The following is a 72,089-nucleotide window of genomic DNA, read 5'->3' on the forward strand; positions in this document are numbered from 1 at the left end:
CTAACCCTCTATAGATCGGAGGGTTAGAATCAACCGATGGAAATAATTTTGGGGCATAACCTATTTAGGGTATGGCCCATCTAATGGACGGTTTGGAACTTTGGATAATCCTACGGTGCAGGACATACCGTACTTTTTATAAAGTGAGGAGTTACTCATAAAAAACAAACAACAGTGATGATAACATTCTCAAAAAGATTAAAAAATACTGTAAAAATGCGGGTGCCCGCGGGTTGACCCGACCCGACCCGTGTTTTTGCGGGTTGGGTCACCCGCGGGTTGGTTTTTGACGGGTCACGGAAACTTAGGCCCGTGCCCGCAAATTTGCGGGTGGGCCGGGTCGACCCGCGGGCACCAGGTCTACTTGAATGTATCAACCTCGGTCTTTTCCTCAGGACTTAAGCTCAGTTGATACCAAAAGAAGGGAAAAAAATGTTGGCTCGCTCTAGAATTCAAATCAATCAATTAATTAAGAACATGGAAGTAAAAGTGCAGAGATCTTCTTAAATAACTGGTTAGATGGTACGTACAGAGGATCATCCCTCTTATTCTGCCCTTTACATATGATGGATAATGAGAATTGGGTGAGAAATGGTGTTGGTTTAATGGAGGAAACCAAGCCTCAAAATAACACAAGTGTTACTGATTAGGTTGAAAACGCATACCCACCCTGTAAATGATTTATTTATTTAAATACTCAAGGCCACGTTGGGTTACATGAAAATAGGTGAGATAAGCTTACACCAACAATCGTTGTAAAACTAGCCATTAAAAACCAACTACCTAAATAGCATACTAACAAACACACTAACAATACCTACTAACTTGGAGGAGATAATTATCTCTAACTCCCTCCTTATACGAATCTGCATGTAAAACTACCATTCTTGTTTATTGACTAAGAAAGTGACTTGTTGACCAAGAAAGAAAAGGCTCCCTATTGCACACGTAACATCCATCCCCCCTTGAGTTTGGTCTTGTCCTCAACACCAAAATTAGGAATTTGATTCGTCCAAGTTGATTGCCTCGTTGCCATCTACATCTTCATAACAGGTCTCTATAAAAACAATTTCTTACACCGATGGCCCGGAACAAACTTCTCATTGCAATCATAGCACAACCCTTGTGCTCGTCTCTTCTGCAACTCAGCGGAGCCCATTCGTCGAATTGGAGGTGTAGGCACGCTATTAGTTGTGATGGGCTTCTTCGTGTCTGACGTTGGAATTGCACTGTGGTAAATTACGGGCCTCATACAAGCGGGCGAGTCCGATAGCATACTAACAAACGCTCTAATAATACCTACTAACTTGGAGGACATAATTATCTCTAACTCCCTCCTTATACGAATCTGCATGTAAAACTATCATTCTTGCTTTATTGACCAAGAAAGTGACTTGTTGACCAAGAAAGAAAAGGCTCCCTGTTGCACACATAACATGATATCGCTTTACATTAATGCTTGTTTTACATGCCTGAATAAATACGCCTGTTTTTGTTTCTCCTATTTTCTTCAACTCCAAAACAAAAATAAAATAACAAAAAATAAATAAAATGGAACAAAGAACTTGGTACTGCCACCCATAAGAAAGGAAATTATCCTAATCCTAATTTATTAAAGGCCTATCATCTGAAAGGTGATGTTTTAAAGCTCCTCAACTCTCGCGTGTTATAGCAAGCCCTGTAAAAGCTATGATACACTTGTTTTCTTTATCACAATAGGACAAAAAAGAAAACCATAAATACAAGTGGAAAGTTCCAAATCCGAGTCAGCTTTGCCACGTGGCAGCTTCTTCACTGGTTAGCAACTGCGTGCAACTTGTCGGGGTCTCCACCTGCTCACGTGGCATCATCTGAGGCATTTCAGGGCCTGCCATTCCATGCTGGCATGAAGATGTGTCAATGATTAGATGTTAGTGATAAGGCGATTAAAACCAGAAGAATAAACTAATGGGATTGGGACAAAAGATGGGACCCACCCTCAATGCTGAGGGTTATCAAGTGTAAATATAGATGGGCCCCATCACTTGCTCCAATCAAGGGAATTCAGATGGTCCTAGGCCACATTGGCAGTTTTGAAGTTAAAATTACACTTAAATGATATTCAAAGATTAAGGAGGCAAACTTGGATTAGAGGGAACGCGGGTGATGGAATTAGGGTGGAGAGTAGCTCTGTGGACGCGTACGCCTGGTGCCATGATGGCAGGTTCCTGTCACTCTGGTTGCTGATGTGGCATTCGCCAATGCTAGGGTCCACATGTATGCTTGTGCCATGAGAGAGCGAGTCGTAGATTGAGGTGGAGTGATCCCTAAAAACATGAGCAAAATAAGAATCAAATTGGATGATAATTACCACATGACCAGGTTAGAATTTCTTATTACCGTATATAATCTGTCTAAGTTGAGACATAAGTTTGGAAAAATGAACAAGAAACATGGGGTGGACAGGTGGTATTCTGATTCGATCCAAATGTATTGAAATTTGTATTAGATTTTTTTATTTTTTTTTAAAATTACGTTTAAAATGGGAATCGGAATAGGATGTGATTCCTTTTCCTGATTTTGCAGCCTATAAGTTATTACTTAATATTATTTTTTTAAATGTTTGCCTGATCGAAGGGGTCCTATTTGATCCACTGACCTCCTAATGCAAGGAAAATGCTAAAAAGATGGGCGGTTATTCTTTTTTACTGACAGACACTTCTTGGGCCCCACTTGCGCCTTGTAGACATTATCAGAACAATTGAACTGAAAGGATAACTCCGGCAAAAATGCTGTTGAATAATACACCCTGATTGGGTGATCCTACTACATACATGATCCACCAAGTCTTGTTTAGGGTTCTGCTTAGAAAAGCCAAACCATTGATTATGGGGTCCACTATCTTAGCATGGGATGTTAGTTCCAGACGCTTCCAAGTACATGTGGGATCAATGGTCATGATTTTACATACATGTATGTCCCACGGGGGACCCAGAAATTATATGTTACCGTTAATCCTTGGTGATCACTTTATCCTTGCCTAGTCATTCTCCAAGTCCAAGCAATGACTGTTCAGATATACCCATGATACCATTCCTTGATCATCTACCATCTATTTGTGCAACAATTGGAGACTCTGCACTCCCTTGACATCAAACTTGAAACTCAGACGATGTTTAGAGTTAACTCAGTGAGTTTTAGTACATGTGTTTGGGTTTGCCGAGACTTCAGTAGCATACACATTCTTGCATTCTCCTCTAAATGCTCCAACTTCACCACCCTTCTTATATTTATACCCTCTTTTTTTGTACTTTCTCAAGAATTTCATTTTCATAAAAAGACAAACAAAAGGGGAGGAAATATCATTTTCCAACTAATTATTCTAAAAAAGATTGGATAATGTTAATAGAATATTGGGTTTGCTAGGGACTTTCACAGAAAGGCATTTTGCGTCTGGCTGTTGGAAGGGAGAGCAGCCACCCAGGCTCACTTTTCAGCGGTTTTGTCGTATTCATTTAATTCATCTAAGGTGGCTACTCTCTCTTGCAATAGCCAGCCGTGAAATGTCTTTTTGCAAAAATCCCTAGCAAATCGTTAGAATATTATATCAACACTATCGTACCTAGTTACCTTTTTGTTTGGAAATTTTCTGTTTAGATACCCATAGCATGTTGGGAAGGGAAACCATATTCACACTCTCTTAAATATGTAATGACACTTCTCTCTCATTTTTTCAATTTAATTGTCAAAGGCTGTTATGATTCCCAAAAATGCTGCAAATTGGGAAGGGAGAAGATATCCAGACTCCCATGTTTTTATACTGGGACAGTGGGACCCCACTTATTTTCCTTTCTTCTTAGTCGTTAAAGACTGGTATAATTCCCACTTTGGCATCACCAGCCAATTAAAGTCTCCTTATCAACGTAGATATCATTTCCTTATTGGGAACTGTAAGAGCCCAAGGGACTATATAAATTAAGGGAGGAGTGTTATTATCAAAACTACTATTCTATTTATGAGAATAAATACCTTAGAGGAACCAAAGAGTCGGATCCAACGAAAAACTGAGCAGAGTTGGATGCATTCTCTGGCAACCAGCTTACAACTTCATTCTCAAACGAAGTCGGCATACCTTCTTGAGTGTCCAAATACATCTGCATTTTAAATATATATATAAAAAAAAACCCTTATTCCATTTCAACGTAAACTAATTTTTTTTTTCTTTTTTATTTCGTTTCTCTCTTTTACCTGCATACTTGAGGGATCGTAAGAAGAAAGATGGTTACTTAGTAAATATTTCTGCAAAAGTAGAAAAAAAGTTTTTAGATTCATGGATTTTTTTTCTTTTTTAAATTTTGCTAGCTTAACATGCATGCAAATTGCACCTTTCTCTGTGTGACGCATGCCAATGCATCCACAAGGAATTTCTCACAGGATTCAAACTCGGCTATGGACGCCATCTTTAGAGGGTCTGGCTCAAAAAACCTGCTATTTCTTAAGTAAGTTATGGATAATTATCGCTAAAAAAACTTAAATTAGATGGGGAATCATACTATAATAAGTCTTCGGGATTTACTAGTGACATTTTGCGGACCGTTAGTTGCATGAGAGAGCAGCCACATCAGATGAATTAAATGAACAAGACAAAATCTGTTGAATAGTGAGTCTATGTGGCTGCTCTCTCAGGCAACAGCCGGTCTGCGAAATGCCTTTTGCGATGGTCCCTAGCAATCCCTAAGTCTTAATATCAGACTTGATAAGCCTAATCAGGTCCCACTGATTAGTATGCTAGCGTGGATCCAGACCTTTCATTTTGTGGGCCACACTGTCGAGATGGCATGACTAGAAAATTACAATAATTAGATGAACCTGATCGTCTGATTATAAATTCCAAATGGAAGTTTAAGAAAAGAGAATGACTAGGTAGACAATCATTCTTGGGGTCACTGTTGACAGGCAGTTTTTGGGTCCCACGATCGAGACCGTTTATCTTTTAGAAAATCTTGATACAACACATGATCAACGGATCCAATAAGGGACATATGATACAAGAGGGTCTCATTAAGTGGCTGTTAGAAATGTTTGAACACAGTGATTTTCACATTATGACATGCACGAGTTATGGGACCACCTTTTAGTTTTTATTTTTTGGTTTTTATATATAGTTGCCACACCTTAGACGCTCCTCAGCCATTTGTAATTGGTGTTGAAACCTACTGATCTCTTGTTGGAGCTCCTACAAGAAATTAAAACAAAACAAAAATTTCATTCATAGACTACATGAATTTGGACATTTTACATGCGATTAGGGTGTAACAAAGGACAAAAAGTATATTTTTACCTCCACGTGGGAGTTGACAGCTCCTGGGCTGATTCAAATTGGCAAAATTCACAAGCGAAAAGTATATTTTATCAGAATAACAAAAAAAAAGTGAAAATATATGTGGAGAGAGAGAGAGAGAGACTTTGCCAGTTGAACAGCCATGTCGCTCTCACACTTGAGTTTCTTGAGAGTCCTAATCAAATACTGCACACGTGCAAAAGGAACAAAATGATATTTAATTTTTAAATATCATTAAACTAGATACATATCGGTTGGGAAGCTACATACCTCTCTATTTTGAACAGCACTGCACAAAAACATAAAAACGAATTTATTGGTTTAATTCCAACCCAAGGAACAAAACATAAAAACTAAAATTAGAAAACGAATTTTTCCATACTCAAATAGAAAAAAAATAAGAAATTTGGGCCATACCTTCCTCTATCATGGTCGGGAAGATTTATGTACCGAGTAAGGACATCTTCAATCCTAAAAAGCAAAACGCATAGAAAAAGAACAAAGAAAGATGAAAAAACCTTTAAAAATCACAAACAAATATCTAATAATTAAGAAAGGAGAAATCCTATTTTGGGTTTTTTTAATTGCACCTTCTCTTGCCGGAGAAGTGGCTAAGTCGTCCAGAGGGGGAGAACATGATAAGAGCGATATCAATATCACACAAGATAGAAAGCTCATAAGCCTTCTTAATAAGGCCATTCCTTCGCTTTGAAAAGGTAACTTGTCGATTAGTGTTGTTTTCTATTCTCTTTATCTGAAGTTTAACACGGCCCATGACTAAGAAAAGAAGGTGGGAGATGAGGAAGGTGAAAAAAAGGGAGACAGATAATGAGAAAGGGTAAAAAGGAAAAAACCCAGCAAAAGAAAATGGCTTAAAGAAGGTGGATAAGAGAGAGAGAGAGAGAGAGAGAGAGAGAGAGAGAGAGAGAGAGAGAGAGAGAGAGAGAGAGAGAGAGAGATTTAATGGTAATCCCTTGAGAGAAGGAGTTCGGTTAGAAAATGGCGAAGGACCGAAATTCACTCGAAGCAGATTGGGCCTTTGTTGGTTCGCTTCTTTCGAGTTTTTTGGGTTTTGCGGAGGGATTCAATGACCCCGCGAATTTCTCCAGTTTTTGGAATTTTTCTCGCTTCACTCCGCGGGTTTGTTTGGTTTTTTTGCATACGTGGCTCCTCCTCTCTCTCTCTCTCTCTCTCTCTCTCTCTCTCTCTCTCTCCTCCCCCCACCCCCCCCCCCCGCCCCCCTCAATCGACAACAGCTTTAAGCCTAGTGTTTTCCCCCCTTTGTATGCCTTGATTTCTTTCTTTCCTTTTTTCTTAGACTAGTAAAAACGACATTGCACGTGCGTGAGCAAAGGTATTTTACAATGAAATTTAGCATAAGCATAGATAGGGCTGCAACTCGAGCCGGGTTTTACCCGACCCGCATCGACTCGACCCGAAAATAGCCTGGGTTGGGTTCAGGTTTCATGGGTTTCGGGTCGAGCCGGGTTGAGCATTCAAAAGCCCGCATGAATCTCAGGTCGAGCCGGGTTTGAAGGGGCCCGACCCGACCCGACCCGAGTTACATAAGTTATAATATATACATTTTTTTCTATTGTTAGTTAAAAGTTAAAAGTGAAAACCCACGCACCCACTGTTATTGTATGTGAGTGTAATTTCTGCTTCTATGAGTTGAGTTGATTCAAGTGTTTGATTCAGCATTGTTTGATTGTAATTACAACATTGTTTGATTACAGCATTGTTTGATTCAAGTGTAATGTGAGTGTAATTACATCATTGTTTGATTCAAGTGTAATGTGAGTGTAATTTCTACTTCTATGAGTTGAGTTGCCTTGCCAAATAAGAATTTTCCTTAAAAAATTGCGTCAACGTGAAAAAACCCGACCCGAGATTTATCATGGGTAGGGCCGGGTTTGGGAATCGTGGGTTTTCCGAAAAAAAACCCGACCCGACCCGACCCGAGATTTATCATGGGTAGGGCCGGGTTTGGGAATCGTGGGTTTTCCGAAAAAAAAACCCGACCCGACCCAACCCGAGATATTTCTCGGGTAGGGTTGGGTTCTCCAAAACCCGACCCGCCCGACCCGAGTTGCAGCCCTAAGTATAGAAAACTGATTTGTAGAAATTTTTCATTTTCCAACTAAATAAAATAATTTGTCAACTGATTAAAATAAGGTGATATAGATAGAGAATAGCCATTATCAGATAAGTTGATTCTAACACAAGCTTTCTATAATTTTTTTTGGAGTTACTACTATTATGCCATTATAGATAAAAATCATTTAAGATAGAATTTATCCAGAACAACATATCATAATTGGATACATCTAAAAATTATTTGCATAGAAGAAGTGAAATTTCCATCCGTTTTCTGAGTTTTTACCCCTTCCTTGGTTGTCTTTTAACAAAAAAGGCCGAATTTTCACTTTTTTGTTTTTTGTTTTTGAAAAATAAAGTAATTCCCAGGAAAAAAACAAATAAAAGGGGGTGGTAATGCTGAGCAGGGGGGGCGGGGGGATATCTCTGCCCATGATCTTATATTATCCTAAAAATAAAATGTTAACCAGTCTTCCCTGCAAATGTATGCAATAAGATAGGAATGTACTGGCATTTTTTTTATAAGAGGAATTAGACCTCAGCAGATCGGAGGGTGAGGATCACCCTATGGAGGATATTTTCAAGGCACAACCTATTTACTCGAGGGCCGAACAAATGAACGGTTTAGATCCCTCAAACAATGCAGGCGCCACTGTTTTGGTGGCGCTGCATGGGCCACCATGTACATAGGTTGTGCTGCAAAAATCATTACCCTAGGATGATCCCAACCGTCCGGTCTGTAGAAATTTCCATAATGATGAAAATATTGTGGTGCTAATGTCATTTCCCTTTAAATATAAAAGAGAAGACAGGTCCGGGTCAAACGGGCGGGGTGGAAATGACCCGTGAAATTTTACAGGTCATTGGGCTTAGATGCACACCCGGCCCGTGCAGGCCGGGTCGACCCGCGGGTCATCCAGATTTTTTACGTTTCTGTTAAGAATTTTTTTTTTTTTTGTACAGGGATTTGCCAGCCACCTTCGTCGAGGGTACTTCTCGGCTTGTCGCACATCCTTTGGTGCAAAGATTGGCAGAAGTACGATTTGTGCAGAGGTGGCTAGCAATAAATAATAATCATGTGTAGACACCCCCATTTTATTCTGCTTTATCCAACAAAGGTGTTTATTTGTTTCCCTCATAGAGTCTATTCCCTGTGTCTTCTCGCCTTTTTTCCTTAGTTTTTCCTCAGTTTGCATCCGCTTTTCATTCATTTTCTATTTACTTTCGCATATTTTCCATAGAATTACTTCCATGGGAGATTTGAATTCTTTAGAGTTGGATTAGGCCAATTTGGAATGGGCCCATCATATTGATTTGCGAATTTAAAATTCTAATGGGTTCGGATAATAAGGAAATTGGGCCCACTTAATTTTGCAATTTATGGGTTTCGACCAAGCAAGCAAGGCCCGTCACAAAGGGAAATAGAGGAATTTGGTTAATTTTTAGAATAGCCCACTATGGTCGAAAATTATAAATTTATATACAAAATGGAAATTCGGTCAATTTGAAATGGGCCCATTAGTGCTTCAAGTTTCATCCTATCTAAAGTTTTACTCCAAGGGATGTCCGGCCAACATTAGATTTGGTCCCTTGTCCATTTTAAGAAAGGAACCAAAAAGAAACACTTCAAAAGGAAATTGGTCCAAGGCGGGGCCCACTTTAATTGCCAATTACTAGGAACATGGGCTGGGTAAAGTCAATAAGAGGTGTATGCTTGATGAGGTGCGTGCGACACGTGCGACATCCTGTCATCCTTGACTTTCTAAGTTATCAAAGAGGAAATCAAAGTTGGTGTTTACAGTTATACAAAAGGAAGCTGTTGCATATTACACTTATTTCTAAGGGAAAATGACCAAATGAAAGGGCTTTCTACTGACTATGACATTTGAAGAGGGGAGACTTGGAAATAACCAATATACAGTGATGGTGACTGGTTTGCATGGGTTTAGAACAAAAATACCCTCATTTTTAAAATACCGTCACCTCTCTCTCTCTCTCTCTCTCTCTCTCTCTCTCTCTCTCTCTCTTATGAGATGATCCCAACCATCAATTAGAGGGCCACAATTCTTCTCTCTTTCTCTCTCATGGGATGATCCCAACAGTCCATTAGAGGACCACAATGCCCCCTCTCTCTCTCTCGTGGGATGATCCCAACCATTCATTAGAGGGCCCCATTGCCCCTCTCTCTCATGGGATGATCCCAACCATCAATTAGAGGGCCACAATTCCTCTCTTTCTCTCTCATGGGATGATCCCAACAGTCCATTAGAGGGCCATAATGCCTCTCTCTCTCTCTCTCTCTCTCTCTCTCTCTCTCTCTCTCTCTCTCTCTCTCTCTCTCTCGTGGGATGATCCCAACCGTCCATTAGAGGGCCCCAATGCCCCCCTCTCTCCCATGGGATGATCCCAACCGTCCATTAAAGGGCCACAATGCCCCCTCTCTCTCATGGAATGATCCCAACCGTCTATTAGAGGGCCACAATGCCCCTCTCTCTCATGGGATGATCCCAACCGTCCATTAGAGGGCCACAATGCCCTCTTTCTCTCATGGGATGATCCCAACCGTCCATTAGAGGGTCACAATGCCCCCACTACAAGAAAAAGGACTATTACCAACGTTCTTCTTCCAGCGTTTTAGAAAAACGTTGCTAATAGGCAATATGCACCGACGTTCGTACATAGATCGACAGTGAAGAATTATTCCCGCGCCCCACTTAAAAAAATATGCCTTGGGTATTTACCAACGTTCCGTGAACGTCACTAAAACTGATTAATCACCGACGTTTGCTAAGTAAAACGTAGCTAATTTGGATTACGAGTTACCGACATTTAGAAAATGTCGCTGATGATGAGAACCACTGGCGTGAGTTTGGGAACGTCCGTGATTTCACTCCCAAATAAGTCGGGGAACTACCGCTCGAGCGGAGTTCACTTCTCAGCTCGTTCTGTTCGTGCCCTAAAAACAGAACAGAACGAGCCCTAAAAACTCCATTTCTTCCTTAAAACTTTGTGTTTTGCTTAGTTTGTACCTGAGAACTTTGGTTTTTGCTTCCCCATACCAGAAACGAGCCCTGGAATCTCCATTTTCTTCCTGATCATTGCAATTTTTGGGGGTTTTGGGCAATTTCTCATCTCTGCAGTTTTGTCTAACTCTCTCACAGTTCTATGGTGAAAAAAATGAAGATTTGATCTTCTCGGATTCCCTTCGTTCCTAAAGAATAAGGTAGAGATGAAGTATTTTTTCTTTTTTTCTTTTTATAAATTCAGTTTCATCTTGATTTTTGGCTTTTCCTCTTTGATCTTCTCGGATTCCTAAAATCTCCATTTTGTTGCTCGTCTTTGGGGGTTTGGGACGATTTCTCATCTCTCCATTTTTCTTCAACTCTCTCCTACAATCGTAGGGAGAAGAAAATGAAGATATGATCTTCATCTCTCTGACAGTTTCTAAACGAATAAGAGGAGGAGGTCAAGCAAATAGGTATAATCTCTGATGTATAGTTTTCTTCTTTCTTCTTATAGTATTCATCTAAAGATCTAAGTTCTAGGGCTCTATTATTTTCTAGCTAGTTTCATCTTGATTTTTGGCTTTTCATCTTAGATTTTCATTTTTCATCTTTCCAGAACCCTATTTCTTTGGCAAATCGTGGTGTATTTCGACTTCAAGCTCGGCTTCTTGCACTTGACTAAGGAAATCACAGAAAAGCTCGGCTTATTTCTTTTCTTGTAATTTCTTCTATAGTTTTTGAAATACCTGCTTAATTATCGAACGCCTAGAAATTTTTTTCATATTGTGAAATTTTCTGTCAACTTAAATCCTGATTTACCATTACTGATGTATTTTTCTGCTTAGTTTAGTTAATATGTATATAGATTATGTTGTGATGTTTTTGTTTCCCTTGCAATTATGATATTTTAGTCTATGGGTTAAGTATAATTAGCTACATGATGCTGAAAATTGAAGAGATAGGATACCACCAAAATGGGTCCTTATTTGCAAATAAGATTATTTTAAGTTAGTCTTATTTGCAAATAGGACATTAAGGCCAATTTAGAAGGCATTAACTATGATATAAACATATTATAAACATTATTTGCATGTAAAATTATATATAAGTGACGACTAAATGCATGAATGATTATGCGCATATTATTTTAGGGTTATCCAATGACACCCTTTTACTCACAAGTGAATTTACAAGTATCTAATTTCTCAACATCAATTGTAACTGCTGAATATATTTCATTATTTTTCGAACATCAACATGCATGAATTGTTCTAATGGCGTCGAATGTGTAGGGAATTTAAACGGGTAGAAGTTACCCCTAAAAGCTAGCCTTTAGAGGAGGATGCCCATTCCCTTATAACCCATCCCCATCCAAACTTATCCGATGTGGAACTAGTTGCTTTTGCGTGGAACCCCAACAAAATGTTGCTCTGCAGTTTCTTGTAGGAATGCTTTTCTAGGTTCGAACTTAAATGGTGTCTAATTTCTTATCTTGATTTGTTTGTGGTTCAATGGAATTGTTTCGATTCAACCTAAAGGTATGTAATCTGGGAAGTCGGGCATCAGTCGAAACTTTGGGAGTTATGGACGTGCTACAGAAGATGTTCATTTTAAGTCATAAAATAATGTCTTTTAGAGCTGCCAAAGTGTATCATTTAAAACTTACCAGAATGGGCAACACCACCACTAAATAGGCTATGGACTATGTTATCAACCATCGATGGATTCCTTAAAAATTTGATCTAAAGACCGGGAGGCTTGACATTTAATTTCCAGGGTGCAAAGCTGTGTCAACCGAATGTGAGCAATGAGTATCATAGAAGGGCCCTCAAATCGTTGGAACTTTTATAATTGAAGCAACATTATTCCACTAGACAACTCCCTAGACACAACGTGTCTCTGGAGCAACTGGTTGTTTCACACTTTGCAAAGAGTTGTGTATGTGTTGTCTGGTCATAATGTGTCTTTGGATGTCTACTGTTCTTAGTGACAAAATGCTTGTTGCTCCCCTTTCAATGTTTCGATGATCACATCAAAGTATTTTTTTTATGTCAACAAAATGCTTGCTGGTAGGGGTGTCTGTAATTGACTATTGTCTTTCATTTTAGGTCTGTTCGTTTTCGATTTGTGTTCCTGACTGTCTAGTCACAATGAGCTATTTGTCATAGATCTGACAAAAGTAGGTTTGTTTGGCTATTTGATTCTTTTTTCCTATTTCAACTTGCCATTTCTACAAGCTCTTCTCGAATGGTAATCAATTTCCTCATTATGTTACAGCTAGTGACAGTCATTTCCCTTCAAAATAGCTATGGAAGCACTAGTTTTTTAGTCATTGACATCCTGCTCACAACAAAAACTGATTAGTTTTTTTTCCATCTGTTCAACCTTTGTAAAATTCTTACTCTCATCCAAATTTGCAGAAAAAGCATCCGTTTCTCGAGGGGAGCTTCAATTTACGATTAAGTGATAAGGTAAGCCCCAAATCCTCTATAATTGATGTTGTTTTACTTTTGGCAACCCTGGAATTCTTCACAAATAGTCAAAGTAATAGCTTCCTGTTGAGTTGAAATGTCATGCATCATCAACAGGGTCGGTGGCAAGCAAGATGAGCCTTCAATGTAAGCAGTTTCTTCCACTTTCTTGAAGAAATTTTAATTGTTCTCTGTCTTGTGCATAAATTCTTGTTACAGAGAATCTCCATTCTATCCGCACTCTATCATTAGGATTCTGCCCTATGTTAAAATGAACTATTCCGTGATTTGTCTGTCATTAACTGTTGGATAACAAGTGTGATTTTCAGCAACTATTATCCAACATTGAAGCTCCTTCGCATTTTCTCAATAATCCTTTTCTTCCTCTTGGATCTTGATCTACATGTGGCTGTTATCTGATGTTATGAGCAGATTTCAGCACATAGCTCAATTTAATTTCATGTTTCCTCTGCTGCAAATTTGATATCACATTTTGAAGTAAGCTTTTTTGTTTCAAATCTAACTCTCAAATAGTGACTTGGATCGCAAGAGTCTCTGAGAAGTGAGCCTGTGTGGCTGCTCTCACATGTAACAGCCCATCCTTAGTTTTTAGTGGTTAGTTTCATGTTTTGTGAAACAACCAGTTACTCGAAAAGCTTAAGCTGCCAAAGTGAATATTCTGCAAAATTCAACATGGGTGTGGGTTTGATTTTTATACTTGTTATGTTTCTTATGAATCTTGATCTGTTACTTTGATGAGTAAAATGATTGGAGCTAACATTAGATGTTTTATTCGATCTTGCAGAGACGTACTAGGGAGGCAATGGATGGTTGTGCCATATTTTGGAAAGAGAATTTGTAAGTATTTTTGCTTGTGCTTCATCTTCTCTCACATTAAATAGTAATGTGCTATTCTGGTTCAGTTAGATTTCTGACTCGTGACTTCATTGTCCTAGGTTTTGCTTGCTGGAGGGAGAGAGCATTGAGTTTAAGGGGTTTGGTCTCCGTGATAATGTGGCCCCCAACTCTTTGTATTTGAGGTAGCCATGTATAAATTGATGCTTTGATTCCAATTTAACGAAACCTTTAATTTCTTTGTTACAGGACTTCTATCATTAGTATTTAGAACGTATGTCACATGAAAAAATTCATTCAATGAATACATTTCCTGTGCATCTGATCTTTTCTCATTTCCTCACAACAAGCAAAATCAGAAGAACAGGGATGGTGGTTTTCATTTGAATTCCTCCATTGGCTCTTGATATTCAATTTTACAATATTTTCTGTTCTTATAATCTACGCAACTCAACTCAACTAAGCCTTTGTCCCAAACTATTTGGGGTCGGTAAATGAATGCTTTAGAAAATTTTCATGAGTATCTGTTCTTATAATGAAGGTGAAGTACTAACAAAGAAAAAGGATATTTTCAGGGATAGGTACTCTTAACAAATGCTGACTGTATTGACATCAGATTTTCATTTAATATGTTATTTCTATACGAAATTATGATTTATGAAGCCATCTTACCTAAGACCTCTGCATTTCAGATTCTCGACGTGCACCGGGACTGATGAAGAGGTGAAGATTGCATCCGGTAATTCAGAATGCACAAAACTTGAGCATCCTTTGAAGCTCTACAGCTCTTATGCGAGTGTCAAGGTTACTCTCTTTCCTTGTATCTAGTGGTTCTTGTGCGTAGTGTCTGAAATGGATGTTATTGAACTATTTTATGTTAATTTTGGACGGGGGAACACAAGAACTAGAGGTTTTCAGGTTGTCGATCTCTCATGTATGGAGACATTTCATTATGCTAGTATAGGTGTGTATACAGGTTCTATTAATAAAATTTGTGGATGTAGTTACTTGTACTTGTCAACAGGTTGTGCATAATGTAATGGTTGTTTATCCAAACAAGTTGTGAATGTGGATATATTTATGTGATTGTTTGTATTAAAATGTAAACAGGTGTACACCAGATTAACACATGTGCTGTAGTGTAAATGTACCAAAATTTAGGGAGAATTAAACAATCAGTCATTTCATTAATATCATAATCTGATAAGTTTCCCTTGTTGATTCTATGAGTCGTTCATGATAAGCTTGTGGTAGAGATGGATTAATGCCATTGATTTTATAACTTCTATTTATTTTATTTTAGATTCAAGATGTTGATGAAAGTAGTTTACAAGATCAAAGAGGAAGCATGACTTCCTTGTGCTCGCTTGATACAGGTTACAGGTTGTATCTTCATTTGATGGACATATTCAAAATAAAGGGATTTTTAAAAAAAAAAAAAATTTCTATATTTACCGACGGTCCTGACCGTCGGTGTTTTCAACAATAATCACCGACGCTCCAAAAACGTCGCTGAATAGTATATTCACCAATGGTCAGTAACCGTCGGTGTATTTACCAACGCTCCAAAAACGATGGCAAATATACATATCCAAAGGCCACTTGGGAATTAACGACGGTCACAACCGTCGGTGTAATATTATATACACCGACGGTTTCTTAAACCGTCGGCGATTACCTTAACAGCAACGTTTGATTTTGATTTATAACGACGTTCATAAACGCCGGTATAAATAGTATCACCGACGTTTTTAAATAAACGTCGGTATATACATTTAGCCACGGTAGCATCAGTGACGTTCACTAAAAGTGTCGGTGTAAGTTACACCGACATTCATTGGTATATACACCGACGGTCATGACCGTCGGTGAAACTCATTTTTCTTGTAGTGCCCGCAGGTTCGTGCACCTCTCTCCGGTATCCTCTAAACCACTGCTTACACTGTATAAACAACTTATAAACACTCTAAACAACTGTTTAACCTATATAAACCACTTGTAAATACTCTAAACCACTGCTTACCCCTATATAAACCAGTGCTTACAATGTATAAACAACTTATAAACACTCTAAACCACCATTTACCCTTTATGAACCACTTGTAAAAACTCTAAATCACTGCTTACCCCTATATAAACCACTTACAAACACTATAAACCATTGCTTACACTGTATAAACAACTTATAAACACTCTAAACCACTGTTAAGCCTATATAAACCACTTATAAACACTATAAACCACTGTTAGGCTTATATAAACAACTTATAAACACTCTAAACCGCTGCTAGGCTTACATGGACCACTTATAAACACTCTTACCCAGTGCTTACACTGTATAAACAACTTATAAACACTCTAAACAACTGTTTACCCTATATAAATCACTTGTAAATACTCTAAACTACTGCTTACCCCTATATAAACCACTGCTTATACTGTATAAAAAACTTATAAACACTCTAAACGACTGTTAAGCCTATATAAACCAGTTATAAACAATCTAAACCACTGTTAGGCTTATATAAACAACTTATAAACACTCTAAACCATTATTTACCATATATTATACACTTATAAATCCTCTAAACCACTGCTACGATTATATAAAATACTTATGAACGCTGTAAACCACTATTTACCCTGTATAAACACTCTAAACCACTGATAAGCCTATATAAACTACTTATAAACACTCTAAACCACTGATAGGCTTAGATAAACCACTGTTTACCTTATATAAACGAGTTGTAAACACTCTAAACCACTGATAAGTCTATATAAACCACTTATAAACACTATAAACTACTTCTTACCCTGTATAAACCATGTATAAACACTATAAACCACTAATAAGCCAATATAAACCACTTATAAACACTCTAAACCACTGATAGTCTTAGATAAACTACTCTTTACCTTATATAAACGAGTTGTAAACACTCTAAACCACTGATAAGCCTATATAAACCACTTATAAACACTATAAACTACTTCTTACCCTGTATAAACCATGTATAAACACTCTAAACCACTGATAAGCCTATATAAACCACTTATAAACACTCTAAATCACTGATAGGCTTACATAAACCACTGTTTACCATATATAAACCAGTTGTAAACACTCTAAACCACTGATAAGCCTGTATAAACCACTTATAAAAACTATAAACTACTACTTACCCTGTATAAATCACTTATAAACACTTTAAACCATTGTTAATCCTTATAAACCAATTGTAAATACTCTAAACCACTGGTAAGCCTTAATAAACCACTACTTATGATTATAAACAACCACTGAGGATTCTTAACCAAAGAAGCTATATAAACCACTTATAAATACCCACTTCAGTAGTGGTTTATCATAGTGAAATAGTAGTTTAACTTAAGAAATTAGTGGTTTACAGTGAAATAACAATGATTATAAAGTGAAAAACAGTAGTTTAACATGGAAAACTTTCATTCAAGTTTATAAACATGCCTTATAATTGAAAGAGAAGGGAGAGGGCTAGAAATATACACATTTCCATTGAATGGAGGCTTTGTACAATGGAATGGTGGTTTCTACTGAAGATTTTTGCGATTTCGGAATCTAATAACGTTTTTTTGCAATAGTTGTTGTAAATGGAGGCGTTTTCCAATGCAATGAAGGGTTAGGGAGGCTTTGACATCTAAAAATGAGGTTTTCAGCAATAGAATGGAGCTTTTGGTATCTAACAATGGAGGTTTTTGGGTTTCAAAAATGGAGGTTTTTGGGTTTTTCATACGTACGTAGGTGGGAGGAAGAAGAAGAAGAGAGAAAAAGGTGGGTTTTGGGATTTGTATTCTAAATGTAATCATTTCAAAAATGTGATTTTATAGGGAGAGAGAGAGAGAGAGAGAGAGAGAGAGAGAGAGAGAGAGAGAGAGAGAATCAAGGGCATTTTAGTCATATGCACTCTTGATTGGTGATTTACAAAACACCCCTCTTCAAATGTCATAGTCAGTAGAAACCCCTTCTATTTGGTCATTTTCCCTATTTCTAATTTATTAAAATTTCATGTTGTGATAGTGCCGAATTTCTTTTGGAGAAGGTGGCTGATTGGAGCTATTTTTTGGGTACCATTTATTTACATTGCAGCCCATCACATGGACGGATTAGATTATCCCATGGAAATAATTGAGTGGGGCGCAACCAATTCAGATTGCAGCCCATAAATCGAACGGTTTGGATCGTTCTAGGGAGATGATTAGGGGGGCGTGGCTGATTGTGCATCATGGCCCATTAAATGAACGGTTTAGATTGTTCTATGAAAATGGTTTTGGGGCGCTACCTAATTACAGTGTCGCCCATCAAATGAAGGGCTAAGATTTATCCCATGGAAATGATTTTTGGGCACAACCAATTTACACCATGGCCCGTCAAAGTGAATGGTTTAGATCAGCCTATGGAAACTGTTTTGGATGTATAACCAATTTACACCATGGCCCATTTAAATGAATAGTTCGGTTCAACCTATCGCAGCAAGTTGCGGGACACGCCCAATTTTATATTGTGGTCCTCTGATTGGACGATTTGGATCACCTTATAAAGATGATTTATGGGGTGCAAGTCATGTAGATTGTAGCCCATCCAATGGACTGTTCGGATCATTCTATGGCGATGGGTTGTGGGTGCACGGCCATTGTACGCTACAACCTATTCAATGGACAGTGAGGATCATCTAATGGAGGTAGTATTGGAGGAACAACCCATTTATACTGTGGCCTATAGAATGGACAGGTTGGATCACCTCATAAGTTGGCCATGCACATCACCTAATTCTCTCTCTCTCTCTCCTCCCACTCACTACCTTTCTCTCACTATTCATATTAGAATGGGTAGCTTTGAAAAAAATGGCCGAATACATCAAATCTAATACAGTAAGCTGGGATGAAAAGAGAAGAGTTTTTTCGATATTTTTGAAAATTACGTGAGAATTACACCTTACATATTTTGACTTTTTTGAACAAATGCACCCATTCAACTCATGTAATTTCAATCCTACCTCCCTCCTTTATGCTTTTAACAAAGGCACCCATTGAATCATATAATTGCAATCCTACCCTTCCTTTATGCTTTTAACAAAGGCACCCATTAAAGCCGTATAATTTCGATCTTACCCCCCTCATTTATGGTTTTTTAATTAAAAAACTATAGGGTGATCTTGACCATCCGATTTAAGATAAGAGGAATTATGGAAACATCTATAGATTTGAGGGCTAGGATCAGCCTATGGAAATGATTTTTGGGGCACAATCTATTTATGTTGTGTTCCATCACATGGACGGTTTGGATCAACCTATGACGTGGTCCGTACATTCTTTGTCGATCACATGAGAATTACACGTCACATTTTTTGACTTTTTTGAACAAATGCACCCATTCAACTCACGTCACATTTTTTGACTTTTTTCAACAAATGCACCCATTCAACTCATATAATTTCAATCCTACCCCCCCTATGCTTTTAACAAAGGCACCCATTAAATCATATAATTTCAATCCTACCCCCTCCTTTATGCTTTTAACAAAGGCACCCATTAAAGCCATATAATTTCGATCTTACCCCCCTCCTTTACGGTTTTTTAATTAAAAACCTATAGGGTGATCTTGACCATCCGATTTAAGATAAGAGGAATTATGGAAACATCTATAGATTGGAGGGCTAGGATCGGCCTATGGAAATGATTTTTGGGGCATAACCTATTTATGTTGTGTTCCATCACATGGACGGTTTGGATCAACCTATGACGTGGTCCGTTGGTTTTTTAATAAAAAATCTATAGGGTGATCTTAACCATCCGATTTAAGAGGAATTATGGAAACATCTATAGATTGGAGGGCTAGGATCAGCCTATAGAAATGATTTTTGGGGCACAACCTATTTATGTTGTGTTCCATCACATGGACGGTTTGGATCAACCTAAGACGTGGTCCGTACAGTTCTTTGTCGGCCCGTGCATCGCACGGGTTTTTTACTAGTTACTTATATTCAAATAAAAGTGGGGCCCATGAATGCATATGAATTCACATGTATGGAGAGTGAAGAGTCGGTCAACATAGAAGTCATTGGGTTCATTTCCTAAATAGCAACATAAAGAGGGGAAATATTTAGACCTGGCAAACGGGTGGGTCGGGCCGGGTCAACCCGCGGGTGATGCGGGTGCGGGTCCACGGGTCGGGTGAGAAAATGACCCGCATTTTGGCGGGTCAAAATTTACGTGACCCGCGCGGCCGCGGGTGGGCCGGGTCAACCCGCCGGTCACCCGCAAATATGCCGCAAAGGGATTGTAATAATTATTTTGATTTGACAGCCTCTATTTTTCCCGTAATTGTCATAACCTCATATGTGATTTTGTATTTTTTTCGTAATTTTAAAATTTTATAATCCTTTCTAGGTAATTTTTCATTCAAAACTTTATAATTTAGCTAATTTACTTTTTGTGGTGTAATGATTACTTTTTTACATTTTCTAGGAACATTTTAGCAACATTTGGATGCGCGCATCTTTGCATACACAAAGGCCACTTGCCGAGAAATTGCCAAAGGAGAAGCTTGATAGCAAATTCTAATAAAATAAAAACCACATTTAAATGTTATCAACACTACTGGGCACTCTCACTTTATGTATGGCCCACACCATAGGATGATCCAAACCGTCCATTAGTTGGGCCATAGCCTAAATAGGTTATGCTCCAAAAATCATTTCCATAGGATGATCCTATCCCTCCAATCTGAATGTTAGAGGGTTGATCCTAACCCTCTATAGATCGGAGGGTTAGAATCAACCGATGGAAATAACTTTGGGGCATAACCTATTTAGGGTATGGCCCATCTAATGGACGGTTTGGAACTTTGGATAATCCTACGGTGCAGGACATACCGTACTTTTTATAAAGTGAGGAGTTACTCATAAAAAACAAACAGCAGTGATGATAACATTCTCAAAAAGATTAAAAAATACAGTAAAAATGCGGGTGCCCGCGGGTTGACCCGACCCGACCCGTGTTTTTGCGGGTTGGGTCACCCGCGGGTTGGTTTTTGACGGGTCACGGAAACTTAGACCCGTGCCCGCAAATTTGCGGGTGCGGGTTGGGTCACCCGCGGGTTGGTTTTTGACGGGTCACGGAAACTTAGACCCGTGCCCGCAAATTTGCGGGTGGGCCGGGTCGACCCGCGGGCACGGGTCACTTTTGCCAGGTCTAGAAATATTCATGGCTTTGTGGTAGGACCCACTATTTGGGTTTATTTTGGGAATTCTAAATGAATTAAGCTTTAGTGTTAATCATAAAAGAGCAAAATTTTTGGATTTTTTATCTTTATCCGAACTCTGGGAATTTGTGTGGGTAGAGGACTCAATGATGAAATCCTTACTATTCTAAAGGCCTAAACCAACGAAAGTTCGTCAACCATCTTTTATGGAAATTCCATCTACGTCCTACACTTTGTTTCAGAAAACTTTCCAAATAAGTCAGATTTTACTAAGGCATTCTTGTCATTTCCGCCTCTTGCTTTGCCCCTCCATATCAGTCCAAAATTCTCACCAGCTGTTCCCCGTATGTGTACATATGTTGCAAAACAAGGAAGAAATCCAACATGCATGTTTTCCTCATCGTCGTCACCGTCTGCCTCGCCAATCTCCTTCTATCACCGCACCTCTTCTCCTCTGAAACACGACATCGCTGCTTGCCTCAATCTGCTCTTTTCTCCCTGAAGACACTACTACATGTTTCTTCGTAACGCCACCATCTGTCGCTGCAAATCTGTTCTTATCATCCAAGACTCTACTTCTTATTTTCTGTTTCGTTTAAATCTTGCTCGAGACAATGGCTTCTCGCTCACACCGAAGCTTTATGCCATGTACTCTTCTTCTTCTTCTTTTTCCCTCTTTCTTTCTCTCCTCTTGTTCTCTTCAGCCTAGGGTTTGTTCATATTACCAATATGATTAATTTTTTCTAAGCCTGGGTTTTCTTCTCTTCCCACATGTCCCTTTTCGATTACAGGAAAAACATTTCTGGTAGAAATTGGGTTTTTTTCACTGTTTTTTTAAACTGATTTTTCCCTCCTCCCATCGGCCCTGTTTCGATTGCAATAAATTGGGTTATTTTCCTCTTCCCATATGGCCAATTTCCATTGGAACAAAAACTTTATGATGGAAATGTTGGGTTTTCTTCTCTTCCCACTGGCCCCTTTCGATTGCAATGGCATGAGAATTAATTCTGGAAATGCTATTGATCGATGGTAGTGATACCCCTTGTCATTTACATCAAAGGATTTCCCACGGAAAAGTCTACAACATGTCTTGATCATAAGTAACACTACTGAGTTGATGGAATAATATTCTAAAAGGGCAACCAATTTCTGTTTATATGGGGCGTGGGAAGTGGAAACTAAAAAAACAAAATGTAGCTAATAAGCTTATTCACAATCTGGAATTGTGATATTACAAAGTAGGCACAACACCCAGTGTAAGATTCCTATGTATATAGTTTATATGGTATGCTGGTGATCTGTTTGTACTATTATGTTTTTAACTAGCATCTTGAATACTGCCAATGATTTTTATGTTGCAATGCTATCATTGAAGTTGTCCGTTTAAACTGCTTATTTTACCTTTTTCTTGAACATTTGGGTCCACAGACTATGCAGTCTATTGGGTTTCTTACTCCAGCTTTCTTTCTACATCAGTTGAGCCATATCTACTATTCCGCAATGGCAGTATTAGGCATAGCATGCAGTCAGGTTTGTGTTCTACACAACCTTTTAACAGGTGTTATGGATTCATACATTGTGATTCCTTGTTCATTCCAATTTTTCTCATTTCTTTTATAGCTTTCTATGTCAATCATTAGTTTGCAAATTTATTAGGCAATTGCTATTGGCACTACCTTGTTTTGATAATTGCTCTAACTCACCTTGTCTTTTCCTTTTTAATTGGTTCCTTACAAATTTTCTAAGAATTAATATACTTTGATGATGATATCCTGAGACATTAGAGATGTTGCTAATAAATCCTAGGCAATAGAATATTTCATTTATAATTGGGGAAAACCAATTACTCCCTTTACCATTTTGAAGAATAGCAGTAAAATCGATACTAGAAGAAAAGTTGTATAAAGTGGTAATGGAAGAAAGCAATTTTAGTGCAAATAAGGACTGTGAAATTCTCTTCTCAATTAGGGCATCTTTACTTTAATGCTATTAAAAAAACTATGGGTTCCGGATGCATTTCTGTAATGCTATTCAGAAAAAAATAGGGCATCTTTACTTTCTAATGTTAAAAAGGAGGCATGATTTCATCTAGGTTATTTGCTTTGATAAATAACAATTGCTTTCCAAACATTGAGATACGGTGAATTATTCTTACCTGGTTTTGCACCTTTTAATTGAGAGAGACAGAGCACATGTGTGGAATTTTGTGCTTAATTGCATCCATGCTAATTCTTTACATTAACTTCCTTCACTTTCACTTTGATTGAATTTTAGTAATACTTTTCATAACCATATAATGTTCCATTTACTGTTTTCCAGCATAAATAAAATTACATAATTTTCTTTTTTCCATGTATGTTTTTTTAATGGGATTTTCCAAATATGTTTTCTTTCCACTTAATGTTCATTCTACTAATTAATAAATTGTTCTTTAATACCTGTAACGATATTCATGTTGTACCTGTAATGTTATGATATTGTTCATAAATTATAGTTTGTTATTTTCTAATCTTCTTTTGCAAGATCACTGACCCTGATCAAAAGATCAACCAGGTGAAAAAGATATAGGTAATGGAAAATATTAACTAACTTGGAGCAGTCCCCTCTTTCTATTGAGTAAGTTGAGAATCAAGACCCATCAAAGTACATGTTGTGATGCCCCTTGTTAGATTGGCCCACCTTATGACCCCTTTTTATTGATTTTATTTACAAAAAGAAACTTCTGACACAGACAACAAATGGTCATGCGCTTCTTTAACCAACACAAGGACTACCAGACCGATGGTTCAAATCAATTGAAAGCATAGTTAGCAAAACGGAAAACGGCATTTTATCAGTGTGCCGTTTAATACTCCATTTAAAACTTTTACAATGAAAAAACTCTGTTTTTTGAGGCAAACGTTTTACATGTTTTTTCGGCGAACCTTCCAATTTTACCCCCACTATATTTTGTAAATGACAAAATTTTAAACTCATTTTCTTGTGTTTCCATTTTTTTACTATGTTTTTTTTGAACCGATACTGTATTAAACTCTAATTTTTGTTGTCCCGTTTTTTTTTTTTTTTTGGCCGAATCACGTTTTGCTAACTATGATTGAAAGTGAGACACATTGTACCATAGTGGGCTTGCCTCATTAAATTCAATTGGTAACAGATGATCAACGATCCAGACACAGGACTGACCGAGTATTTGGGTCTGTGCCCAATGTTGTAATGTTTGTAGTTGCAGTGATGCCATCTACGAGATAAGGAGAGTATGAATGCATTGTTTATGATCTGCAAAGCTATCCCAGAGATAGCTTTTCAGAATTGATGGGGATTGGGCAATGACATGTCTGGCATTATTAGCATTTGTTGTTTGTTTGGAATAGTGGGTTTCGTCTGGAAAGTAGATATCCAATCAGTTCTTTGATCAAATGCTAAATAGTTTTTTGCGGATACTGGTTTTCTTCCAATGATGGTTTTCTATTTAAATCGATAGTTTTCATCTGGTTTAGGGTGTAGTATGCGTATTCCTTGCCGTTTATTCACCATTTCTTGCCGTATGGAGTCTTTCTTTGTCGATATTTTGTTCATGATTGATTACCTAAAGGTTTTTGGTACTTGGATCTTTGTTTATTTATAATTAGCCATGCTCAATGATTGTTCTTTCTCAAGTTGCTCATTCATATAGTCATTTACTGCAAGTTTCTTCATGCTTATTGATCATTGTGAGTTTCTCTTTATGATGTACTATTCTCTGTGGTATTTTCTGTCCAAATTTTGGTGATAACTGGTTATCCGGGTTTTTTGGGCTATGTGGGCCTTCTTTACTTATGATTATCTAAGCATGCCGACTATTCTTGGTCAAGTTTCTCATTTGCTTCCTAATTTGCTGGTTCCTTTGTTGTATTGTTCATAATCCATGCCCGTTTTAATTTTTACTTGTATTTACTAACCTTTAAGTGGAAACCTATAAATGGTTCATAAATAAACTGCACAATGCTGTGTCTGGATTTACACCGCGGCAGGATTAGAGAACTCTATATTTTGTTTATTTGTGTATCTCTTTGAGGATTTCTATATTTTCTTTTTTATCTCAATAGTCTTTCATTAATGCTATCGAGTTCTTTTAATCCATTTATTTTACTCTAAAGCATAGTCATAGAGACGTTGTGTAGATCATACTATTGCTTCAGTTATTAATTTTTTTGAGAAAGTATTTCTTCAGTTATCGGTGATGTTTAAATTTTGTGTTTGACTGATTGATTCACTTGGAAAAAATATTGGTTAATTGTTATGTGGAATTAATTTGTCCAATCCGCTTCGATGGTGGATAGTAGGAATTGTTGGGTGCTTCATGAGTTATGGTTACTTTCGTAGCTTTACGCCTGCTTCCAATGCCTTGCAATTTGACAGAAGAAATACTAAAAGAGCAGAAAACATAAAATTGAACTCAGCCAAGATTTAAATTATTAACCTCTTGAGTTGGATGGAAGACCACACACAGCCAGCAGATACAAATATTGTTGTATACATTTTGGAAGCTAATATGAAAAAAGTTTCTGGCTGCAGCCTCTTTCTCATATAATTATAAATTTATACCCAACGATCCACTTCAGGGTCTTTTCCCATTTGAACTTTTTTAAAAATGATGCAAAAATACATATGTTAAAATGCCATTACGGATGATGAATAAGATCCTTAGTATGAGCAATCTGTTGAGGCTTTTTTCTCTTCTCTCAAACTCTATTGATGTCAGTGGTAGAAAAATTGACCTCATCAGACTCTATTTGCCTGGGCCACTTTATACAAGAAAGGAAGAAGCATATGGAATTAGAAGTGAATTTAGTCATGTACATGTTTGATTTTTTCAATTACCATGTTCCATTGTAGTTCATTACCTTTCCCCTTTTCAAACCTAGCCTAGAACACTAGGTTTGAAAAGGATAGAACATTTTACACCTTTAGTTTGAATAATTTCAGCACCTTCATTATTGTTTTGCCCTTTTATTACCATGGATGTAATGCCATATGTATTGTTTATTTGCTGTAAATGAAGTACCCATTTCTCTATAACTTTTCTTCTCACTATATTCCTTCTGTTAGGAAGATTTTTTTTTAATCTTTTACTTAGCTTGAATTCCTTACCACTTGCCATATTTGAGTGCTCATTGTTATGTTTTTTTTATATAGGTAAGCTGGGATCGAACCTGCGACCTCAAGGTTGAGATACAAAGCCTCAACCATTGAGCTACAGGCCCAAACCCTCATTGTTAAGATTTGTTCAAGAACAGTACCATAGATCACTTCAGTATCATAAGTGCATATGAAAGATCCATTCTAGCTAACCCTCGGTATGAATAGCTCGTACAGCGGATTAGCAATCCGTTGCTTTAGTCCACTCAGCACATCATCTGCTATTGTATCTGGTTGGAAAACTGGATTTTGCCCAACTCACATTACTTTTAATACATACATTAGTTTAAGGGATTCTCATATTTTCTCCTATGAATTGCTCAAGTTTTTCGTGTATTTTAATTCCAATTGATGCTTTCACTCCTACATCTTCATTTGTGCCAAAACTACTGCTATGAGAATTTCCATTCATGCAATCCTTAGTTTTATACTTTTCCTTATTGGGAGAAATCGGAATCAGATCAGTGACTTGAGAAAATCTACACTACTCTAATAAAAGGTTATAAGTTCGGTCTAAATGTTAGCAACCCTCAAAGATGAGGAAACAGAAATAAGATATTTTATCTTTCATATGGCTTTTATGAAGTAATTGACTTGGAATGCACAACATAGAATTACAAGTCATTTTCAGGTTTAAGTTGTTAGAACTATCAAAATCTTGAGGTGAAAACCCAAGCTGGAGTTTAAGTTGTTTAAATGTCGTTAAATAGGTTATTGTAGTCCTTTGCATAAAGCACGTGGAAATCATCTTTAATTGAAGTTTGGGAGTATGATTTATGTTTCTTCCCTGTTTTTTAATAACTTACAACAGGTTCTTTGCTCCAATAACTTTAGATTAACTTCATTTTTTTATCCTTTTTTGGTTTCATTGATTGATGGGATTGCTCTCATTGGTGTGGTTTGGAAAGGCCATTTATTTTATTTTTGAAATGGAAAGGCCATTTATCATGACAAAACTTCGTTTTAAATGTTGAGCTTCTCTTTTTAATTCAACTTAGTTTTATTGGGATGAAAGGAGCACTTGAAAAGCATCTTTAATGAAGATCCTTTGTTGCAATTTCTGTGGGTTCTCTATTTTTCATAGCTCATTGCAGTCCATTGTATACGAGCACATGGAATAAATGTTTAATAAAGGTTTTTGAGCACAACCTTTGTAATTTCTAAATGTTTTAAGAGCTCGCCGGATTCGTTTGCATATGAGCAAGCAGAAAGCATTTCTTATCAAGATTTTCACGGGAAACTTTTGGCGTTTATTTCCTTTTTTGTATCTTCACATCTTTGCATAAGAGCACTTAGAAAGCATGCTTAATGAAGTTTCTGAGGTGTAGTTTCTGCTGTCTCTGATTTTTATTACCTCACTGCATTTGTGGGTTTTGGGGGCATGCTAATAATTATCCAGAGAGATGATACAATCCTTTGTGAAATGATATCTCCACCACTTTTCCAGTATTTCCACCCCTCTTGTTTGTTTTATCCTCCCAAAAGCCCAGAGAAAATTAATTTGATTTTCAACAATTTGTCATCCCCATTATTTAGAATCTTTTTGAAGCACTGCGTTAATTTAGCATTCCCATATTGGAATTAATGAGCTATTCTTATGTGAAATGTCATATTGTGAGAATTAATGAGCTATTTTTATGTGAAATGCTATATTCTGAGCTCATGCTACAACTTACATTTATAAATTATGATATAATCTAATTGTTTTGGAATTACATATTGTAATCTTTGTTGTTTCCCAGGAAAAGAGGGGTGAAAAAGAAAGTTTTGAAGGTCATGGGAAAAGGTAAATATTCAGCTTTACACATATGTTCAATTTCATTTTTTTTTTCATATTCATATTCAATTGCATATTACATTTTAATCTCTCTTGCTTACTTTGACAAGTCTACATGAAAACACAGTTTTCATGCTGTTTGGCATCATCAATACATTCGTGGAAGTTCATACGTGAAAGGAATGGGATATAGATAGTGAAAGGTTGTGTTCCATATTGTAATTTCTTGGTTGCTTTGACAGGTCTATGGAGAAGACAGATGAAATCCATTTGGCATCAAAAGGGAAGTATGAATAATTTGAGCCCTTCTAGGAAAATATTCAGCTGGTTCGGAATATTGATTATAGATGGAAAACATAAACTCTGAGATAATGCAAACATTTCATATGTGAAAGAACACCAGCATCTGGTGGGAACGAAAGCAACTCTAAGGATACTGCAGAACAGTTGGTTTCTGAACTTGGCCCACAAATTAAAGGATTTCCAAGAATGCTAGAAAAAAGGGAAAGGGGGAAAAAATTTCAATAACCAAGTAGCAGTTAAAAATAGTACCACACATATGGTAAAAATAAAATAAAAAGAAAGGATTTGCTTACTTGAAAGTTCTAGCAGATATTTTCGGCAAGGATTCACTCAGATTATTGAAAGAGAGATCTCTGCAAGTAATTTAGGCTTAGAAACTTCAGAAACTTCTTTGTATTATCTTTGTTCCTTCAGGACCACCTCGGTTCTGTTTTTACATATATATATATATATATATATATATATATATATATATATATTCTGTTGCCCTTTTCAAAAAAAAAATTAGGCTTAGAAACTTCAGAAGCTTATTGACCATCGGACAAAACAAATAAATTCACAGGTTCAATGACAGAACTAGAATTAAAGAAGAGATAAAGAAATAGAGACATACACAAGAGTGAGACCTTTGATGCTGGACAGAGAATCGGGGTAGGGTCCAATAAGATTGTTGTTATTCAATCGCCTGACTTGTTCATAAGCAAAAACAGAAGGGACTAGTTAGCTTCATTGAACATTAAAATCGATGAAAACTCCCATGCACATCAACAAGAATTGCTCCATTCATTTGCCAAGCATTTGACAGAGACCAAGTTTACAGGGAAATTAGCTTAGGGCCCGTTTGGATGCCGAGGAGAGTTTGATTTGGACTTCTCACATTTACAGCCCTTTTTGCGTTGACATTTGGATCCCAATCAAATCCTTGAATTTCCAATTCAGCGTCTGACACAAGTCACTCAGGTCCTGGGGCAGCTGTTCCGAAGAGAATTGCTTCTTTCTCTACCAGTGAGCTTGTAGGCTTTATGATCTTCCAGGCAAGCAATGCACCATGAGGGTAGTGGGAGTGTTACACACATTGATAATTTTTGGTACTTAAGCTTTCTGATCCATTGTTCTTTAACTGTTTATGAATTCTATTAATGGCAAAGCTCTGCTTGTAATTTCCTTGCTTCTCATCTCTTTAGTTGTAAAATATTCCGAGTAATTGAAGTTCTTGAAAAAAACTCAAGTTGATTGGTTTCCTATTTAGTATTTATATAATTCCTTTTTTAAAAAAATGGGTTTTAAATTTTTGTGGTCTTGTGTATTTTTTTATGGTTAGACGGTTAGTGTAACAACACAATTTAGTATTTATCATTCAATTAATTAAAGAGGAGTGATAAATCGACCCCCATATATCTTAAATCGACTCCCCATGTGTCTTTCTCTCGTCTCTGGGTTAGAGAGAGAGAAGAGAGAGAAAGAGACCCATGAGGGGTCGGTTTAAGATATTTGGGAGTCCATTTATCACTGCCCGTAATTAAATTGTCATTCAAATACTAATCATCCCGAAAGAATTTGAATGGAGAACATCTAATTCTGACCATTAAGTCAGAAATCTCTTTCTAACAAACTTGGGTAACTGCAACATCATTTTTCATGGAAAACATCCCAACTTAAAAAACAACCTAGAAAAGATCAACCTAGAAAAGATCATAGCATCATCCAAATTCCAACCAACCAAGCCAGACGAAATATAAAGCTATGTTGAAGAACGAAACAAAACACCGTCTTAATTGTTATACCCTAAACAATTTCTCCAATCTAATTAATTTTTTTCGTCCCATGTGAAATCCAAAGAAAAGTTACATGTTGAAAGTCATGGAAAACCAGAAACTAGGCCTACATAGAGAATCCACAAAAAACCTCTTCTCAAAATACGCTTTCTGGTTTTGTTTATCTTATTCGATTTCATCGTTTTACTTCAAAAGATGCATTTATTTTAGTTGAGCTATTTAGATTCAACGAGGTAAATATGGTTCGTCCTATTTACGGACTCCCAAAAGATGTATTTACTTTAGTCATGTTTTGTATGCTGTTTATTAGTTCTCTAATCTAGATTATGACCTTTCAAGGTGATAAAGATTGTTGGATGACACGGGTAAAAGTCACAGTTGAGCTGAAGATGTGAAAACATTTGGAGCAGATGCTGCAGTCATTGCACATCCATTGGTCATTGCTGTCTCTCTTTGGAGTTTTAAAAGCCAACTCCTAAAAGTTTGATCCAATAAGTCCTGAATGGAAAGAAGCAGTAGTCGTAGAGCTTGCAATTGGAATTGAGAAGAAGATTGATCCAATGTAGTTCTTAAATCTTCACAAGGCGACTGGCCATCTCGTTTTTGTTGGCCGGCTAACCCGGTGTCTATGTTGTAAAATAAACATGTTCCTGCACTTGTATGTTGTAAAATTCCTCAGTCTCACGTGCAACGCACGTGCCCTTTTCCTAGTTTATAAAAACTCCCAAGTATCATAAAAAAGGCAAAACAACAGTCCAAGATCACTTGTTTTGGAGTCTTGCTAAAACTCTTTCCTCAATCCAACTTCTCTTTCCACAAAAATAGTTTTGGATGACTCCCTCTTACTCTCTCATTTATCCACCAACATGGATTGATCCACACCATCCATTTGTTGACAGCCACAACCTCTCTCTCCCAACCGACGACCTCTCTGTCCCAACCGACGCTCCCTCTTCCCACATTTTTAGCCGCCCCCTTTGGTTCTCCCCTAATTCGTTGCTCTCTCTCTCTCTCTCTCTCTCTCTCTCTCTCTCTCTCTCTCTCTCTCTCTCTCTCTCTCTCCCCTATGAGGCAACAGACTCCCACTCTCTATCTCTATCCCCAACCATTTTCCCCTCCATTTCTCTTTCCATCTCAATCTTCTCCACCTCACTCATACTACATGGCGCCATCCTGACCCCCCTTTTTATTAGTGACTTCATCTCACCTCCCTTGCCTTGCTAACCTCTCATCTTATCCCTCATCCACCTCAACCATCATCCATATCTTTTCCAAACTAACCCAAGAGTCCAAGGAAGAGAGGGAACTCGATGACTCCCTCTATAAATGCCTAACATTCTCCACCCCCACGTTTACCCCTTCTCTCCATGCCCATCCATCCCATAGACTAACCTTTACTAGACCCATGTCCTCCATCTTATCCCATAGCCTAATTAACACCATCTGACCCCAATATTTATCCCATCTCATACCCTATCACCCAAAGCTCGTGGCACGGCCAGGTTTTCACAGTTCGGAAAGAAGCCCTTTGGGGGAATTTTGTAAAAAGATAATCGATTCTATTGGAGGAGTGTTAGGCCTAAAATTGGTAATAGATACGGCAGTGACGAATTCATGGTTCACCTGCTCTTGGCAGATTACCAAACTACCCCTGGGCAAGTGCCGAATTCATGGTGGGCCCTTTAAGGGCCACGTGTCGGCAGCTAATTGGTCGTTCCTTTTCATACCCCATCAGTTTGCCCCCCAGTTCTCCAAGTCATTGTGGTGATTTGGGGAAGTAGAAGGCTGTGCTCCGGAGCGACTGGAAATATGAAGTGAAATGATTTGTCTGGCCGAGCCATCTGGGAAGGCCTGAGACGGCCAGAAACTTGGAATGAACTCTGTCCGGCCAAGCCATCGGGGCGGCCAGGGACGGGCAGAAACTCGGAGTGAAATCTGTCCGGCCAAGCCATCTGGGTGGCCTGGGACGAGCAGAAACTTGGAGTGAAATCTATCCGGCCAAGCCATCTGGGCGGCCAGGAACGACTAGAGGTTGAAGCGTAAAATCTGTCCGGCCAAGCCGTCTGTCCGGCTTCGGACGACCAGAAGTTGAAGTGTAAAATCTGTCCGGCCAAGCCGTCTGTTTGGCCTGGGACGGCCAGAGGTTGAAGCATAAAATCTATCCTGCTTGAAGTGCAAAAATCTGTCCGGCCAGGCCGTACAGATTTTTATCTTTTAGCGAACGCGTCATATTCTGTCCGGCTTGGGCCGGGTAGATTTTTGTCATTTTGCGGACGTGTCATATTCTGTCCAGCTTGGGACGGGCAGATTTTTGTCTTCTTGCGGACGCGTCATATTCTGTCCTGCTTGGGCCTGGCAGATTTTTGTTTTCTTGCATGCGTCATATTCTGTCCGGCTTGGGCCTGGCAGATTTCTGTCTTCTTACGGACGAGTCATATTCTATCCGACTTGGGCTGGACAGATTTTTGTCTTTTTGCGGACGCATCATATTCTGTCCGGCTTGGGACGGGCAGATTTTGTCTTCTTGCGGACGCGTCATATTCTGGCCGACTTGGGATGGGCAGATTTTTGTCTTTTTATGGACGCATCATATTCTGGCAGACTTGGGACGGGTAGATTTTTGTCATTTTATGAAACGCGTCATATTCTGCCCGGCTTGGGCCGGGCATATTTTTGTCTTTTTGTAGACGCGTCATATTCTGTCTAGCTTGGGACGGGCAGATTTTTGTCTTCTTGCGGACGCGTCATATTCTGTCCTGCTTGGGCCTGGCAGATTTTTGTCTTCTTGCGGACGCGTCATATTCTGTCCGGCTTGGGCCTGGCAGATTTTTGTCTTCTTACGGACGAGTCATATTCTGTCCGACTTGGGCTGGACAGATTTTTGTCTTTTTGTGGACGCATCATATTCTGTCCGGCTTGGGACGGGCAGATTTTTGTCTTCTTGCGGACGCGTCATATTCTGGCCGGCTTGGGATGGGCAGATTTTTGTCTTTTTGCGGACGCGTCATATTCTGGCCGACTTGGGACGGGTAGATTTTTGTCATTTTATGAAATGCGTCATATTCTGGCCGGCTTGGGATGGGCATATTTTTGTCTTTTTGCGGACGCGTCATATTCTGTCCGGCTTGGGACGGACAGATTTTTGTCGTTTTATGAAACTCCTCATATTCTGGCCAGCTTGGAACAGGCAGATTTTTGTATTTTAGCGGACGCGTCATATTCTGTCCAGCTTGAGCCGGCCAAATTTTAAGACGGGCACAGTCACTTAGAAGGTATTCTGTGCTCAAGCACTTCATAGATAACCCAATCACTTGAAGATTCTCCAGCATCCACATCGCACGTGCGTAGCCCATACACACGCGCATTTACTTGCACCCTTGCCTCGAAGTGTGTGCCCTTCATTAATTAGGGACACGTGGTGCCTCTTGGATCGTGAATGCGAACCGCCTCAAGCCTCAAGCTTATAAAAGGAGGTTTTCACCCTTCACATTTCACTTTCACTTTTTACTTCTGCCTTGTTTTTCTTTTTCGCTCTGCCTGTTAGGCCTAAAATTGGTAACATATACAGCAGTGACGAAAGAGCTGATCTGGCGGGCCCAAGGGGCTGAGCTGAAGGAATGAGACCTTACATAAGAGCGCACCAGGTCGGAAGACCAACCCGGAGTAGTACTCCGGACAGGCCCTTCGACACTTGAAATTGCAAGGGTGGTCTCGAATTGGCAACAAATGAGGAGGGAAGAATTAGGTTTCTAACAAGTTTTAATTCTTTTGAAAACTCAAACCTAAGTTTGAAAATTAAGAGATCAACAATAAAGTTCAAGCACATAAGTTAAATCTAAAGTGCAAATGCAAAATAAAGAGCAAGAGTAAGAGAGATTGCACCCGAGATTTAAAGTGGTTCGGTCCTCCAAACGTGAGGCCTACTCCACTCCACCAACCAAACCCGTTGATGGCTTCACTATGTGATCTTCTTAACTTCGACGAAGATCGGTGCCGATTACAAATTTCGATTACCTTTAACCTTGGTGGCAATCTTCACCACGGAGAGTGGGCTACGCTTCTCCGAACACTCGCCCAATACAAGTTCTTGATAAGAAAGAAAGAACAAAAACAATCTCTCACAAGGGTTTACAAAGTGTAGAAGATGTACAAATTTTGCCTATGATCCAAATCCTAATCTTTAGAGGATGAGAGGCATAATCAAGTTTGATTCACTCTTTGGATGTTCAAATGGAGTTTAAGAGTGTTAGGATTGATTTTCTTGAAGTTTAGAATGCCCATATATATAGGAAAACCAAAATATGACCGTTCAATGGCATTGTGGTAATTCCACCAAAATTCCCACCCAATGGCTATAAATCTGGCCGTTATAGTGTTCTCGGAGTTCCGAGAAAAAATCTCGGAGTTCCGGGAATACAAACAGAACTTGAAAAATGTCTACTGGACCAAATCTCGGAGCTCCGAGGATTTCTCGGAGTTCCGAGCTCAGAGCTCCGAGGATTTCTCGGAGTTCCGAGCTCGGAGCTCCGAGAATTCTCTCGGAGTTCCGAGAAGCCTATGTTGAGCAGATTTTCATTTCTGTTTTTGGGCTTCCAATTCTCAACCAAGATGGGATTGCTATGAGAGTTCCAAGGTGTTGGAACACCACAAGGACAATCTCTTATATATTTAGGGTGTGTGAGATTAACTTAATTATGCCTTTCAAGATCCTAAACTAGGATTGGATCTTAATACAATCTAATATAACTTTGATCTTGAATGGACTCTTCAGGTCTTCATTTGTCTTGGACTTCGATGTCTTTGGCCTTCATGATGTGGTCCAATGAGATCTTCTTGGCCTCAATCCAAGCAATGTTGTTTTAGTACCAATGTGATCTACAACTTACACAATCAAACACATTAGTGATCATAAATCACTTGTGTATTGGAATCATCAAAATAAGATGGGAATGCCAAGGTGGAAACCATTGGGCTTACAATCTCCCCCTTTTTATGATGACAAGCACAAGAGATTTTCCAATAAAAAGCACATATTTTCCTTACACTAGAATTCTCTCCCCCTTTGGCATCAATTAAAAAGATTGGGGTAAAAAAAAATAAAGGGATGAAATATACAATTTAAAGCTCCCCATTTTTCAAGGAAAAAGACAAACCTAGAACTCCCCCTATTTAGAATTTTTATTCAACATAAGAGGGGATATTTTAATTATCCATAGAAAGATTTTCAATTTTAGAGCAAGCCTCTAATCTAAGCACATATGAAGTGGATCATATGGGGGCTTTACGAACCCAAGCTTTCTCGGATCCAACACTATCCCTAATCTTAGATGCACATTGGAATTGGTAATGGCAATTTATTCCACAATAATGGCATCTAACATGAGGGTTAGATACGCTAGTCCTATCATATGTATGTTTAGGTCTTTGACTAGTCTTCTTCAAGATTATGTCAATAATTTTGTCACCATTTAAGAATCCATGGAGACAGAATCTTAACCTTTCATTTTCATTATGAAGATGGGTTATTTGATTTAGAAAATCATTAAATTCATCTTCATAAGATTTGGAAGAGCTTGCCACATCTTGGAGTTTTACAATTTGGCAAGTTTTCTCATCCAAACAACCCTTAAGGGTTTCAATCTCAAGTTAAAATTTTCAAGTTGTGCTTGAGATTTGGAAGAAGATTCATTTTTCAAAAAATTAAGTTCATTTTCTAATTTTGAAATGGATTTCTTTTGAACTTTATTTTTAGAAATTTGAGAGTGCAAGGTTGAGCACAATTCATCATATGATATTTTTTCACTATCACTACTAGATGAATAATACGAGGGGTTAGAGTTTACCTCATCTTCATGGGTGAGTGCCATGAAGCAAAGATCATCTTTCTTTTCTTCCCCTTCGCTTGAACTCTTTCCCGAGGTGCTAGTAGCATCCCATCCAGCGGCAAGAACCTTATGTTTCTTCCATTCCTTCTTTCCCTTGTATTTTGAGGAAGATGACTTGAGAAGTGGACAATCCGGTCTTTTGTGTCTGGTCTTCTTGCAACTATAGCATCTTATTCCTCCTTCTACTTCACTTTCTTCTTTCTTCTTCGTTTTATCCTTTTTATGTTTCTTTCTCCATAAGCTTTTAAATTTTCTTAAAGCTTCTTCTTCATTGCTATTCGCCTCGCTAGAGGATGATGAGTTCGCTTTGGAGGCTTTTAGAGCTAGAGATCGACTCTCTTTTTCTTTCTCTTTCGGCTTCTTCTCCTCTTGTCGGCTACTGAGGAGCATCTCATGGGTGATGAGAGATCCTCGCTCCTCCATGGTTAGCGTCTTGAGATTCTTTGATTCTTGTATGGCGGTTACCTTTGGATCCCAATATGAGGAAGAAACCTAAGCAACTTACTCACAAGCTCATCAGTAGGATAAGATTTATCAAGATTTGCTAGTTCATTAGAAATTTTAGAAAAACGGGTATACATTTAGGAAATGCTTTCGTTTTGATCCATTCTAAACATTTCATATTTGCTCTTTAACAAGTTTATTTTGGAATCCTTAACTTGAGATGTTCCCTCATGGGTAACGGCAAGTGTATCCCAAATAACCTTGGCGGAATCAAAAAGAGCAACTCGATTAAACTCCTCCGTAGATAAAGCGCAAAACAAAGAATTTATAGCTTTGTAATTTAAATTTGCATGCCTTTTTTCTACGACATTCCATTCTTCAAATAGTTTGGAAGGCAACATGTATCCATTTTCAACAATGTGCCAAAGTTCCACATCTATCGAAAGAAGATAGATGCGCATCCTTGTCTTCCAATGTCCATAATTGGACCCATTAAAGAAATGAGGTCTAGTTGTGGAATGGCCCTCCGGAAGTCTGGTTCCATTTCTATCCGCCATTTCACAATTAGAAAGTTGCCAAAGATCTTATGATCTTTCCCTTGTTTGAAATTTTTAAAGAAAAATTTACCAAAGATTTTAAAAAGAAAATCTTTTAAGAGCCTTTGCTCTGATACCAAGTGAAATTGCAAGAGTGGTCCCGAATTGGCAACAAATGAGGAGGGAAGAATTAGGTTTCTAACAAGTTTTAATTCTTTTGAAAACTCAAACCCAATTTTGAAAATTAAGAGATCAACAATAAAGTTCAAGCACACAAGTTAAATCTAAAGTGCAAATGTAAAATAAAGAGCAAGAGTAAGAGAGATTGCACCCGAGATTTAAAGTGGTTCGGTCCTCCAAACGTGAGGCCTACTCCACTCCACCAACCAAACCCGTTGATGGCTTCACTATGTGATCTTCTTAACTTCGGCGAAGATCGGTGCCGATTACAAATTCCGATTACCTTTAACCTTGGTGGCAATCTTCACCACGGAGAGTGGGCTACGCTTCTCCGAACACTCGCCCAATACAAGTTCTTGATAAGAAAGAAAGAACAAAAACAATCCCTCACAAGGGTTTACAAAGTGTAGAAGATGTACAAATTTTGCCTATGATCCAAATCCTAATCTTTAGAGGATGAGAGGCATAATCAAGTTTGATTCACTCTTTGGATGTTCAAATGGAGTTTAAGAGTGTTATGATTGATTTTCTTGAAGTTTAGAATGCCCATATATATAGGAAAACCAAAATATGACCGTTCAATGGCATTGTGGTAATTCCACCAAAATTCCCAACGACTATAAATCTGGCCGTTATAGTGTTCTCGGAGTTCCGAGAAAAAATCTCGGAGTTCCGGGAATACAAACAGAACTTGAAAAATGTCTACTGGACCAAATCTCGGAGCTCCGAGGATTTCTAGGAGCTCCGAGAATTCTCTCGGAGTTCCGAGAAGCCTATGTTGGGCAGATGTTCATTTCTGGTTTTGGGCTTCCAATTCTCAACCAAGATGGGATTGCTATGAGGGTTCCAAGGTGTTGGAACAGCACGAGGACAATCTCTTATATATTTAGGGTGTGTGAGATTAACTTAATTATGCCTTTCAAAATCCTAAACTAGGATTGGATCTTAATACAATCTAATATAACTTTGATCTTGAATGGACTCTTCAGGTCTTCATTTGTCTTGGACTTCGATGTCTTTGGCCTTCATGATGTGGTCCAATGAGATCTTCTTGGCCTCAATCCAAGCAATGTTGTTTTAGTACCAATGTGATCTACAACTTACACAATCAAACACATTAGTGATCATAAATCACTTGTGTATTGGAATCATCAAAATAAGATGGGAATGCCAAGGTGGAAACCATTGGGCTTACAACACTCAAGTCAGTATGAGCAGAAGTGCAGAGCCTAAACTTTAAGAGTGGTGGTTCAGAAGTTATTACCGCTTGCTTTGAGCCTTGAGAGGCCTTATATAGAGGGAGTCCTGGGGTGGTTGGACTACCTACCACAGGACAAGTGTTGACCCTTTTGTGGGTTTAGGTTCACCTGCTCTTGGCAGATTACCAGACTACCCCTGGGCAAGTGCCGAATTCGTGGTGGACCCTTTAAGGCCGAAAAAGATGAAAAATCATCTTTCTTTTCGAGTTTGATCACGACGGATTTTGAAAGTGGAGTTCCAAAGATCACTACCATTATTTTTGAAGATGGAAGTCCAATTTTAATTATGTTGCTCAACAAAATGATTTCCATTACGATTTGGGAGCCCGGTGGATTAAAGTGTTTTGTTCAATAATTCGACCTTGAGGCAAGGTCGTTTCTAAGGGGGAAGGAATGATATGTGCCTATAATTATGGTGATTATGGGTAGTTATAATCTAGTTATTATCTAGTTGTGGGAGTATGTTTCAGAGTTATGGGTGTTAGTATGTGTTTAGGGTAGTGGGTGTTGGTTGTTGATGGAGTTTGTTGTAGGTGGTAAAATGGATAGGTGATGTGTAACTACTTTGTGTTTGTATTCAGTAGTTGTATTATAATGAAATGAAAAAAAAAAGAATTTTACAACAACAAAAGAAACTTTGTTCTTGGAGAGTCATGGTTCCTCTCGAATCAAGCCATTAGGAGGTCCGGTTGATAACAGAACCTAAACTCACCTTGGATTTCCCTTTTTAATTGGCTGCTCTGAGTTGTAATAGCTTTTACCAACCCTTAAATGGGAAATCTGGCTTTTAGGTCATTACAAATCATTTGACGCTCCAAAATCAATGTGAAAACTTGAATCCAGGTTTTAAATATTTTATAGGGTCAGGCCTATATTTTTCTAAAAGTACTGTACAGCCTCAACAATAGGATGATCCAAACCGTCCATTTAATGGGCGTAAATACATTGTCACCAAAAAATTATTTACTTGTGATGATTTCAACCCTGCCATCTATAAAGGTTTCCATAATATGCATTCCCACTATAGATCTAAGGGCTATGATCATCCTTTGGAAATAAATTTTTTGGCAGAACCTATTTACATTGTGGCCCATCAAATGGACGGTTTGGATCTTCCTATGGTGCAGGTTGTACAGTACTTTTAGAAAAATACGGGGTTATAAGGGCTTCCAGCAAAGGCCGATCTTTTTTAGAAATTTAAAGATTTTTTATCATGTAATCCCTTCGGTCCAATATTTTTACAAAAGGTAAGGTGCGGCCTCCTTTTAACCTCTTTAGATCAAAACTTCCTTCTGTAATATTCTTTCTTATTAAAATAATTAGAATCAATGCATTTTTTTTCCTTTTTTTTTTTTTAAAGAACAGTATTAGGGCATCATTTTTTAACTATTAAGTTTTTTTCCTCGCCTGTGCATCGCGTTGTGTGTAGGTAACTTACCTACACAAGTGTGTAGGAAATGTTCTCTCATATATATATATATATATATAGAGGAAACTGTTGGTGCGCTTAAGCTCACCAAACTTATGGTGAGCTTAAGCGCCACAATCACATGGGGGCCCACTTTGTTAGGTGATCCAAAGCATTCATTTGCAAGTCCCTTACATGGATAGGGGGTGTACCAAAAATCAGCTCCATAGGATCATCCTAACCCCTCCATTTGTGGAGGACAAAAATGGACAGACACAAATCTGCCCATTTTTGTCCTCCACAAATGAAGGGGTTAGGATGATCCTATGGAGCTGATTTTTGGTACACCCCCTATCTATCATAAGGCCTTTAAAATGAATGCTTTGGATCACCTAACAAAGTGATATATATATATATATATATATATATATATATATATATATATATATATACTAGTTGTAGACCCGTGCCGGCAACAAAAAAATTTTGATTAAAGAAACGAACAATAGAAGAGTGAAAAAATACTCAAAACAACCATATAATGGCCCAAACTTACAATCTGAATACTCATTTTGTTTTGTGGAATACTGACCTTCTCTCTTTTCTTCATCTCCCTCGATCAGCAACTGCTAATCAAGACTGAAGATAATGTGAGACGTCATCCATTTGAGTTGCATTAGAGTCTATAATTGAGGTAAGTAAGATCTAATACTTAGAAACCTAATAAAATCTGTTAATTAGAAACCTGATAAAGTTATCTATCCCAGTTACATCCAAAACCATTGGATATAGATGCAGGAAAGCTAATAGTTGCAAAATGTGAAATTCTCTAAAATTTTTGTTCAACACCAGTGTTTTAAGATGGTCTTGGAATTTCAAGGAAAAAAAATGAATGCCTCCTTATTTTTGGACTCTGATCAATCACAAAACCAACTATCCACTATGAAATTTGCAAATTTATGAACACATACCAATTATCTACCATAAAAAAAATTTAATCTCTTAAAAGTTTATTTTAGCACCCACACGACCCAAGTGACCATTGTGAAGATAAAAAAATGCGAATAATCATAATGAGGTAGCCATCCTGAAAAAAATAATAAAGCCTTCCAGTGGAACGATAAAAGGGAATTGAGTACTCAAAAATTTGAGAAGATCTAAAAGTAGAAAATTGAAGTTTTAGTACCAAAAAACAAAAGAATAAAACAAAAATAACCCAAAAGCCAAAACACAATCGAAAGTGCTATATGAACTGAAACAGCCAAATTTGTAGATTTTACAAAACTTTAAAAAAAATGAATAAATATATAAAAGGAGTACAAAAATTCCCTTTCTTCATCAAACAGTGAACAATACATTAACTATAAAATAAGGAAATGTAAACAATGGATGCCATTGATTTCATGCTTACATGAATGCTTTACAAATGCATTCAGTGGAAAAAAAACATAAAGCGGTAGGGATCATTCTTGAGTTCAAGCATATCAGAAAAGATTCATTTTCCTTTCAACATCCCTAGACAGTTCCACTTCACACCAATAGATAGAAAGAGAGAAACAAAACAAAGAAATGTAATAGAAGGCAAATAAAGCAGTGAAAGAACAAATCGAAAAAAAAAAAAAAAAACAGATGAAGATGCCAACTGACCTGTTGAAGGGGGGTTGTGTGTAAAGATGTTGCCAGTGAAACCAACTCTTAAAAAGCAGTCAGTGAACACGCAACCATGGTTTATGCCGTTTGGCATTGAAAAGATGGAAGCCTTTGATTTGATGATAAGTATTCCTAACGTTAGGATATAGTCAAAGACAATTTTATGCATTTATTATTGGAAACGTTGTTAATTGGGTTTGTTTGGAGACGTAATCAATATTAGAATTCGAAGACATATCGTTAATTACGGGATATAGATATATAGGGCAGTATGGTGAGATATATAGGGCAAGATTTTTTATAGGATCCGAATCGTTATCTGAATATGAATCGTTTTGGAAACTGATTTGCATGCAAATTAGGAAAATCAAAAGATACGGGATTTAAGGAGACTTTATTGAAAGAGATAACGCCCGAATTGTGAACCAATAGAATACGAAATTCTAGGTGGATATTTATGAGATATAAGGGAAGACCATAAAAATTGAATGCATATTGAATTTCTTATTAAAATTGCGGGATAGAGGAGGGGCTGACACGTGGCACCACCCCACCCAGCTTAGAGGATTCCGCTTTACTTATATATATAGATAGGGAAAAGTGAGCGTACTCGGTCGAGTAGATAAGCTTATCTACTCGGTCGGCCAAAAACAGTTGGGGCCCACATTTTTTGGGTGATCCAAACGAATCATTTGAAAGGTCCATACCTAGATAGGGTGTCCACAAGAAATCAGCCCAATAGGATCATCCTAACCCATCCAACAGTGGAGGGGAAAATGGGCAGATTTGTGGACAAATTGTGTCTGTCCATTTTTCCCTCCACATTTGGATGGGTTACGATGATCCTATGGATCTGATTTTTTGTGGACACCCTATGTAGGTAAGGGCCTTTCAAATGAATGGTTTGGATCACCGAAAAAATGTGGGCCCCACTGTTTTTAGCTCGACCGAGTAGATAAGCTTATCTACTCAACCGAGTATGGTCATTTTTCCGATATATATATATATATATATATATATATATATATATATATATATATATATATCTACTATAATAAGCTGGATGGAAAAGAAGAGAATTTTTTGATTTTTTGAAAATTATATGAGAATTACACATCACTTTTTTTGACTTTTTTTTAACAACTGCACCCATTCAACTCACATATTTTCAATCCTACCCCCTCCTTTATGCTTTTAACAAAGGCACCCATTAAAGCCATAAAATTTCAATCTTACCCCCCTCCTTTATGGTTTTTTAATAAACTATAATAAGCTGGATGGAAAAGAAGAGAATTTTTTGATTTTTTTGAAAATTATATGAGAATTACACATCACTTTTTTTGACTTTTTTAACAAATGCACCCATTCAACTCACATATTTTCAATCCTACCCCCTCCTTTATGCTTTTAACAAAGGCACCCATTAAAGCCATAAAATTTCAATCTTACCCCCCTCTTTTACGGTTTTTTAATAAAAACTCTATAGGGTGATCTTAACCATCCGATTTAAGAGAATTATGGAAACATCTATAGATTGGAGGGCTAGGATCAGCCTATGGAAATGATTTTTGGGGCACAAACTATTTATGTTGTGTTCCATCACATGGACGGTTTGGATCAACCTATGACGTGGTCTGTACAGTTCTTTGTCGGCCCGTGGATCGCACGGGTTTTTTACTAGTATATATATATATATATATATAGCAGAAGAAAAACGAAGAGATTTTTTTGAATTTTTTGAAAATTCTATTAGAATTACACATCAAATTTTTTGACTTTTTTTAACAAATGCACTCGTTCAACTCACATATTTTCAATCCTACCCCCTCCTTTATGCTTTTTAACAAAGGCACCCATTTAAGCCACATAATTTCAATCTTACCCCCCTCCTTTATGGTTTTTTAATAAAAAATCTATAGGGTGATCTTAACCATCCGATTTAAGAGGAATTATGGAAACCTCTATAGATTGGAGGGCTAGGATCAGCCTATGGAAATGATTTTTGGGGCACAACCTATTTATGTTGTGTTCCATCACATGGACGGTTTGGATCAACCAATGACGTGGTCCGTACAGTTCTTTGTCGGCCCGTGCATCTTTTTACTAGTATACTGTATGGCAGAAGAGAAAAGAAGAGAATTTTTTAAAAATTCTATGAGAATTACACATCACTTTTTTTGACTTTTTTTTAACAAAGGCACCCATTCAACCCACATATTTTCAATCCTACCCCTTCCTTTATGCTTTTTAACAAAGGCACCCATTAAAGCCACATAATTTCAATCTTACCCCCTCTTTATGCTTTTTTAATAAAAAAATCTATAGGGTGATCTTAACCATCCGATTTAAGAGGAATTATGAAAACCTCTATAGATTGGAGAGCTAGGATTAGCCTATAGAAATGATTTTTGGGGCACAACCTATTTATGTTGTGTTCCATCACATGGACGGTTTGGATCAACCTATGATGTGGTCCGTACAATTCTTTGTCGGCCTGTGCATCGCACGGGGTCTTTTACTAGTCTATTACTATATAGCAGAAGAGAAATTGGAGAATTATTGTCCATTTAACACGTCAGTGTGCATGATTTTTACCCTTTTTTGCCCTTCCCACATATCTGTACATGGTATCTATGAGGGTAAAATAGACATTTAATTCACCCGAAATATAGCCGCCATCATTACTCTTTTACCATTAACCCCTTTGCTATATCTAATATATAACTCTATGAGAAATTATTTGGGGGTAAAATCGTAATCTACATACAAAAGTACCAACACATGGTACCTGTCTATGACAATTACGGAGAAAAACTACCAAGAAGAGGTAAAGACATATGATAATGACGGAAGAACTACTTCTTTTACTCATGCAGGACACTTGTAAAATATTGACGGATTCCGGGCACCTAAAGAGGAACAACAATTATGGAAACCTCTATCAATTGTAGGATCAGCCTATATCGATTGGAGGGCTACGATCAACCTATGGAAATGATTTTACGGGCATAACCGATTGGTGTTGTGTTCCATCACATTGACGGTTTGGATCAACCTATAAAGCCACATAATTTCAATCTTACCCCCCTCCTTTATGTTTTTTTAATAAAAGATCTATAGGGTGATCTTAACCATCCGACTTAAGAAGAACAACATATTATGTAAACCTCTATAGATTGGAGGGCTAGGATCAGCCTATGGAAATGATTTTTGGGGCACAACCTATTTATGTTGTGCTCCATCACATGGACGGTTTGGATCAACCTATGATGTGGTCAGTACGGTTCTTTGTCAGCCCGTGCATCGCACGGGATTTTTACTACTATATATATATATATATAGTAGAAGAGAAATAAGAGAATTATTTGAATTTCTCCCAAAATTTTATTAGAATTACACATCACTTTTTTTGACTTTTTTAACAAAGGCACCCATTCAACCCACATATTTTCAATCATACCCCTCCTTTATGCTTTTTAACAAAGGCACCCATTAAAGCCACATAATTTCAATCCTACCCCCCTCCTTTATGCTTTTTTAATAAAAAATCTATAGGGTGATCTTAACCATCCGATTTAAGAGGAACAACAAATTATGGAAATCTCTATAGATTGGAGGGCTAGGATCTGCCTATGGAAATGATTTTTGGGGCACAACCTATTTATTTTGTGTTCCATCACATGGACGGTTTGGATCAACCTATGATGTTGTCCGTATAGTTCTTTCTCGGCCCGTGCATCGCATGGGGTTTTTTACTAGTATATATATATATATATATATATATATATATATATATATATATATATATATATATCAAGACTGGAAGAATCAAATATAGGTAACAATGTGAACTTCGAGAATTTAGGCAATAAGCACATTATCATTTGCACATTTGCCAGTCATACACATTTGAGGCAAGTCATATAGACATGTTCAGATTTTTATCTCCATAAAAACTTCACTTATGGAGAGTGAACACAAACTGTGGCAACCTGAAATTTGAGAATATCGGTAATAAGCACTACACAGGAATTCTGGAATTTACAGAAGGCGAATCGACAAAGTATAAATAAGGTTTAAATGCATAGTGGCAGTCTGAAACCCTTGGCAATCCATTCATATAATTGACACAGTCACTTTTCTAAAACACAACAACCCAGAATTATTTTTTTGGGTGTGTTGAGGGAAAAAAACCAGATCCACTTTAAAAAAATGGGGCACGATGAACCATAAGAATAAATCTAATAACAGAGAAAAGCGTGTAATAAAACAAGAAGACCAAAAATGGAGAACTTTCAATCCAATTGACATTCCACATTCAATAACAGTTAAAAGCAACTGAAGGTTCCTAATGTATTCAGAACAGTATCATTAAAAAAGAGACGCGCTTTCATTCTAAAACAATGTTAAGTTCTACAATGAGTCAATGAAAATTGAACTATTGTTTTGAAACATTGTTAGGAGATACAATGAGTCAAATGACCATTGAACGAGAATTACCTCAAGAAAATAAGCCACTCAATTTGCTTCTCTACAAATAGTACTAATGTACCAACTATCTGATTAAGCAATAAGCATTACGAAAAACCCAACCCTAACTCGATTTGGATTTTTTAAAAGAAAAATTATATGATTAAAAGAAAACTTATATGATTACGCAATCATAAGAATCCAACCCTAACCCCATTCCAGTTGAGAGATGGGTCATCTCTCCTCACAAAAACCAATCTACTAAGATTCGTTACAAAACCCCCAAAAATAGATGAAAACTGCCAAAAAAATCACTTACATTCTGATAAAAAAACATAAATAAATAGGTATTTTAGCTAGGTTAGAAAGGAACAAGCAAAAAGGAAATAAAAAAGTATTTTAGGGTTGAAAATGACCTAGCTCTTGGTATCTCCGGGCAAGGGAGGTGAGAGAGATCAGACCCTTCTCTTCTTCTCCGATCTCCAAAATCCCAAACAAATTCTCCTTCTCTTCTTCAAGACCTCCTTCCCACCCTCTGCAAAACCCTAAAGAGAGATGCAAAAAACGATTATTGCAAGCAAACTAAATACAGAGGAAAAAAACCCTCCTTCTCACAAGAAAACTGAGGATGCATGGGAAGACTTACGAAACCTAGGTTTCTCGCACGCAATAGTAAGAAGTTTTGCTATCGTTGAGAGGAGAGTCTCGATCTCTTTTACCAAAACGGTGAGAGAGGCGGAGAGAAAAAATGGAAGTTACCAAAACGGCGAGAGAGGTGGAGGGAAAAAATGGAAATAGGGTTTCGCGCGCGCACGGGGAGTAAGGAAAAGGGAAATAGATGGGCTCGAGATCGATTTGGTTTGTTTTTCGTAATATGCCGACGGTCAGCTCGTGCTGGGAAAAAGATACGATAAACACCGGCGGTTTCACTTATGAGCACCGGGTAATATTAACTTTTTTACAGCGGTCATGACCGTCGGGAAAAGTGTGGACAGAATCGCAATTTTGGGTCGGATGTTATCACAATATCCCGGCAGTTTTTTCATGACTACCGGTGAAATGTGACCTTTACCGGCGGTTACTAGGACCGCCGGAAAATATCCGCCGATAATATCCCTTTTTCTTATAGTGAGTTGAGGAGGTTAGGCCATGACAACATATAGATACTTCCTGGGTTGGGCTGCACATTAGATATCGTGCAGCGGGGGTCTTTAGAGACGATGGTGCAGAATCTTCCTCATATGTCCCATTAAGTAGAATCCTCCTCATACGGGTGTCAATGATCCTTTTCGGATAGGATCCACCTACGCCATGGTCATGTTTCCTTATGATCTCTGATAGGTCCGATTTATTCTGAGTCCTTGTCACGGTCGCTACCCAATGGTAAAACTCATATCATTGCTCCACCCAACTTTTTATTCTTTAATCAACTATCAATTTTATTTCGATCTTAAATAACTTTCAAAGTGTGCATCGCACAGTTGGCCCCACTAGTATCTATTATATTAAAGATGGAATTATAACCGTTTTGTGCTGAGGTAGACAGCCTCTCCTTCTGCCACAATCTTATGTGGCAGCCATCTCAACTTTTCAAAAACAAAACATATCTTTTCGTATTACATATTGTTGTTGATTCCATTTTAAAACGGACGCAAACCTTATTAATTGCACGGACACGTCTCTTCCCCTTCCAATCATTTCATATTCTTAGATCTACGGTCCTGAAATCTCTCCATGGAAAAGGTTCCATTTCCATTCGTTTATAACCCTTGTCGTAAAGCCCCATTCCAAACCGTTAAGCTGCTTCTTTATTCTTAGAGACACCTTCCAAACGGTGCAACCCTTTCCCCTTCCTATTTATTGCGATCTCCCAAACGCTGCAATCTTTTCCAATCCAACCCGCCCTTAATCTCTTAAATTCAGCAGCCCTTCCTATTAGATAGCCCCTAAATCTCTTAAATTCAACAAACTTGCCTTTAATCTCTTAAATTCAGCAACAGGTCCCATTCGAACTCCCCTAAGGGGCAAGTTCCTTTGCCATCAATATTCCTCTCTGAATATTATCTTTCCCCTCAATTTTACACTCCAATTACATGGTAGGGTTTCGTTCTATCAACAGATGAACAGAAAAAAAAAATCATGGTTACACTGTTGGCTTATGGTAGAGAGGAAGGAGGAGTCCATATCATTTATTTATTTATTTTTGCAGAAGATTGGGTGAAAGCCAGCAGGTATTCTAACTGGGTTGGACCATAACACGTGCTTTCTCCATCTCAGGTTTTCCGTCTTCTTACTCTTTGCTGCAACTGCGAAATCTAGTAACAGGTATACCATCCACCTTTTTTGTATTTCTGCCTCTCCCTCCATACATATGTGTGGACATTCCTGTAACAATAATACCATTATCTTCTTTTGAGATTTTCATCCTCTCCCCTTTTTTTCATTTCTTAATGTTATGAATCTGGTATAATAATGTTATGAATCCGAACCGGTTCATAACGTGATTGATCTTCCTAGAGGAAAGATCAGCGTATTGATCCACTTCGAGAGAAGGATCAGTCATCCTTTGTGCAAAAAGACACAAATTCTAATATAATTTCTTCATCGATTTCCATTAACAATAACATGTGCTTATATAAAGCACTTAATGATAAACATAGAAAGTGTTGGGGAAAACATGGATATACCGCGGCGGATAAACTTTACCCCATCTATCTATAAATCAAGAAAAGAGCCAAGAACAAGAAACCACAAAGCACAAAAAATACCAATCCACCAGGCAAATCAAGAACACAAGATTTAATGTAGAAAACCGTCCGATGTGAAGGGAAAAACCATGGGACAAACTCCAAAAGAAATCCACTAATGAAGGAGAAATACAAAGTCTTTCTTCTCAAGTTTTCCCAAAAACTTGAGGTACACAAGAATATAGGATTAACAAAGAAAACTTGGAGGAAATACGGGTTACCTCCATTTTCAAACTGATCTCATCTTGTCGTTCATCGAAGCTCTTTTCCCATGCTTTTTTTAAATCATTGAGATTTTGACACATAGACGGTCGTTGATGAGAATCTTCTCGAAGATGTTAGACAAGTTGAGAGGAATGACAATTATCCGTCTACGAACATTATTGATGCCTTTCATTTTTGTATATTTTGTTTTCTTCTATTGCTTTGTTTTCTTTCCTTCTTTCTTTTCTCTTTTCCCATTTTGTCGTTTCTTTTTCATCGTGCATGACCTTTCGAACGCCATTGTGATTGTGATCAAGACTTCCACAAACCATCGATGCACTTCCATCTATTCCAAAACAAGTGCTTTGATCTTCTAAATATCTTCACGCATTGAATCCAAAATCTCTAAAGACATAACCGTGGCACAAGATTGACTGCTCTGATACCAATTGTTATGTGCCTGAATCGATATGTAACATGATTGATCATATTAGAGGGAAGATCAGCCTCTTGATCCACTTCGAGGGAAGGATCAATCCTCCTTTGTGTAAAAAGACCCAAATTCTAAGATAATTTCTTCATTGATTTCCATTAACAATAACATGTGCTTGCCATTCAAAAAATAATAATAATAATAACATGTGCTTATATAGAGCACTAAGAGATAAGCGTAAGCGTAGAAAGATCTAGAAATATGTAATGATAAGAATACAAATAACTAAATAAAGACTAACCTAATATTAATTAGTTTCCAAATCAATCCTAATGGCCTTATCTACGTTACCCGCCTAATCTATATCTTTCCACTCTGGCGGCACCCATCTAGGCCCGTAAAATTCCACCTGCCTTGAAATCGACCTTGTCCTCAAGGTTCGAGATTAAGGTCTGCGAAAACTGAGATTTAGTGAAGGACCTTCCAAATTTCTTCTCTTTTTTTCATGCTAATGTTGCGGCCCCTTGAATCAACATCGTGTGAAAGATAAAAACAAGATAGAAGAAAGAATAAAGACCTAATCGAGATGGTCCAATCTCCTAAAACAACCTTCTCATTCCATTCATAATCCAAAACCAGAGAGATTACAACTTTATTTCTAACGAATCCTACTATTTAGGAGAGAATCTATCAAGATAGAAATAGATACGTGTGATTGCAATAACATTTGTAAAATTACAGGAAGCAAATATGCTTACCTAATAGTGGATACTAGACTAAAGGAAACAATTAATAGCTAATAAAGGAAATGATTAATAGCTATAATAATGTGGGATACATAACATCCCCTCCCTCTCAAGAGTCCTTGTCCTTAAGGACTAAAATTCTTCTCCTTTTACTTTACCATTTCTTCTTCGTCGTTCTCGAATCCAAACCCTTCTAGTATCGCCAATTGTCCACGACATTGATGATGTGGGCTATACTTCTCGTTGCAATTGTAGCATAACCCTTTCTTGCGCCTCTCGATCATATCAGCAAGTGTTAATTTTTTATTTTTTTTTGCTGGTAATTGTCCTTTCACGGGGGCAACAGACATAGGAGTAAACATTGCCGGTTTTGGTAGTTGGTTTCGCGAGTATTGACAACAAGTTAGAACTGATTCCTCATGTAATGAAGCTAACTGGGAAGCATGCTGAAGAGTAGTGGGTTGAAACATTTTGACTCCGGCCCTCATATTGTCTTGAAGACCCGAAACAAAACATTCTATCAAGAATGCTTCGGGTAATCGTACAGTTCGGTTAACCAATCGCTCAAATTGAGATTGATATTCCCGCACATACCCCGCTTGTCATAATTTTGATAGCATTCCTCTAGGTTCCTCGCTTTCGGGCGGCCCAAACCGAGCATAAAGAATGAGGGAATTGTGACCATGACATTACACCCATGGTCTTCTCCATCCAACAAACCATGGTATCGCATCCCCAATAAGGTGGAGGATCGATGCCAAATCTACCCTTTGCTGCTCATCAGGTATTTTATTGATTCTTTGAAATTGTTGCCCTAAAGACACAACCGGCTAGATTGGATCCATCAAATTTTGGGAATTCTAGGTAGATGGTACGTAGTTAAGTCCGAATGTTGCCTAGGTTATCTTGATTTACATGCGGTGTTGCAAAGGCATCATCCACTTCATCTTGTGTTTTCGATGCAGCTAAACCTTGACATGTTGCATTCAAGACCGCCAATTTCTACTGAATCTCTTCAAGAATTCGTCCGGGCGCTTCATAGCCTTGAGCGATCAAATCTCTACCTCCCTTCGCTGGTTTTGGGTACCATGACCATCATTCGCGATAACTCTGATACAAGATGTTACGACTCCTTGAATCAAAATCGTGTGAAAGATAAATACAAGATAGAAGAAAGAATAAAGACCTATTCGAGATGGTACAATCTCCTAAAACACCCTTCTCATTCCATTCATAAACCAAAATCCGAGAGATTACAACTTTATTTATAATGACTTACCATTTAGGAGAGGATCTACCTAGATAGAAATAGATACGTCTGATTTCAATAACATTTGCAAAATTAAAGGAAACAAATATACTTACCTAATAGTGGATGCTAAACTAAAGGCTATGCCACAAATGTCGGTCTCGGGAATTTCTCGGCAAGTGAAAATCTCGGGATATATTAATTTTTATTAATTTTTTCGGGTTTATATCGGGAAATAAACGTTAAAATTAAAATTATTTAAAAAATATATAAAAATATTAAATTTAATTAAGAAAAAAATATAAAATAAAAATATCGTAAAAATACCGGAATAATATTGCGATATTATCGGGATATTTTATGATAAAAATGAAAATATCGCTACATTTTAAAATCTCGGGACTAGTTCGGGATTTTGTCGTTTTATCAAAATCTCGCGATAAAAACGCTATAGTTTGAAAATATTGGAGATATTTGTGACATAGACTAAAGGAAACAATTGACAGCACTAATAAAAGAGATGATTAATAGCAATAATAAGTAACCAGATGCACACATTGCAGAGCCCATTTGGAAATCAATCAATAAAGGTGAAACTCAGAAAATAACAAAAAAAAAACTCAATTATTATATTTTATTTTTCCATTTTGCATAGGAACATGACTGGTTGAAAATACGGACTCCTAGAAAAGATGTAGCTCCACAAGGGGCTCTCTTGTGTTTATCATTTTCATGTCTGAATTTTCTTATTGTAGAATTTCGTTATTTTAAAATCATCAACATGTGCTTATTATTTGTTTGTCTAAGAGACTTTATAATGTTAGAAGCTCCAGGATAACTGGGAGTGGGATTGGAACTGGGACGAGCCAACTCGGTGGTAGTCATTTTCCACCTGACAACAACCACATTTTGGGTTTTCCATGATTTTTTCTTAAAAACTGAAAAAAAGTGGAAATAAAAAGGGGCTGCGGTTTTCTATCAACTGGGCAGAGACTCCTGTGATATTTTTTTTAGAATTCTTATATTTTTCTCCACTTTCTTCTCCCTTTCCTGCAATTTTCTTGCAACATGTTTTTAGTTGATAGTTATTTTCTCTAGTGTAAATTGGTTGCAGTTCCCTTTTTTCAGTCAATTTCTGTGAGAAACCCACCACAGAATTGCCGCTCCCATAAAGCCCCATGAACTCCATCCATCATTTGCAATGGTCACAACGTTAGCCTTCCTCATGACATTGAAGAAAGAAACATCAATCTCTACCAAAGTGAACAACAAACATGCCACTAAGAATCTCTCCTCATGGCTTTTTCATGCCTTCCTCTTTATCATGGCCGCTATTTTCTATGTGCATGTGTCATGGATCTCTATCATTTCTTTGCTCTACATTTTAATTTCTAGAAAATTTGACGTACGGGGGACAAATAATTCACATAATGTCACAGGGGTGAAGGGTTTGTTGAAAATTACACAGGGGGGTCAAAACCCAGATAACGAGGCCAGGCATGACAAAAATGCCCCTCTGCCATAAAAACAAAAGCTTACAACTGATTTGACTTTGAAAATTTACTTTTCCCTCTTCCCTCTTCCCTGTTCTCTCTTCGTTCTTCCCTGTTTTGTTTTCCTCCTCTCCTCCGGCAACGTCATTTTTGCCGGCGAAGTACATAAACGGTTAGGTTTGATGTTGATTCATTTAAATAAAATGGGTTTCATGTGTAGTTGATGTTGGGTTTGATGTTAAGTCATTTAAAGAAAATGAGGTTTTAGGTTATTAGATAGGATTGACTTTGTAGTGATGTTGGGTTTGATGTTGAGTCATCCTTCAAAATATTAAATTTTCATGGGTTTCCTCTGTAATACTTATTTTCATGGGTTTCATGTGGATTGTTACATTTTCATTGGTTTCATATAAAGAATAGAAGGGTTTGATGTATTTCTACTTGAGATTGTGTAATGTTTTGTGGGTGGAAGAAAATCCATTTTATTAGGGTGGAAGAAAGTCCCTTAAAGTAGGGTGGAAGAAAATCCCTACTCGTACAACCTGATTGTGGGCTAATAATCCCTACTTTAAGGGACTTCATCAACCCCCTTTGGGTACTAGTTACCCAATATAGGTAGCTAAAACCCCCTGAGCGTGAACTTCATGACCATGATTTGAAGTTGGTTTGCCCTCTATGGGAACTTCTTCTACCCCATTTAAGGGCCCATAATACCTTCTTGAATACCTTGTAGAGCTCCCCTATATTGCCCTTCAAAACCCTCTTTAGGTACTAGTAACCCCACATAGGTAACTAAAAACCCCTTTGTGTGAACTTGAAGACCATCTTCTCGATTTGATGGGCCCTCCATGGTGACTTATTCTACCCCATTTGAGGGCCCATAATTTCTTCTCTAATACCATGCACAGCTCCCCTCTATTGCCCTTGAGAAGGCCCCCCTTATGTACTAGTTACCCCATTTATGTAGCTGAAAACCCCTGAGTTTGAACTTGAGGACCATCTTCTGGATTTGATCACAGCTTCCCTCTATTGCCCTTGAGAAGCCCCCTTTAGGTACTAGTTACCCCATTTATGTAGCTAAAACCCCTGAGTTTGAACTTGAGGACCATCTTCTGGATTTGATGGGCCCTTCAAGGGTACTTCTTCTACGCCATTTGAGGGCCCATAATCCCTTCTCTAATACCATTCACAGCTCCCCCTATTGCCCTTGAGAAGCCCCCCTTAGGTACTAGTAACCCCATTTATGTACCCGAAAACCCATGACTTTGAACATGAGGACCATCTTCTGGATTTGATGGGCCCTCCAAGGGTACTTCTTCTATCCCATTTGAGGGCCCATAATCCCTTCTCTAATACCATGCACATCTCCCCTCTATTGCCCTTGAGAAGCCTCCCTTAGGTACTACTTACCCCATTTATGTAGCTGAAAACCCCTGAGTTTGAACTTCAGGACCATCTTCTGGATTTGATGGGCCCTCCAAGGGTACTTCTACCCCATTTGAGGGCTCATAATCCCTTCTCTAATACCATGCACAGCTCCCCTCTATTGCCCTTGAGAAGCCCCCCTTAGGTACTAGTAACCCCATTTATGTACTTGAAAACCCATGACTTTGAACATGAGGACCATCTTCTGGATTTGATGGGCCCTCCAAAGGTACTTCTTCTATCCCATTTGAAGGCCCATAATCCCTTCTCTAATATCATGCACAGTTCCCCTCTATTGCCCTTGAGAAGCCCCCCTTAGGTACTAGTAACCCCATTTATGTACCTGAAAACTCATGACTTTGAACTTGAGGACCATCTTCTGAATTTGATGGGCCATCCAAAGGTACTTCTTCTATCCCATTTGAGAGCCATCCAAAGGTACTTCTTCTATCCCATTTGAGGGCCCATAATCCCTTCTCTAATACCATGCACAGTTCCCCTCTATTGCCTTTGAGAAGCCCCCTTTAGGTACTAGTAACCCCATTTATGTACCTGAGAACCCCTGAGTTTGAACTTGAGGAGTATCTTCTGGATTTGATGGCCCCTCCATGGGGACTTCTTCTACCCCATTTGAGGGCCCATAATCCTTTCTCTAATACCATGTAGATCTCCCCTCTAATGGCCTTGAGAAGCCCCATTTACGTAGTGGTTCTTATGATATCTTCTCGGCCCTTTGCAGGTCTTCGTAAACTGGCACGCGCAATGCTTTCTCTACTGTTACACTATGATGGCATACTGAAGGATGAAGTTAATTGGGAATTTGTTGGTGGGAGTAAGAAATTCTTATTGGTAAGTCCCCGAATAAATCTTAAAGAATTGGAGGCTCTAATCCACAGTCGAATTGGGAGTATTGGAGGACGGGTGTCACTATCCATCAAATGTTGATATGTTGTTGATCCATGTATAAGCAATCTAATCGATGTCGATAGTGATGATATCTTCCAAACGTTGGTTAGGGTGCTTGAGAGAGATACTTTCAACTCTGTGATGCTATACATAACAAAAATTGACAATAGCCTAAATTCATCGTATTCTTCTATGCTGCCCCCAAACAATGTCATACCTTCTACTTCCTTTTCACCGCAAAATCCCTCTCATAACCTGGCCATACCTTCAACTTCTGTACCACCGATTCCCTCTCAAAATCCCTCTCATAATGCATGCATACCTCCTACTTCTGTTCCACCGATTCCACACCTAAGATATCCACCGAAACGAGTAACTGTCACTCCCGACTCTCGTTTTGAAGTAGACTTACAAAGAGATTATGAAATAGAACTGGGTAATACAAGCATAGGAGGTGACTCGGCACAATTTAGTGCAAGGTATGTCTTGTAGAATTTTACTTATAATCAAGTACTCAATCTACTATCCTGATTTTATATTGTTGAACTGTGTAGGGTTCGAGTTGACCTAAATGAACACTTCTCGGACGATATGTATGGGAACCATATCTTCGAAGATATCATTGTCCCCGGAAAGGATGCAGATGTGCCGTTGGAGCATATTAATGTTTTCGAGGATAGTTTTCGTGTCTTCGGTTGTGATTTGGAAGAATTTAGAACTGAAGATGATAATGATGATGATCTTGCAGAGGATGATGCTGAGGCTGAGGCTGAGGCTGAGGCTGAGGCTGAGGCTGAGGTTTAGGATGAGGAGGGTGATGAGGCCGCCCATGATCTTGAAAATGATAATGGAAATCAAAATCACGACGAAGATTCTGGTGAAAACCTTAGGCCAACAGAAGTGGCTCCCCCTACTGGCAATGGTCGGCTATTTCTACCTGCTAGCACAAGTCGGCCAATCAAAGTAGACGATATGTATGTTGGGGCTCATGAGGTAGATGCAGATAATCTTGAGTTCGATCAGTTAACTGTTGGGGCTATGTATCCAAATATGAAGCAGTTCAAGAAGGCCATTAAGGAGTACGCAATTCGGCAGTGATTCATGTTCAAGAAGTCATGGTCAACTCCCAAGAAGTATGTCGTTGTATGCAAGGAACCAAGTTGCAAGTGGCGTATATCAGGCATTAACCGTATGACTTATATGTTAGTGAAGAAGTTTGTCAGCGACCATATGTGTACATCTCACTTAAAGGGCAATGATAATCATCTAGTTACATCACCATGGGTTGCCGAGATATACTTACCCCTATTTGATTGTCCAGAAGATGTCGGGACAAGGATCATAAGACAGTACATCAAGTCGCACTGGGGTATAACCATGACCTACCAGAGAGCACACCTTCCAAAGAACATCATCCTTGAAATAAAGTGTGAAAATGTGGAGGACTCATACCGCTTGCTGCCTACACTGATAGTTGAGATGATGAGAACAAACCCAGGCACCTACATGCGTGTTTTTCGAACGAGATTTACGTCCAGGGGAAATGATAAATTTGCTCGCTTATTCTGGGCATTTGGTTCCAGCATACGTTCTTTCCAGCGAACACTCAAATTGATAGTTTTGGTCGATGGGACGCATCTACATGGAAAGTATCTTGGAATCTTACTGATCGCAGTTGGGGTAGACGAGAACAACGGATTAGTTCCATTAGCTTTTGGAGTTGTCGAGACTGAGAACGAAGATAGCTGGTGCTGGTTCCTCTATTTGGTGAAGCGGCACGTATTGCCGGAGGAGATAGGCGCATTCACCCTATGCTCTGATCGACAAAAGGGGTTGATGCAAGCAGTGCCTAAAGTAATGCCTATTGCAAACCATAGCTACTGCATGCGTCACCCCGCCACCAATTTGTACACCGACTTCAAAGGCTCTTTACTTAAGAAATTGTTCTGGAGAGCTGCTAGGGCTTTGAGAGAGTGTTTTCATAGACACAATGGAAAAAATTAAAGCGAGGAGTGAAAATGAACAAAACTGGATAGCGGCTATTCCCAAGGAAAACTGGGCTAGTTTCTACTTCAATGGGGAAAGATATGATGTGTTGACCACCAATAGATCGGAGTGTTACAATGCAGTGCTGACGGATGCGAGCAAATTGCCGATTGCAGCTGCGGTGGAGCTGACTCGTTTTAAAAGCTCTGAATACATACAGAAACGTCAAGCGATGGGCCATGAATGGCAAACAAAGTGCACTCATTATGCACAAAATGTTTGGGTCTGGCCAGGGAACAGGGTCGCAGATATGATGCTTATCGAATAGGTGTGCACGAATTTGAAGTAAGGTCTCGTGATCATCATGATGTCGTAGACTTGCAGCTGCAAACCTGTACATGTCGTGAGTTCCAAACGCTTGGGCTGCCGTGCGGACATGCCATGACAGCCATTGCCATCATAGATTTTGATGAGTACGATTATTGCCAGAAATCGTATAGAGATGTATCAGGAAACGTACTCTGAAGTGCTCCACCCTACAGTAGATCGCACTCAATGAGAAGTGCCTCCAGAACCTCTCAACACTGTATTACCTCCAATAGCGAAAAGACCACCTGGACGGCCGCGTACAAGAAGAACTGACCGCAAATTGCAGAGTAGAGTGCATCGCAAATGCACGATCTGTGGAAAACCTGGCCACAACAAAAGGACTTGCAGAGAACCTCCCATGGAGAGACAACTGCCCGATGAAACTACCATTAGCCCTCTGCCCCCGTTTTCAATAGGTACGTGATACGTAATTTATAGAGGTCAATAAGTAGTATCAAACTTGCCTGATTCCATACGTATTCGGTGTCGTGGTGGTGTTTGTAGGTCAGGTGTACCTTGTGCAGCTCATTTTTTCACGTAATTACTCCGGGGACAATGCATTGGAGGCTCCACTCGTTGAGATGCATATATGCATTGGAAACCCTTTTTTGGTGTACTGTAATTAGTGGTGTGCATATATTTATCTTTTCTTGTGTACTGTAATTCAAAAAATGTACTCAAATCCTAGTTTATATTGAGTTTGAGTCTATTTGGCAGGGAAAAATCCTAAAACAAAATATTCGATGTCTTCAAACAGAGTAAATTTCCCGAAAAGAAAGATCAGAACAGTACATGAAGAGTAGATGAAAGTCGATTCCTGCATTCTGACTCCATGCTTCAATTTGTTTTTAGTTCTGCTACATGAAATTAGGTCACAAAATTCTGAAGTTATGAACTAACTGTCATCAGAGCTTCGAAAGTTCATGTAAAAAGCAGGGGGACATAGTAATTGTTGAGAGCCCTAAAGTGATTATTCAACTCAAATTGACATTTAATTTTGAGTCCAATAATTAGCTCTAGACTCCCAATAGGTTATCAAAATCCAAAACAAACAGGGTGGGTGACAGATTGAGTGTCGAACCCAATCGCTTTTTTAGCGCAAGTCAAGTGTAAACAGTGCACACAAACTCGCTGAGTTTACACAAATTGCACCCAAAATGCAGTAGGATTGCACACCCAAAATGAAGATTTTTCATTTTTCATATTTGACCAATACAGGGTAGACCCAATCTGTTGATTTCCTATCAGGGACAAAGATTGCTTTGAAATGAATCAGAATGCACATGAACAGAAAATGCAGCCATCCAGAATTCTTTTCCTTCAATTTTTTTTATCATTCAGCTATTACTGTTGTTCCTCCAGAATAACATGCGAAGGAACTGTGAAGGATTGGTGGCAGTGAGAGTTACCATATAGAGCCAACCATTCTCTGATAGTAGTTCATCAACTATAGGCAAGCAAACATGAATGCAACATGAATGCACCATCATGTAAATAACAATTCAATAGTAGAGGGTCTGATATATTGCCAAGCAAACTAAATAAAAAGACAAGGTTGAGGATGTGCTACAATATGAACCAGAGTCTAAACATAACACCATTCAAAATGGACAAGCACATAACAAGAACTACCAAGCAAACCATGAGGTATTTTAATTCTCAGTATGCTGAGATAGAAACAAACCCTCCCTCTGTGTCTCTACAGCCTGATTTCTGTCCTATACGTATGCGCCCAACAATTACAAATAAATTTACCTCATCCATCCATAAGTCTCTCAAGCTGTGGAGGTCTTCTTCATTTTTCACTCATATGTCCCCCTTAAGAAAATCGCCACAGTCCCCGAACTCTCCGCGCAAGAATCTTTCGCACAGCTGCAGCCGATAAGCGGGAATGTCACAGTTGCTGAAAGTGAATGGATCATTTGCATATAGATGTTCGATCGCTTTAAGCACGAACAAACCACAGTCGACCCTGCATAACAACGGTTGTATTAAGCGAATCAAATTCATACCTTAGAAAAAGAAACATTTAAATATACTGACTCATTGGCCTGTTGTGGGAAATTGTCCATCTGAGCATATTGAAAATGGTCTATATCACAGCCCCTTTCCTTAAAGTACTCCTTCAACAACACTACCTGCAAGTGGTTAACATGGAGAGGTTTAGGAAACATAAGTGTTATACGTATAGATTTATAACTAGGAAAACAATGAAGATACTAAACCAAATACGGTCAATCCTGCTCGTTCCTGGAACTCCATTCCTTTACACGAATTGCATTCGTGGAAGATTTTGCTCACCATATCGACAATGAGAAGAACCCAATGGCTGTCTTCACAAAATGGTAATAGTACCATTTTCACTGCTTCGAGCTGGTGGTCTATAAGTCTACCGTGCAGAGCGTCCTTCGCCGTCTTCCACTTTTCTACCCTCTGCTAGTCAGTCACTTCGCTCCCCACTGCAGTCATAGTTCCCTATAATCTTATGTAAACTGAAATGTGGGATGGTAGAACTTACACTTACATGTACCACCGAAGGAATGAAGACAATTCCGCCCCTAAGATCTGCTAACCCATCCTCGTTGGAGGACTGTATGTGCTTCCCATATATATCCACGATCTTCAAGGAAGAGAAGTAAATGTGAGATGTAGATTATTACCTATGCTAATGTAGAATTTATTGATAAAAAATGACAGTGCCACTGAGGTATTCTCTGACATTCCAAAGGTATTGCAGGTCTTCGGCTAATAGGTGTACATCATCCTTTTCCATGATAATATCACTGCAAAATTGTATTAAATTGTTCGTTAATAATTTTCGTTTCTGATCACCTTAAATCATGGTCTAATATAATTCACATCTAGTTGACTTTTTTCATGCTTTAGAAGTCTCTCTATCAGAGCTGTTCTCCTCTCCTTAGGGAACTTCCCGTCATCCCCTTTCTTCTTCGGGGGTGGTTTAGGTATATTGGGGTCCTCCCCCTCTTTCTTCCCTTCCTTTTGCCTCCTCTTCCGGGTCTTTCCTGATAAGTAGGGGCTTTTCTGGCTCTCCCAAGTTTCCTACTAATTCCATCCATCTTCACACCCCTTACAATGCTCCCTAATTCGAATCCACCATCTCATCCATTGGACCCCTCACTTTCAGCTCAACTTCGCCGTCAGGGCTACGAGGAATTTGTTCAGTAGATGGTGCCACTTCCTTGGTTACCTCCATTTGGAACAATTGTTGCGAAGGTATAACAATCACCCCGTGTGTGGTGTCGAATCGTTCTTGTTGTGAGTCGGGGTACTGAGACGATACATCTATTAGGGTGGTGGCTGCATCCATGTCACATCCAAGGTCAGGTAAATCCGTCCAATCCTCGCACAGCTGCGAAGATAATCGTGCACCTTGAGATGCATTTTCGCCCTTCGTCTCCTCCTCAACCCCCTCCGTTTTTCCCCCTGTCCCTTCATCTGATGTCCGCATACGCTCCCATCCTTTTTTTCAATTCCTCCTCTCTTTCCGACATCTTCCTCTCTTTTTCTTATTTCTTCCGATGCTGCTCTAATCATCTGCCACTGCCTATCCACTACGTCTCTCTCTCGCCAATATATATATATGCGCGCGCACACACGCACACACACTAATGGGACCATCCATGCGATGCACAGCATGGAGCTTATTTGAATCCATTATATATATAAAGAAAGAGATAGTTTGAATCATTATTTGAATCCAACCTCTGCAACGCAAGTGTCCATTTGGATTGACTTGAAATTAGAATGTTGGTTAGCTGCCATTTTGTAGGCGGTTGCTTGGATGGCTAGGACCATCCCATGCATGTAACTTTTAGTTTTAGGCTATTGTCATCCATGGTAAACTCAAATAGATAAACTATCCAGATCATGTTGAAAAACTGTGATATACTAACCAAAAGTGTCTGATTAGTGTGTACTTCCCACAATTAGGATGATTAAGGACCTCTTAAGATGCCGGTAATAATTATCTGCGCGTGGTCTTACAATCAAATAATGCTTATAATAGTTTTAGCAATGCCCTATTAATGGTCCAAAGAAGCCGTAATGTCCTGTTTAGAAATAAGATTAAACTTAAAGAAACTTATGTTAGTATATTAAATCTAGTAAAATCTGACCACTGGATCTAGGTTGTTAGATGTTGTAGATTAGGCAATTAAGCAATTAGGTATTAGATTAGGATAATCTTTCATAAGGTTTTCCATCTATGCTCATCTTTTAATGACATTACTTAAGGACAGATTATAGTGAATTGTAATGGTCCAAGATTAATAGAAATTCATCATTTTTCATCTTAGTTGTTATTATGAATAAATTTTGGTAGCATCTATAGAGGCCCTAAGGCCATGTTTGGCAGCAATGAAAGTTTTTTCCATGGAATATTGGATTATCAAGTGGTGGGAGAGAGGCAAGGAGGGTGTGGAAGAGGAAAAGGAAGAAATTCAACTCAAAAGCAAGTTTTTGTTTTCCTTATTTTTCAGCCAATTGCATCATCTCCTCACTCATACTCTCTCAATTCTCTCTTTCTCCTACTCTCCTTGCCCCCCTTTTCAACACTTGGTCAGCTAATATTCCATTGAAAAAAAAAATCATGGTTGCCAATCATGGTCAAAGGGTCTCTCTTGGATCTTCATCAAAGTTATTTGCGTAATTGTTATATGCAAATGGTCTTGAAGTTAAATATGAATATTTGCAAATAAGATCTAGTTAATGGCTTCCTAGGAGGCCTCAGTATCCCAATTGTAAATAAGATTAGATTAAAATAAGCTTATTTGCAAATAGGAAACTGGATTCCAAAAATGATTACTTAAGACCTACTGAATATTTTTAAAAGCTTGCCGGTTGTTGGTGACATTATTAAAAACTACATCCACAGCGAGTAGCTTAGAAAACAGTTTGGGAGGATAGATGGAAACTCGTTGTAGTTCGATCAAGTTTCAGATTTCCCGTCTTGAATTAGATGTGGTTCAAGCGTAACTACGGGTGCAACTTGGGTGTGCTCAACCCGAATCCAACAGGTTCAACCCAATTATGGCTTGGATTGGGTTGGGAAAAGACAACCCAATTGGGTTATGACTAAGGTATCGGCAACCCGATTTTTAAAATCTTATTTGTTTGTACTTTTTTCATTCTTCGCCCGCTAGATTTCAGAAATCGGGTTAGATGGGTTGCATTAGGGTTGAGAAATTTAGAGGCAGGTTGGGTTAGGGTTGACCCTTCCCAACCCGAGGTTCAGATGGGTTGGATTAGGATTGAGATAATGCTACCTTGGGCTAGGCTAGGGTTGAGGTAATTGCCTTTTTCTGTTGATAGTAAAAGTAGATTTTGCAGGCAAGCCCTCTTTCAAAAATCGGGTAGATGGGTTGCCTTTTATTGTTTATAGAGCATTAAATATTAGAGCTCCAATTGATCTCAAAATTAGAAAATTGAAATAGAAGATTTTTAGAATGCATGCACGATATCTAGTTAATAATGAACTCCTAATTAATGTCATTATTTACAAATAAGATCAAATTAAAATAATCTTTTCAAGACTAATGCACAATGTATCCAAAGAAGCTCTAATATTTTTGGCACTAGTATTGATGAACATTTGTTTAAAGATTTTATTAAAGAAACAAAGAAATCTATCTACTCAATCTACATATAAAAGAGCAAAGAAGTATAGACTCGTACCTCTTTTTCCTATATCACCTGATCATTCAACATGCTAATCCTGTCAATTGGAATTTGCATATAAGCACCAGAAAACAAAAAGAAAAAGACAATGATATTTTCATCTCTTGTTTTAGTTACTTCTACCAGCTCTCTTTTACTCAGGCTCGTTTTTTAGAGCTTCAATTAACTAGTTAGAATGAATGAAAGAATTTTAAAAGAGCTGCGATTGGATAAAAAATGGCCGGCAAGGCCAATCGTCTTTATATTATATTATTAAAGGCAAGTGATATTTCCACCCTCTTTTCATTTTCTTGATTTCTGTAAGGAAGAAACCAAAGGGTTGAAGATAGGATTTACTCTCGTGTAAGCTTGCTTTCAATGAAAAGTATTGGACGGTAATTGAAACATATCTGCATGTAATTAACCCTGACGTAAGGTAATAGTGTGAAGTGGGAAGTGTGATGTGTGATGTGAAACCATCTAAGCTAAAGTCCAAATCTAGACAGATGTGATATGAAACTATATGTGATGGGTTTCCTTCTTAAAATTTAGAGGGAAATAATATGATTATGATCAATTTAGTAGGATATCATCATAAATTGAAGGTCCTTTTAGATAAATATTGAATAAGGTTGGTTCAATTTATCTTTTTTAGTGTGTGAAAAGGGATTTGCTAGGGACTTTGGAATAAAGGCATTTAGCGGTTGGCTGGCTGTTGCGTTTGTGATCTGTTTTTCTAACTTGGGTTCTTCCCCAATCTCATGAGTTAAGTTATTCAAACTGCCAAAAGGGTTTTACTTTTTTGAAGAGATTTAAATCATTATCATGAGAATATGTTTATGTATTTTGTTGCAAATTTTATTCCGAAGGCTATCAAGTTCCAAAACGAATAATTTTTTTTGGGTTGGCTAAAACAAATCTAAATAAAACACATAATTATTCACTCGCACATGAATAATCAAGAAAGAATCAGATGACACAATGGACAAAAACAAAAAATGATTGAAAATGGGCTACAAACAAATTAGATTACAAGAAGGGGAAAAATCAAGGTGAATACAAGAATCGATTAAACTCTTACCATCCGAAGAGAACTCCACCATCGTTTTTTCTTCCTCATCTCCTCTTTTCCTCTCTTTTTTCTCTCAACCCTAATCTCAAATAAGAGAAGAGGTGGTGAAGATATCATTTTATAGTATTCTGAAGGACGGTGATATTTCCACCCCTTTCAACATTTTCATGATTTTCTACGGGGAGTGATAAATCGACTCCCCATGTGTCTTTCTCTCTCCTCTAGGTTAGAGAGAGAAAGAGGAGAGATAGAAATTTGGGGAGTCGATTTATCACTGCCCTTTTCTACTGAAATAAAAAAACGGGGTGGAGATATAACTTTTCCTTGGAATCAGAAGTTTTGGACGGGTACTAATGTGGAGTGATAAGTTAATAACTCACATTTTCTTTTGGGCAGTGATAATTCGATTTAAGATATTTGGGGGTCGTGAAAGAAAATGATGAACCAGAATCACGTCGTCATGAAATGGAAACTTGAATAGACTTATAAAATCCATAAACACGTATCCATGAAACACACTTTAAGAAATAACCATTAACTTCCCCTCTCATCAGTACACAAACGACTTGAAAAACCCCTTTTCTTCTCTCCGGCGAGCCTGATTCGACGGAGCGATTCCCCGGCTGACGTTCCACGGCACTTCCCCCGCTTATAGCATCCTATGGCCGAGTCACGATTCCTCCGAGGACGAATCTGAGGTTCCCTCAATGACAGACTCGGTACTCGCCGGGGGTAAAGCTCTCATTTGGCGATCTTCGGGAGGTTGATACGCGATCCGGAGCGATTCCGAGTTTGGCGGCATCGGTGTTGTAGTAGCCGCCGTCGATCCATCTCCCCATCTGTATCTTTCCATTACCGCCTCAAACTCATCCCTCTCCGATCCAGATATAGAGGTTTCCGACGCGGAGGTCTCTTTGTTGTAGACGTCGACCTCATCGGATTCCTCATCCGTATCCTCTACCTCTTCTTCTTCAGATCCCTCAGATTCGGTGTCTTCCTCCATCTCGGTCTCCTCGTGGGTATCCGACTCAGAATCCGGGGGATTCCCACGGTTTGGTGGGCGACACATTTTGCAGAGTGGAGGAGGATTTGGTGAACTTTATGAACTCCGGCGGGGTAAGCCGTGGGGTGGGAGTTCGCCCTAGATGGGCCAGTGGGGCGAATTTAACCCCTCTTGGAGTCCGGCGGATCAATCCCGAACCAGGCCTTTTGGGCGTTCCTCCAGAAGGTGGGCAACAGTTTCGATCGGAGCCGGCAGATGAGCCGAGCAAGTGGCTTCACCGAACTGAAGAGGCGGCTAGGCTTCCCGTCCGAACTAAGAAGGGAAGACGCCTTGAGAGTGTCTTCCACAAAAGACAGAGCAGAGAATTGGGAGATTGGTGATGTCACAGATGTGCTTTCAGGAATTTTAGAAGGAGGGTTAGCTGCTGGAAGTGTCACAAAGTCTGGTCCAGTTCGGATTTCAATTTTCCAGGGCACCAACAACAGAGAGCGGATCAGGTGGAGAGGCGTCGGCTTCTTCCTCAATCAAAAGAGCATCCAGCAGAGAATGTTAGAATGGAGCCGTTGCTTCCTGCAACTTCGGATGGGGTAGCTTTCAACCTTGAAGTAGTCCCCCTTAAGTCTATTAGTAATGCAGACTTAGGATTATGGGGGAAGATGAAGGAGGGGTGGGATGGTGATCTGGATGCGTTGGAAGCCTGGCTCGTTCGAAATGGCAGTCAAGGGACTGAAGCTGTGGTGTATAAAATTGCTCCTCTTGAAATCCAAATTTCCATCCCTGCGGGCGCTAATCGATCGCATTTAATCAGAGACTGGTGCTCTCCATCCCATTCTCCTTTGGAAGACCTGCAACAATGGGATACAAAATATCCTAAGGAGGGGAAGCCTTCCTGGTGGAAAATCGAAGGCGTTCCGCCTGAAGCATGGTGCGCTGATAATTTTCGGCGTATAGGGAGGAAAATAGGCCAGTTGGTAGAGGTGGATTTGTCGTGTTACGCGGGCTTCAGGTATGAAGTGGGTAGGATGCAGATCATAACTGAAGGTCGTCCCGGAAGTGAACTATCTCTCCCAAGCTCTATCGATGGCACAATTCGCTGGATTCTAGCCTCCCGGGAATCCGAGGAAGGCTATCAGAACTCTGCAAAACTCTCCTCTCTTTCTCCAGTAGGGCAGCTGGTTGAGGAAGAGGCGTTGGGTACTCCTCTAAATAATGCTAAGGGAGGGGTATGTGCAGCTGAAGAAGATAACCATCCCATTAATGCAATCCAGGCTGCCTTCAATGCCATCAATGAAGCCTCAGAGTCCATAAGTGCTGTCCAGGATACATTCAATGCCATCAATGAAGCCTCAGATTTTCCTTCTGTGCCGGAGATAAATGTCGGGGTCCTCGGGTTGGTGGAGTCGGCGATTCCTTCGCATCCCGCTTCTCGGGTGCAGCAAGCGACGCCGGTTAGCAGCATTTCATCTGGCGCAAATTTTGAATTTCAAAAAGTGGGTACCACACAATCATACAGGTGGCACAGTGTCAATCGGCCTATTCAGGAATTCTCAGCCTCAGATACTCCTTACTCTAAGGTCAACAGCTATGCAGACATTATTTCAGCCTTAACTTCTCCGTATCACAGGGACTATCCTCAAGTGGTTGTAAGCCACGTGCCCGCTTCGGGTCAAAAGGAATTTGATGAAAGAGGAGTTGGTTCAGAGGACATTTGGGATTCTCCACTGGTGAGCCTTGGGACCAAGGAGGAGGTATGGGCCTTTGGGCCTCATCAAATCTGTCTTGGGTATGAATATCTATGTTGGGTCGACAAAGACGTTGGGCCCGAGTATCATTCTCCTTCTTTCTCAGCGTTTGATTTTATTCTGAAGCTTGTTTCTCCCAATTCCAACCCAGACGCTGCCTCTTCTCCGTATTTATTGAGCTTTAGACCTCTGAGTCTCCATTCCGAATCCAATACAGTGGGCATCACTCGATCCTCTCCTGAGACTGAGGAGGAGATTGGGGTAAACCAGTTGAGGGGGCATCGTCTGCCAAGTCCCAACAGTAGGTACATCCTTTTCTCTCGAGAGGACCGTTTTACCCTTCAGTGCTGGGTGGGGCGAAGGACGGTGCTCTTTGATTATAGTGGCTGGGGAGGTATGAAGTCTTTATTCTATGGTGAAGTTAGGGGGTGGTCCTTTCGCTCGCTCGTCAAGGTATCACTTGGAAGATACTCCCATCTTCGTTCACTGAGATGGTGTAGCAAGGCGGACATCCAGTTCCTGCCTTGTGCCCCAGACCTCTATTCTGTCCCTTCAAGGGATGACTCTGGTCCAGTTTCTACCCAACAGGTGATTGAATTGATGGTGGACCATACCGTGAATCTCAGTTCCCACTTGGGCCTAGTATTCCCGGGTCCCATTGAGGAATACAGGTCTAGCATAAAGGTGGCAGAATTGCGGGAGGTCGCTGGAGTGTCATCTCCAGAATCCATATCCGAAGCAAACCTAAAACGCACGGAGAGAGAATTGATGCGGCTTCAATCGGATATCAATTATGACTCTGGCTCGAATAGCAATGGTCTCAAACGAAAGAAAAAATGAAGAAAGATTGGTTTCAGGAAGGGGAGGAACTCATCGGAATACAGTTGTTGATGAAGATTTTATCCTGGAATATAAATGGCTTGGGCTCTCGGGAGAAAAGAATTCAAATCAAAGCATTAGTTAAACATCGGCGCCCTGAGGTTGTTTGTCTTTAGGAAACTAAGATGGAGCAAATCAGTACCATAGATATGAGAAGCATGGGGTTCAACTCTGATTGGAATTTTGCTTTCTTAGCATCCAAAGGAGCTTCAGGGGGTATCTTGGTGGCGTGGGATTCAGTCTTATGGGACAGTTCGGATGTTTGGCGAGGAGTCTTCTCTCTCTCTGTTGCCTTCAGAAAATGTGAAGATTGTTCAGTCTGGTTCTTCTCATGCGTCTATGGTCCTTTGTCCCCCTCCGAGAAGTGCTATTTTTGGGAAGAATTAAATCAGATGTGCGGCCTATGCTCCGCTCCTTGGTGTATCGGGGAGGATTTCAATGAAGTCCTAGGATCAAGGGATCGCCTCGGGGGCCAGCGAATTACTGTGGGCATGAGATCTTTTGCTGATTTTATCGCCATCAATGAGCTAGCAGATTTACCTTTGGGTGGATCATCTTTCACGTGGGCAAGAGGTTCGCACCGGAGTCGGCTTGACCGATTTCTTCTATCGGGCGACTGGTTGGCAGTTCTTTCCGAAGTTTATCAGCAGGCTCTACCCCATTCTGTCTCTGAGCATTGCCCTATCCTTTTGTCTCCTAAAATGGAGTCCTAGGGCTCCCCACCCTTCCGATTTGAGTTAGCTTGGCTGGAAAATCCCCTATTGGAAGCTCAGTTAGTCAGATGGTGGTCTGAATGTGTTTTCGAAGGTCCCGACGATGTCGTTATTGGCAAAAAATTGAGGTTCATTAAAGGAAAATTAAAAGAGTGGGATAAGGAGCAGAAAGAAGTTGACTACGGTAGGAAGCGGATTCTTGAGGACAGATTGATGGAGATACATTCATTGGCCGATAGTGGTTTGGCATCGGCGGAGGATTTTGAGCAACAAGGAAGATTAATACAAGAACATAAAGAGTTGTTGATGCTTGAAGAAATCTCTTGGCATCAAAGATCTCGAGTCAAGTGGTTGTTGGAGGGAGATAAAAACACAGCCTTCTTCCATGCCATAGCCAGTGCTCGCAGACGAAGGAACAGAATTGAATCATTAGAAGTGGAGGGGGAGATTGTATCTGACCGGGAGCGGATTATTGAAGAAATTATTGCATTCTACAGATCTTTATATTCCGCTGATGGGATTTTACACCCGATCCCTCAAGACATTTTTTTTGCAAGTTTAAGCCTGGAAGCCTCAGCCGGATTGGAAATCCCCTTCTCTGAGGAGGAAATCCGAACAGCACTGTTCTCTCTTGCAAAAGATAAAGCCCCTGGTCCCGATGGTTTCTGCTTGGTTTTCTTTCAGACTTCTTGGGAAACAGTAAAATCGGACCTTCTTCGATTCTTCCTAGAATTTTTTGAGGGTGCTCTCCTCGACAAAGGGACGGGTGCAACTTTTCTAGTCCTCATTCCAAAAATTGAAGGAGCATCAAAAGTATCAGATTTTCGCCCGATTAGCTTGGTGGGCAGCCTCTACAAAGTGCTCGCAAAGGTCCTGGCGGACCGTATCAAAGTGGTTCTTCCATCTATTATTTCGGTAAGTCAAAGTGCTTTTCTAAGCAATCGTCAAATTCTTGATTGTTCCTTAACAGCCAATGAAGCCATGGACTATTACCAGAGGAAAGGGGAAGGCGGCATCTTATGTAAGCTCGATATGGAGAAAGCATATGACCGAGTGGATTGGGCTGCTTTAGATTTTCTCATGGGTCGTATGCGCTTTGGGGGTAGGTGGAGAGGGTGGATTCGGAATTGCTTATCATCTGCCTGGTTTTCTGTCCTCATCAACGGATCAGCAAAATGATTTTTCAAATCATCTAGAGGCTTGCGGCAGGGAGACCCTCTATCTCCTTTTCTTTTCCTGATCGTGGCCGAATCCCTGTGCAGTTTGCTGAAAAAAGGTAGTGACATGGGGCTATATAAAGGGTTCCTTATTGGAAATAGTAAGGTGGAAGTTTCGCTTCTTCAGTTTGCGGATGACACTCTTCTGTTCTGTTCTCCGGTCATATCCCAGGTTCTCAATCTTAAGGCCATGCTTCGTTGTTATGAGATGGTCTCGGGGCAACGATCCAATTTCGCCAAATCTCGGATGTACGCGATTAATGTTTCTGAGAGCGATGCATCCTCTTTTGCCGGAATTATGGGGTGTGGTCTAGATGTCTTTCCAGCAACCTATTTGGGTCTTCCTCTCGGAGTGGGTCGACCGAAACACACCCTATGGGCTCCTATTATACAAAGGATCGAGCGTCGGTTGGCCACCTGGAACCGCCGGTTGGTTTCCAAAGGAGGTAGATTGGTGCTTCTAAAGGCCATTCTATCCAATATGCAAATTTATTTTCTATCCCTTTTTCAATGTCCCGCCTCTGTTGCTAAGCTCATCGAGCAACTTCAGAGACGTTTTCTGTGGGGCGGTTCAGGGTCTTCCAAGGGGGTATCCCTGATTAAATGGAGTATGGTCTGCTTGCCTACTAAAAATGGCGGTTTGGGTATCAGGAGGGTTCAGAGTTTTAATCAGGCCCTTATGGGCAAGTGGTTGTGGAGATATGGCGAAGAACACTCCTCTTTGTGGGTCCGGGTCATTGAAAGTAAGTATGGTTCATCTCATGGGCATTGGGAATCAGTTGATAATTTTAAAAACAAAGGGCTTACGGTTTGGAGGGACATCTTGCAGTTGAAGTCTTTATTTGATCCTGGAGTTCGATACAGAGTATATAAGGGGGATCGGATTCGGTTTTGGCAGGACCCTTGGTGTTCGGCCGATCCCCTTCGAGTTATGTTTCCTGACTTATTTATCGTTTCATCTCAGAAAGAGGCTTGGGTATCGGAATGTTTTGTACGGGAATAGGGAAAAGTGGCGTGGGCTCCTAAGTTCCGCAGAGCCTTCTTTGTTAGGGAGTTAAGATCTCATAGCGCCCTCCTCTCCTTATTGGACTCTTGCTTCATCAAGTCTTCGGGCGTAGATCGTCGAATTTGGATTTGGAATCCGTCGGGGATATTCTCCGTCAAATCTTTTTATCACCACCTGATCCCTCCTTTAGTGGAGCATGTGTCCTCCTCGGTTTGGCACCAATCTTGCCCTCCGAGAGTTGCTTTCTTTGGGTGGTCGGTTAGCTGGGGCCGCATTCAAACTATGGATTTCTTGAGGAAGAGAGGAATGTGGCTGGTGGATCACTGCCCTCTATGTTTATCCGCAGGAGAATCCATAGACCACCTCTTTATACACTGTAAGGTTGCTCGATTTATTTGGGTTCTTCTCTTTTCTCGGTTTGGGATCAGTTGGGTCCCTTCCAATTCTATGGCTGAATTTATTCAGAGTTGGGAATGGGCTCCTTGGAAAAGGAAAGGCAGAATTCTGTGGAAGATGTGTCTCTTAGCCTCATGGTGGTTTTTGTGGAAAGAGAGGAATGCGCGTGTCTTTGAAGGGAAGGCTAGTTCTCCATATTGGATTTATATTCAGGTGATAGCTGCGGTCATCTCCTAGGCCCGTATACTTCCTCTTTTTCGTTTTGTTTCAGCTTTTGACCTCTGGGAAGGATGGTCAATCATCTGTATGGAATCGGCTACCAAAGTGAAAACCCGCCCCTCCTGGTCTCCTCCTCCGCCGGGGTACCTGAAGCTTAACTTTGACGGCTCCTCTATCGGCAACCCAGGAGCGGCAGGAGTAGGGGGGTTATGTAGAAACCACAAAGGGGAAGTCCTCTGGGCCTATTGGATTGGCAGACTCGAATGAGGCAGAGGTTAGAGCCGTGCACAGCGGGCTTCACTCCATGCCTCGCCTGGAGTGCGACCGAATTATAGTCGAAGGGGATTCCTTAAATGTTATTCGCTGGCTTTTGGGCGCTGCTTCTCCCCCATGGCGATTTTTGCCTCTCTTAGAGGAGATAGAGGATAGATCTAAGGGCTCCTCCATAGTTTTTCGCCATGTCAGGAGATCAGCCAATGCGGATGCCGACTCCCTGGCCAAGAAAGGCATTTTTCGGGCCGAGTTTGAGTGCTTTGACTATCTCCCTCCTTGACTTATTGTATTGCTATCTTTCTATTCTCTTTGTTCCTTCAGGACCATCTCGGTTCTGTTTATACATCTATATATATATATATATATATATATATATATATATATATATATATATATATATATTCTGTTGCCCTCTTAAAAAAAAGATATTTGGGGGTCGATTTATCACTCCCCTCTATTTTTTGATAAACCACATGCAGCGG

The 72,089-nt window shown here is 39.2% G+C and overlaps 2 protein-coding genes and 3 long non-coding RNA genes across 7 annotated transcripts; 3 read left to right on the forward strand and 2 right to left on the reverse strand.

The window, feature by feature from the left end:
• Nucleotides 1–739: 739 nt before the first annotated feature.
• On the reverse strand, nucleotides 740–6,195 carry LOC143862385 (agamous-like MADS-box protein AGL104). Of its 2 annotated transcripts, none has more exons than XM_077373426.1 (11): nucleotides 5,911–6,195; nucleotides 5,738–5,791; nucleotides 5,591–5,609; nucleotides 5,445–5,506; nucleotides 5,321–5,348; nucleotides 5,154–5,215; nucleotides 4,365–4,467; nucleotides 4,228–4,278; nucleotides 4,009–4,133; nucleotides 2,123–2,306; nucleotides 740–1,880 (listed from the first exon to the last, which is right to left on the reverse strand). In XM_077373426.1, the coding sequence occupies exons 1-11, from the start codon at nucleotides 6,093–6,095 to the stop codon at nucleotides 1,767–1,769; spliced, it is 987 nt and encodes a 328-aa protein (XP_077229541.1). In that variant the 5' UTR covers nucleotides 6,096–6,195; the 3' UTR covers nucleotides 740–1,766. The 2 variants fall into 2 exon arrangements, with proteins under 2 accessions (XP_077229541.1, XP_077229548.1); XM_077373433.1 differs by having other exon boundaries at nucleotides 758–1,880; nucleotides 4,365–4,464.
• Nucleotides 6,196–10,273: 4,078 nt separating this feature from the next.
• Nucleotides 10,274–14,553, forward strand: LOC143862398 (uncharacterized). The gene is made up of 7 exons (XR_013240286.1): nucleotides 10,274–10,640; nucleotides 10,819–10,895; nucleotides 11,039–11,140; nucleotides 12,843–12,893; nucleotides 13,699–13,751; nucleotides 13,850–13,933; nucleotides 14,441–14,553. It is a non-coding gene; the product is annotated as an uncharacterized LOC143862398 (long non-coding RNA).
• Nucleotides 14,554–21,401: 6,848 nt separating this feature from the next.
• Nucleotides 21,402–29,415, forward strand: LOC143862403 (uncharacterized). Of its 2 annotated transcripts, none has more exons than XR_013240288.1 (6): nucleotides 21,402–21,636; nucleotides 22,417–22,518; nucleotides 26,164–26,324; nucleotides 27,909–27,952; nucleotides 28,186–28,614; nucleotides 28,755–29,415. It is a non-coding gene; the product is annotated as an uncharacterized LOC143862403 (long non-coding RNA). The 2 variants fall into 2 exon arrangements; XR_013240289.1 differs by having other exon boundaries at nucleotides 22,465–22,518.
• A 26,742-nt stretch (nucleotides 29,416–56,157) lies between these two features.
• Nucleotides 56,158–57,060, forward strand: LOC143869798 (uncharacterized). Its single transcript, XM_077376356.1, has one exon. It carries the CDS (start codon nucleotides 56,158–56,160, stop codon nucleotides 57,058–57,060), a length of 903 nt encoding a protein of 300 aa, XP_077232471.1.
• Nucleotides 57,061–58,992: 1,932 nt separating this feature from the next.
• Nucleotides 58,993–64,248, reverse strand: LOC143862412 (uncharacterized). The gene is made up of 4 exons (XR_013240292.1): nucleotides 64,169–64,248; nucleotides 63,106–63,145; nucleotides 59,455–59,549; nucleotides 58,993–59,383 (listed from the first exon to the last, which is right to left on the reverse strand). It is a non-coding gene; the product is annotated as an uncharacterized LOC143862412 (long non-coding RNA).
• Nucleotides 64,249–72,089: the final 7,841 nt, after the last annotated feature.

Source organism: Tasmannia lanceolata, unplaced genomic scaffold (assembly GCF_043159265.1).
Source record: "Tasmannia lanceolata isolate RefF3 unplaced genomic scaffold, GAP_Taslan_0.1 ptg000003l, whole genome shotgun sequence".
Classification (NCBI taxonomy): Eukaryota; Viridiplantae; Streptophyta; class Magnoliopsida; order Canellales; family Winteraceae; genus Tasmannia; species Tasmannia lanceolata.

What these genes read in the sequence shown, in the direction of transcription:
- LOC143869798 (XM_077376356.1), top strand. Translation starts at nt 56,158, where the DNA reads ATGTTCAAGAAGTCATGGTCAACTCCCAAGAAGTATGTCGTTGTATGC.
- LOC143862385 (XM_077373426.1), bottom strand. Translation starts at nt 6,095, where the DNA reads ATGGGCCGTGTTAAACTTCAGATAAAGAGAATAGAAAACAACACTAAT. An exon ending in CTGTCAACTCCCACGTGGAG is followed by an intron (nt 5,216 to 5,320) that starts GTAAAAATATAC and finishes AATTTCTTGTAG; the next exon opens with GAGCTCCAACAAGAGATCAG. An exon ending in CCGCGTTCCCTCTAATCCAA is followed by an intron (nt 1,881 to 2,122) that starts GTTTGCCTCCTT and finishes TCTTCATGCCAG; the next exon opens with CATGGAATGGCAGGCCCTGA.